General features: G+C 42.4%; 7 protein-coding genes across 9 annotated transcripts; 1 reads left to right on the top strand and 6 right to left on the bottom strand.

The window, feature by feature from the left end:
- Positions 1-780: 780 nt before the first annotated feature.
- plvapa (plasmalemma vesicle associated protein a) lies at positions 781-4863 on the bottom strand. Its single transcript, XM_080859139.1, has 5 exons — positions 4363-4863; positions 3409-3487; positions 2569-3269; positions 1382-2384; positions 781-1274 (listed from the first exon to the last, which is right to left on the bottom strand). Exons 1-5 carry the CDS (start codon positions 4747-4749, stop codon positions 1231-1233), a joined length of 2214 nt encoding a protein of 737 aa, XP_080715265.1. The 5' UTR covers positions 4750-4863; the 3' UTR covers positions 781-1230.
- A 3167-nt stretch (positions 4864-8030) lies between these two features.
- On the top strand, positions 8031-12540 carry nr2f6a (nuclear receptor subfamily 2, group F, member 6a). 2 transcript variants are annotated; one of them, XM_080858800.1, is made up of 5 exons: positions 8031-8465; positions 8811-9457; positions 9925-10019; positions 10913-11497; positions 12160-12540. In XM_080858800.1, exons 2-5 carry the CDS (start codon positions 9189-9191, stop codon positions 12435-12437), a joined length of 1227 nt encoding a protein of 408 aa, XP_080714926.1. In that variant the 5' UTR covers positions 8031-8465; positions 8811-9188; the 3' UTR covers positions 12438-12540. The 2 variants fall into 2 exon arrangements, with proteins under 2 accessions (XP_080714926.1, XP_080714927.1); XM_080858801.1 differs by having other exon boundaries at positions 10916-11497.
- Positions 12541-14598: 2058 nt separating this feature from the next.
- On the bottom strand, positions 14599-18595 carry LOC308381624 (occludin; the record flags this gene model as incomplete). The annotated part of the gene is made up of 7 exons (XM_080859212.1): positions 14599-14700; positions 15067-15108; positions 15234-15432; positions 15525-15740; positions 15950-16092; positions 17361-17522; positions 17813-18595. The coding sequence occupies 7 exons, from the start codon at positions 18593-18595 to the stop codon at positions 14599-14601; spliced, it is 1647 nt and encodes a 548-aa protein (XP_080715338.1).
- A 1622-nt stretch (positions 18596-20217) lies between these two features.
- Positions 20218-23306, bottom strand: LOC308381625 (MARVEL domain-containing protein 2-like; the record flags this gene model as incomplete). Its single annotated transcript, XM_080859213.1, has 4 exons — positions 20218-20334; positions 20693-20864; positions 21052-21239; positions 22185-23306. 4 exons carry the CDS (start codon positions 23304-23306, stop codon positions 20218-20220), a joined length of 1599 nt encoding a protein of 532 aa, XP_080715339.1.
- Positions 23307-30661: 7355 nt separating this feature from the next.
- Positions 30662-43834, bottom strand: kcnn1a (potassium intermediate/small conductance calcium-activated channel, subfamily N, member 1a; the record flags this gene model as incomplete). 2 transcript variants are annotated; one of them, XM_080859686.1, is made up of 8 exons in its annotated part: positions 30662-30946; positions 31166-31235; positions 32764-32891; positions 33283-33393; positions 33641-33782; positions 40073-40491; positions 40789-40881; positions 43472-43834. In XM_080859686.1, 8 exons carry the CDS (start codon positions 43832-43834, stop codon positions 30662-30664), a joined length of 1611 nt encoding a protein of 536 aa, XP_080715812.1. The 2 variants fall into 2 exon arrangements, with proteins under 2 accessions (XP_080715812.1, XP_080715811.1); XM_080859685.1 differs by having other exon boundaries at positions 40789-40884.
- A 15843-nt stretch (positions 43835-59677) lies between these two features.
- insl3 (insulin-like 3 (Leydig cell)) lies at positions 59678-60249 on the bottom strand (the record flags this gene model as incomplete). Its single annotated transcript, XM_080858702.1, has 2 exons — positions 59678-59958; positions 60060-60249. 2 exons carry the CDS (start codon positions 60247-60249, stop codon positions 59678-59680), a joined length of 471 nt encoding a protein of 156 aa, XP_080714828.1.
- A 2771-nt stretch (positions 60250-63020) lies between these two features.
- On the bottom strand, positions 63021-65276 carry LOC308381626 (potassium voltage-gated channel subfamily V member 2; the record flags this gene model as incomplete). Its single annotated transcript, XM_080859214.1, has 2 exons — positions 63021-63332; positions 63957-65276. The coding sequence occupies 2 exons, from the start codon at positions 65274-65276 to the stop codon at positions 63021-63023; spliced, it is 1632 nt and encodes a 543-aa protein (XP_080715340.1).
- Between the last annotated feature and the right edge of the window lie 6452 nt (positions 65277-71728).

Consider the following 71728-nt stretch of genomic DNA (forward strand, 5'->3'; position numbering starts at 1 on the left):
ATATTTCATTAAACAATCTTCATTCACTGATGAGTAATGCAAACCATGCACAATTGAAAGCATTATTCAATATTAGTGATTCAATGTTTTTATATTTGCTGATTCCCCTCCAACCATAATGACATAATGTTGCAGTAATCATAATGAAGGAACAGCAAAAATTAATTCTTAATGTCATTATTCTAGTTTCAGGTGTAAATTTGAATCATCCAGACAGATTTGAGAAATGATTTAAAATGCAGGGAACAAGCAGTATCTGTTGGTCCTGCTTTCAGAATCACATTGTCATCGTCGTGAGTCTATAAATATGTTGCACTTTTAATGTTTCCTCATATGAGAGTTAATGGTTGTTAAAGTTGACTGTGTATTGAAATGTCATGCATTTGTCAACATTAAAAAAACATATAGGCTACTATAGAATGTATCATATTTTATATTGATGCTGAAATGAAGGGGTCATGTTAACTAATGCCAATGCCAGTTGAGAAAAAACACTGAAGTGAAGCATTTTGGATATATTTAGTGTGATAAATCATTAAAACCCATATGTTAAAACTCTCATGGTATAACAGACCATATAATTTACAAAGGGGTATGTAGTCACTTAACATAATAGATGATCAACAGTACCTCTTTCAAAGAAATCAGACTGCATTGTGCTTTACAATTGCACATGAAGACCATGGTGGAGTGCATTTTCAGTTTACAACATTACTGTTTATTTTGCAATATTCTTTATATATATATATGAAATATGTATGTACATTGTTGTATGTTAATGTTACATTTTATATGTTTTATTGTCATAGTGTTATAGAGTTTTATGTTATTTTTTGGTATATGTTATATGTATGACGTCTACTGCGTAGATGAATGATGCTTGCCAAGTCGTAAGAATTTTGCTGTGCTGAAGCAATTTGGTACATGCAATAATAAACACACTTTGACTTTGACTTTGACTATATATTTATGAAATATATATGTATATACATTTTAGATAGATCCCTCAAGAAAATACAAACATAATCTGCAAAGCAAATGTACAGGCTTAAACTAGTGTACAAATTTGGGGTAATTATTACAAAAACATGGTTTTAGTTGAAGCTCAGGTTTTGATTCATCCACTGTATATTTCTGTAAGTAATGTGGCTATAATACCCAAGTTTCACCATTACACCACTGTAGAACTGTCCTCTGTGGAGAACTCCTCATTCGACACCTCTACGCAGCTCACTGCCACTTCTGGAGCTCTCGCAAGTGATTTGCGATGTTGTCTGTGGATCACAGAATATACCAGTTACTTCAAACTTTATACATATTATTAGTATTTACATGTTGATTTGTCCATTTCATCAAACATAGCAAAGGCAGTCAGGCTCACCTGGGGCGCCAAAGCCTCCTCCGTACATCCCTGTACTGCCAACGCCCCCTGCTCGTCCAGATCCTGATGCACCAAACCCAGTTCGACCTGCTCCTGTTCCTGCTGAGCCCATCCCTCCAAACCCACCTGTGCCTCCTACCCCGGCCCCTCCAAACCCTGTCCCACTTGGCCCTGTTCTGCTGGATCCGGCTCCTCCAAAGCCCATGTTCCCAAATCCTGCAGTGCTAGACCCTGTTCCAGCAGATGCAGGTCGACTGCCTCCTCCTCCACTAGGCCCCATACTGCCAGTGGAACCAAACCCACCATGTCCTGTTCCAGTTGATCCCGTACTACCAGATGAGCCAAACCCTGTTCCACCCACTCCTGTTCTACCTACCCCACCTGATGATCCAATTCCTCCTGTAGCCCCTGTTCTGGCCGGCCCAGCATGACCAGCACCTGCTCCGAAGGGCCCAGCATTACCAGCGCCTGTTCCAAAGGGCCCTGCATTACCAGCGCCTGTTCCAAAGGGCCCTGCATTACCAGTGCCTGTTCTGGCCTGCCCAGCATTACCAGCACCTGTTCCAAAGGGCCCAGCATTACCAGCGCCTGTTCCAAAGGCCCCAGCATTACCAGCGCCTGTTCCAAAGGGCCCTGCATTACCAGTGCCTGTTCCAAAGGCCCCAGCATTACCAGTGCCTGTTCTGGCCTGCCCAGCATTACCAGCACCTGTTCCAAAGGGCCCAGCATTACCAGCGCCTGTTCTGGCCTGCCCAGCATTACCAGCACCTGTTCCTAAGGGCCCAGCATTACCAGCGCCTGTTCCAAAGGGCCCAGCATTACCAGCGCCTGTTCTGGCCTGCCCAGCATTACCAGCACCTGTTCCAAAGGGCCCAGCATTACCAGCGCCTGTTCCAAAGGGCCCAGCATTACCAGCGCCTGCACCAAAGGGCCCAGCATGACCAGTTCCTGCTCCAATGGATCCAGCACCAGGAAATGAATTCCCCGGCTTTGGTGGTGGCGGCTGGAAAGATAGTAAGAAAATAAAATGTTAGATGCCTTAGATGTACTTACCTATATAAATATTTTTATATATATTTTTATGTATATGTATATGTATATGTATATATATATATATATATATATACACATGTATTCATTTTTTTACTGGACTAAATTTGTGAAGAGATTGTCATATCACCCCATACCCTGTGTGCACCGTTAGCCAGAGAGGTGTTTATCTTTCCTTTAAGCATGTTGATTTCTGATTCCTTTAGCCTAAGGATTTCATCTGTCAGCTCCTTCGCTACGCGCAGTTTCCTTTGCTCCAGCAGACATGTCTGCATGTCCTTGTCATGACTCAGCTGGGACTCTCGGAAATGTTTCTTATTCTTTTCTTCCAGTGAACTTAGATTTTGTTTGCATTCCCTCAGGTTCCTATCCAGATGTATTGTTTTTGCCTCGAGATGGGTCACTCTGTGAGCTGTGGCTGAAACTTTGAATCCAACGTCATTCAAGTAGAGCTGAAACTTGTTCTCGACCTCTGTTGATAGGCTGCTGCAGTTATCCCGAATTTGCGCCAGGTGATCATGCTGCTTGGCACAGTTTATGTGGAAAGGGAGCAATTGTGGGATTAAGGTTGCAATCTTCTGCTGGAATGCCCTTGAAATGTCTGAGATTCCCTCAAAAGATTTGATGAAGTCGTCCTCACACTTCTTCTTAAACAATTCGATCTCCATCTCAGCAGAGGACTTCTCTTGCCGTAGTTTGATTGTCTCTAGCCTCAGAGATTCCTGTTCCTTGTTTGCACTGTCCAGTTCCAATCTCAAAACATCAACAGTTTCTGAAAAATTTCCTTGCACAATTTGCAGCCATCCTTTCAGCTGGTCGTATTGTAGTTTCATGTAGTCTGGTTTGTGAGGTAAAATTGTGAGGTAAAATGATAGCATAAGTGTTGGACAGCAAGAATAATAAAATACTATTGAATGATTGAATACTGATGAATGTTGAAATGCAAAAATTACTGTAGGTTGGTTTGATCAGCTTACCATTTGATTGAGATGCACATGGCGGCTGGTATGGCAATCTTGGGCAATTACATGTTGGTGGTGGAGACTGGCATTGATACTGTATGGTAAATTAGCATTATAGAAGTAACAGTTACAACCCTTTTAATGGCCAAGCAGGTGCATATTGCAGAAGAAAAAACAACAAATAATGAAACATACACAAATGTCACTGATCTGTCAGTAAAATATATGTTTCTACATGAAGATTTATTTTTAAATATTTTGTAACTTGGGTTAATTTCTTAATTCTATGAAAATAAAATCGGTCCGAGATATGAATGAGAGAGTTTCTCACATTAAATATATAGAAGCAGTGTATTACGCAAGATTTGTGAGAGTGAGCTATACAAAGAAATGACTGTAAAATGTGTGCATGTGTGCTGTCTATCGCTGAACTCAGACTGGACCTGAAATGAATTATCCCTCAAATTCACAATGCTTGAAATATGCAGTTGCTTAATTGTGATATATGACAATTTGATAATGCAGTGGGCAAAGAGGTTCAGTTTATAGACATTCCATTTTAAAGTCAAAAGGGGAATCTATTTAAATGGCTGCGTTAGGTGGCTGCATTCGAGATGTGAAATTCTGGTTGTGTGGTTCAGGAAAAATATTCCAGTACTTCAAACCAGCTGAGATGTTATCAGACCCAGCATATTGCAGCACCACAGCAATGTCCTAACAAAGACTTATACAGGTAATATCTTCTTCATTTAGTGCAAAGCTTTATGGGAGTTGCGGTTTTATTGTTTGATGAACACTGCTGTCGGTGCTGGAACTATTCCACAGCTTTAATAACAATTTGTCCTTCAAATGATCCCCTTTTTTAAATCCATGTTGCACCAAAACAAAAAAACATGAGCAGTTTCTTTGATATTTGTTGTGGATAATGTTAAATGTTAGAGCAAGCAATAATTAAAAGATATTACTTACAACTTTCATTTGTAAACTTCTGATGTGAGAAGCAGACTCATTGGCCAATTTTCGTAGGGTGGTCATATTCCTGTGCATTATTTCCAGTTCCCGATTTGTTATGTTCAGGTTCCAGGTAAGATTTCTGGTCTCCTCCTGAAGGTATCCGTATCTTATGTTGAGCTGGTTGTGCATTGGGTCAAGCACTTGCAGTCTTTTCTCTGCCGCAGACTCATCGGGTTGCCCGTAGACCAGAAAGAGAATCAGGCTGACAATGATCAGGGTCTGGATCAGTGAGGAGAAAAAGAAGACAATTTTCATGTAGTAGCCACAACTCTTGCCCTTGGCCCTGTGGAGCTTCTTGGCACTTGCACCAAGCTTAGATTGAGCGTAGCCGTTGTTGTACATTTCTGTGAAGGCTGAGGTCCAAATGGACCTCTCTTACGAGGGGTAAAATAAAAACCACAACGCTTACAGTTTAGAGACGTCCCCAATGCCCTACAGGCAGATACACATACTTCTGCTTTCTAAGACTTGTCTAAAAAAATCTTATGGTGTTAGGGTTTATGAATGCCACCATAACGCCCCTCCCACCGAGTGAGTGTTTCCTGGTCCGCCCTGGTCCTGCACATTATTCGGAGAGGTTAGAATAACTTCTCAGACCATAGGAGTGGGTGGTCTGTGCTCTCTGTGCTGTCTGTGCTTCCCATTGTTTGACAGCATGCCACCACATGTGATCCGGCACGTTTTGGACACGCACATCACAGTGAGAGAACACACAACCCTGCATATATCCTTTATGAGATCCTCTTTTGTTTCAAACTAGACATTTTTATACATCAATTTATACCTTTTTACATTTTTTTTAATACTTGTTTATATAAAGTGAATATTTTCTAGCTAATGACTGACATATTGAAAACACAATAACTACCTTAACCCATGTGGGGAATAATCACATCTTATTTAGTTTAATTTAATGTTGCAAAGCTCACAGACAATGCTAATTACTTTGCTGAATATATTTTGAGACAAAGCACTTAAGGACGTCAACAGAGAAGGTGATCAGTGATGGACCATTATCTTTGATGTCGGAATACTCCGTCAGTGACGTTGGATGCAGCCTGCCTGGCGCACATGAACAGGGAAATGGGAGCATTATGAAAGCCAGGGGCTTTCCTGCCAGCATTGTTAATATGCCGACCTCAATTCACAGGAAGCTGTAATTCATTTTACTGAGGCAGAGTGACAAGTCTCCAAGTTTCTGTCAGGACAAATTTTAAATAAACTACAGAACAAATGTAGGAAATATTTACCAAAACACAAATTTGTTTATTAAAGCAAAGTATCCTGTTTAAGTGTATCCAAAACAAAAGCTTGTATTGAACTGAACAAAACGTAACATATTTGGGTGTCACGTTTGGTCATATATTCCACACATGACTGTATATGTGACTGATACAGCATCCTTTCACAAATATAGAACACAGAAACAGACAAAGTGTAGAAAATGTATACATGTTACATAACCATGTCTGAGATATTTCCCACAACCAAACCAGTGTGTTTTTTTCCAGGACATATACAGTAGATAATACATATATAGATAATTGAACGTCTTAATACTTTAAACAATCTTATTGGTTTTATATGTGTACATGTGTTGTGTGTTTGCAAACTCTTTCTAAAGACTCAGACCATGGACAAGGACCAAACACAATTTTCATGGCAGGACAAAGACAGTTTTGCTGGAATAATCCTTTATGGCTCAATACATTCTGAAATATATTTTGGGATTTCTGACGATTCATTTACATTCATCAACAAATTGCACACTGAATAAGAAGCAACCATGATATTCATTTCTGAATTTGCGGCTTATTCCCCCCACCCCCAGTTCTGTCCAATAGATGGAGACATTTATCAGACATACTTTTTTGTGAAACTGAAACAGTGCTCCTGAAAATTAAGTACGCTGATATACAGTACATTTTGGTGAACTTGATTTATTTCTGCGTACAAATACATTTAGAAAGTGCCTCTGGGTCCTAAACTAGGTCTTAATTCGGCTATTATTAAAGCTACACAGATGTGCCTGAACTTCTGTATTTGCTTCCGTCATTTAGAATGACCTGGGTAGACACAGTAGGGCTGGCATTACCTGTTAGTTGCCTTATGAGAGTCCAGAATAATAACCACATTCCTGACAGCCAGTTCAATGGCCAACCTGCCCTTCCCCCCACTGCACAGCCACAAAAATTCACAAAGACACATGCACACATACACAGTATTTTAATAGATGGATTAAATACAACGCATCTTTCAACCTCATCTGTTTACACCTCAAGTCAGACGACAACAGGAGTAGGGCTTCTGCTGTAGGCTATATGCATGTGCATTAACATTCTGCCTATCTGTATGTGCAAACTGAATAGACACAAAATATATCAGGTCAGAATTTTTTTATGATTTAGATTTGGATAAAATATACATAATTCGTTTCTTTTGTCAAGCTATTATACATATATTTTTTGTCAGGCTAATAAGTTGTTTAAAAGACTGTTGTTTACTTTGTAAGGATGTGGGTTGAACAGTTACATTGTGCGCAAGAGACACAATGGCATTATGTATTACAAAGCGTCAATTTAAGTAAGTAAAAGGATAAATGAGGCATAGGAGCTTGAAAACTGGCAGAAACAGTCCGTGTGAGAAGCATGCCCCATCTAAACAGTATTCTCCCATCCCCCATCTAAATGACACTCTGAAGCAAAGCTTGAGAGACAAAGGCCTTATCTTGTATACAAACAGCACAGCTGACAGTCACCAGTTATGCTGGTGTAATAAAAGGGTCTTATATCACACACCTTCCTTGGTTTTGTTCATACAAAATTGATACAATCCAAAAAAAGTATCAGCAACATATTTGATTTGATGCAATAAATATTTTTGGTTTCAGTTTCTTAATTCTTTACACTGCTTTTCACCATGATGCAAAGGAAAGTTAAAAGTATAGGCTATTACTAAGACTGCTAAAACAGTAGACCTACAACAGGTGTTTTTCTTTCTTTCTTGTTTATTTATTTTTAAAGCTCAATAGCTTTCTAGGTCTTCTACATATGATCCTTCTGTAATGACATATTTGAGCCATTCCTAACTGGAATATGAAAAAATATTTCTAACTCCTGATTTTGATGGAGGCTTATTCGTCGTCAGTTGTGAATAAGAAGCAGCTATCCTATGTAGGCTACAGATGACTGGGTACATGTTGCAATTTTGATATTTTGGTCTTCGATGTGCTGAGCAGCACACACGGGGTTAATTCGTGTGTTCTTTGATGCAGGCCCGAGGTCAGATCTCTCTGAGAAGAGAGAAACACCACATTCTTCGTGTGCCCAGCCCGGCAGCCTTTTTTGCTCTTTGACTTCAGTGTCCATATAAGGCATAGGCTACCATGGCAACCACGGGGCTTGAATAGCAGTGTCAAATCCCCTATCTGCCCCCCACCCCTCCCCTCTTTTTTTTCCCCCCCGCTCCCCCCACCACCATCACTGTACGCAGGCGCGAATTCGTTCACTACCAGCTCAGCTCACCCTCTCCCTCCCTCCCTTATTCATGTCAATCCTCTCGCGCGTTTATGACCTAGTCATAGAGGTTCATGCGAGAAATGCATACAGAATTAATTTGGGGGGAGTAAAATAAGTTTGTTGGGCTTACCTAGCATAGATTTGTATCCAACAGCTAATTGAATTTACGCTAAGTGGAACCAAGGCGAAGCGTCACCCATCCCCCGGTTGGATTCACGGAAAGAACGCTGGAGAGGTAGGCCGCAAGCCGACATGGACTGACAAAAGCTTGCCGAGACGAAATCTTCTACCGATGTTAAGAAACGGCTGGCTAAAAAGCCAACCGGACTTTTTACGCAAACTACTATTCCCTGACTTTGATCCATTTTTGAACACCGAACACAGAACAGTTAGCAAAGACAGCAAGGCCTTATTTAACAACAACAAACGTGGGAGAGCATAGCGTCAAGTTACTTCCTCGAACTGATCATGCAGGAAAGAGACGCGTTTTGATGAAAGAAAACGATGGATGAGCTCTCATATGACTGCAAGATCATTTTGGTAAGATTTGTTTGTGTATCATGCTGTATTTGTATATGCTACGTGTCTCTTTTTTTGTCTTTCAGTTTCAGGCTACCCATCCTGCATTTTTTTTCTAGCAAAGAGTGATATTCATTGTATATGTGCAGTGTGCCTTATGTTATTCTAAAATGAGAATGTATAGTTTTCGCCTATGACACATGATTAAGGTAATAATGTGCTTTTACAATACAGACAGCTCATGTTTGACGCCCATTGAATTCTGCGGAACGAATTAGACAAGCAAATGTAAATGTGCTTTTAAACTTGATGATTTTGGTCTGGATTTAATTCATTTCTTCTTTAATTCATTTCTTCTTATAAAAGGTTGTATTTTGATGGAGCTGTGAAGCATTCTCTGCTGCCTTAGCCTCTGAAAAGTCAAGGGTCAGAAGGACACTCTAAGGAGGAGAAACATCAGAAGAGTGAAGGGGTCTGAGCCGTCACCAATCAGCGAAGAGCCAGCAAACAACCTGAACATAAACAATACTGGAAGACCATTTTCACAGACGTGTGTCCTTCACCTCATCTGTCTGAACATTTAACAATGAGGCCGTGCAGATCGGCTTGGCTCTGACACCCTCTGAGTTTGCTTATCAGTTAAGCCCACTGTCAAAAAACCTCCCAGTGACGGCATCATTTGAGCTGTCCAGGTGGAGGTCACCTTTAAGCAGACTCTTCTTGCTAGGGGCTGACAACTGAGCAATGGCCATGGTGAGAGGGGGATGGGGAGATCCCAACGGCGAGACCAACGGTCTGGGGGATAAGGGCTACCTCAGGGGGGAAGAGGGCGACGAGTCACCCCAGGCGGGGGGCAGTGACTTGGAGGGGGTGGATGATGACAAAGCCTGCGTTGTGGACTGCGTGGTGTGTGGGGACAAGTCCAGCGGCAAACACTATGGCGTGTTCACCTGTGAAGGCTGCAAGAGTTTTTTCAAGAGGAGCGTTCGGCGCAACCTTAACTATACCTGCAGGTATGGACCTAAGGCAGGCAGTGCAGAGAACCTACATGAGCTGGGCATGTTTTACCTACTAGTAGTTACTGGATAGGAAGGAATCTTCTGCACCCCTGGTAGCAGGACGACTTTAAATAACCGTAAATGATGAAAATCAGTCGTGGTAGATGTACTTTATCAACTTTGCCTTTGGCTTGATGTCGTTTCAAAGTACAGGACGGCCTTCATGGTAGACATATCTACCAGGAATTATTTTACTACTCTTATGAACGTATTAGGGCAACATATCTCTGTAACAATAGTCTTTTTTTAAGGTTGTATTTAAACGTGCCTTGACAGCGATGGAATAGAAGACTATACAAGAATGTTTATCATTAGATTAGTTAGATTGAGCGAGACATATAAGCCTGACTTAACCGAGATTTTGGGGATATTTCTGTACAGCTTTGGTCTTTTGGTCTCTTACTATGCAATTTCTGCTACAGGTCAAACCGGGACTGTCAGATTGACCAACACCACCGTAATCAGTGCCAGTATTGTCGACTGAAGAAGTGCGAAAGGGTGGGAATGCGCAAAGAAGGTACCCCCTCCACTTTGATTCACTAAATATGAAAAGCTTATCAAAGTTCAAGTTCAACGTACTTTATTGTCATTGTCACAAAGACAACAAGACAGTTAGAGGCAGCAACAGACTTCTTCCACAGCTAAATAATAATAATAATACTTTATACTGCCAAAGGCAAGGCACTCCTAGCCTATGGGGATATTTGCACTCATTGTAGAGCATAAATGTCCGTCAGTGATTCTAAAAAGAAATGAGCGTGATATCTAGGCCATGAATGCTGACTGGATGACTTCTCCATTCCTTACGTGTATGTTTTTTAATATCAAACCAGACATGCAGGTATACATGATGTGGTGATGACTTGGCTGCATGAATTACTGTTCTTTGAACCAGTATGTAGACATGTATGTGGCATCAGTAATTACAGTGGTAGTGTGCCTGCTTTTAGCGTGACTATTCTCCTGATATTATTTTGACACTTCTGCTCCTGTTTATCCTTACAAAAGAATGAAGCAATAGCAAGAGTGTTTGATGAATCTGTGAATCTGATGAATTCAACTTGATAATTCAAGAGAGCTGATTCTTTTTGAAACTTTAGTGCTGTATGAAATTATGCTGTCTTAGTCCCATTCCTCGAAGTAGCCTGTTCTTTCCAGGTTCAAGTGGATACAGAGATCTGTCTGTTTGTGAAAGAAATGGTTGGTGACCTCTAATGACCCCCTCTTTAATCTGGATCAGAGGGCCTAATCCTGCCAGGCCTGTCCGCGCACAATCTGTCAAACTTCCCTCATTCATTTTCAACCTCTGTCTCTTCTTCCCCTCTTCACAAATCCCTCTCCTCTCCACCACTCGACCCTCATCCATCTATCTCTCCCCCATCCATCCTCGTGCTCTCTATTCTACCGCAGCAGTCCAGCGTGGACGCGTCGCCCCATCCCACCCCAGCCTTAGCCCAAACACACCCATAGGGGTCGGCGCCGTCGGAGTTGGAGGAGACGGAGGCGGCGTGGGCGAGTTCTACAACGGCCAGCCGGTGTCCGAGCTGATCTCCCAGCTACTGCGTGCCGAGCCGTACCCAGGCAGCCGCTACTCCCACCAGTACAACCAGCAGATGCAGGGCGGTGGCAACAGCGGCACGTCCATGGGCATCGACAACATTTGCGAGCTGGCCGCCCGCTTGCTCTTCAGCATCATCGAGTGGTCCCGGAGCATCCCCTACTTCCCCGAGCTGCCCGTTTCGGAGCAGGTGGCGCTGCTGCGGCTGAGCTGGAGCGAACTGTTCATCCTGAACGCGGCCCAGTCGGCGCTGCCGCTCAACACCGCCCCGCTGCTGGCCGCCGCCGGGTTCCACTCCTCCCCGATGTCCGCCGAGCGCGTGGTCTCCTTCATGGACCAGGTGCGCGTCTTCCAGGACCAGGTGGACAAGCTGACGCGGCTGCAAGTGGACACGGCAGAATACGCCTGCCTCAAGGCCATCGCCTTGTTCTCCCCAGGTGAGGAAGCCAAGCCAAGGGCTGTCAGGAGTTGTCAGATTTTAGTTTGGTAGTTGCACTATGTAAGAGAGATTGAGCTTTGCCTATATGGAATATATGTTCATCTTCGGTGACTTTTAAGGGGAATTATTTTGCAACATAACAACAATCTCAACAACAAAAAACTCGTACAGTGTCTGTCTTATCAGTAGCATGGGATCAGTGCTCCCTCTGTTGGATTCATTGTGTCACAGATTTTCTAAATATAAAGGCCAGCACTGAATGATATCAATTGTCATTCGGTCCTTTGAGCTTACTTCATTTCAAGAGAAGCCAGAGTGTCTCTTTGATTTGTCCAAACACATTTTAGAATTATGTGACTTGTATTTCAAGAGCTCTCGCAGTTAAAGGATTCAGAGACCAAATATTTGCCAACATGAGAATGAAAATGTGAGTTAGTCGTGTCCATACATATTGCTAACCTTCCTTCTCCTGTGTGTGTGTGTTTGTCTGTCTGTCTGTCTGTCTGTCTGTCTGTCTGTCTGTCTGTCTGTCTGTCTGTCTGTCTGTCTGTCTGTCTGTCTGTCTGTCTGTGTGTGTGTGTGTGTGTGTGTGTGTGTGTGTGTGTGTGTTTGTCTGTCTGTGTGTGTGTGTGTGTGCCTGTGTCTGTGTCTGTGTGTCAGACGCATGCGGTCTGACGGACCCAGCGCACGTAGAGAGCCTCCAGGAGAAGGCTCAGGTGGCGCTGACGGAGTACGAGCGCATGCAGTACCCGAGCCAACCCCAGCGCTTCGGCCGCCTGCTGCTGCGCCTGCCCGCGCTCCGCGCCGTGCCCGCCTCGCTCATCTCCCAGCTCTTCTTCATGCGCCTGGTGGGCAAGACGCCCATCGAGACGCTCATCCGAGACATGCAGCTCTCGGGCAGCTCCATCAGCTGGCCTTACGCCCCTGGACAACAGTAGAGAAGGGGCACCGAAGGGGGAGGAAATGGGGGGAGGGCGTGAACCTCATGCTTCACACCCTCGTCTGAGATGCCTGAAGATATGAGGGGCCGTGGGAGTACCTCTAGAGCTCACACCAGGTCCTCTTGTTAAATCTTCATCTTTTTAAACTCCTGAACAGTCATATGCCCAGGAGGGCCTGGTTTATTTTTTATCAATGTTTTCTTTGTGTATGTTTGTTAGTCTGGACATGATTTTACATTGGAGGGGCGGGGTAGGGGATGGGGTGGGGGGGGGGGGGGGGGGGGGGGGGGGGGCTTACACTACTGGACTGGAGATTTTTACTGTTACATAAACACTAAAGGTACTGCACAAGACGGCTGCAGATGATGAAGAACTCGTTCCTCAAATGTGATTGTCAGATATGGAAAGACCTTTTGACTAGCTTGCCAAAGTTCATTGGGGGAAGAAAAGAAAAAACTATGCGAGGTTTTTACTTTCAGCGAATGTGGAAAATGCTGGTTATTGGTTTCTGAAAAATTTGTTCCTTCACTAATAGGGCTAGTAGTCGTGTTACTTCTGTTTCTTGTAACTAAGTCCTAAGTCCTGGAAAACTGACACTCTGGTACATATGGCATAATGCAGCCAATGTTCAACTCTCCAAAAACTGCCCAGTGGCTAGCTATGACACTGTCCTCTATACCATCTCTGCCTACCATGGACATCAGCTATTTGGATTACCACTTAATGAATTCCATTCAGAGAGAACATTTCAAATACAATTTGGTTTCAAAGAACCAATGAAAACATTATGAACCCATGAATTATGAAGAATTAAAAAGAAATGCTAAAAGCATTTGCCAATTTCCTGGATGCATTTGCCTCAAATGATCTTGAGATCATCTGATATTAAAACAATTAAATAAAATGGAAATGTATAAGGTAGCGGTACATTTCACATACATGGCTTAAAAATCATGCTTGGTTAAGCAGGTTAAGGTGAAGTGGTGGACGAGTTTTTCTTTCTGTGCTTACTATGTCAACTGTAATGATCATACCTTTTTTTTCTAATGGTGAACAGCTGACTCTTAACTTTAATGTATATTAACCAGAAAATACCTCGTCGTCCATTGAGACGTGAATGAACCATCTCAGCCATACCATGTTAATATACAGCATTTTCACAATAAACTTCAGTTTTTTTTTGTCATTTTACGTGTCTTTGACACTGTCAGATACCACAGTCTGCAGCAAAGGTGATCCACACTGCCATGTTACGTCTCTGACATGTACCTAAACGCTGTTTATGTGGCTTCACTTGCATGGGTGAGGGGAGCCGCCTATCGGATTCATATTCTGGCACTGGTCGCATTGATTTCCCCCCCTGTCTGTGCTATTCAATGTTCAACGTTTTTTAAGTGATAGCCATGGCATACTTGTTTATGTCTGCCTTAAACATCCTGAATATGATTCAGACTTACCTCACTTTAAAAAGGCCTTTAAATATGATAAACCAACCTAAAGACAAACACACTACATTATTTGCCATTAAAAACCAAACATTGGTCTGTTTTTCAAGGAAGTCAGTAATTTTTATGATATGTGAGCGTTCATAAACTCAGAATTTTATTAAAATACCAGAATAGTGAACAGGAACACTTTCTCAAATGTGTTTGGAAATGAAAAACATTCTGTGTAATGTCCAAAATATACATATATGTAAATAAATTCATGACTTCTTTGACGTTGCCTATTTATTTAAAAAAAAAAAAATCACAGCAACAAAACGTAAAGGAAGAACATTTTACGTTTCTTAATGCAAACAAAAGAGTGCATTTTTAATATGACCCATTTTGACTTGTTGAGACTTATAAATCCCCCTATGATGCTCTCATTACACTCAGGTGGCTAGATATACAGCCTGATGAGTCCTGAGACTGATAATAAACTAAGATAATTGTACAACCGCAGTGCTACGATGAAAATACTTACACGCAGCTGTAGCCTGAGCAGAGCGAGATCAGATAGCCAAGTAGCCTCCGGCTCTTGTGGAGGGATGTTTCAGTGCCTCAGCAGTGCAAGTGACTGACCCATGGCTACGAGTATCAGGCTCTCCGTTGGACGCCTATCATGGAGCAGTGTTCCAGTGGATGGCCCTTCAGGCAGGGATACATTTCCACATCTAAGAAAAGTCCTCATCGTATTCCCTCACCAAACGCTTGATGTGGGACAATTTCTGCTTTAGTTCCTTGCACTGCAGTTTCTTAGACTGATAGTCAGGGGCCTAGGCAGGAGAGAAAAGGGTTGGCACAGGTATGTCAATCAGAGAACAAAATGATCTGACATCTGACATAAAGAGTTAGGGGTGGGAATCTCTTGGCACCTCACGATTCCGATTCAGAGGTCAACGATTCGATTTTAAATCGATTTTGTAATAAAAAAAAAAAATGTAATTACAAAATCGATTATGAACTTTTCTGAATCGAGGGAGAATCGTTTTAGAGAGAATCGAGAAAAATCGAATAATCGATTTTTTTCCCCCCACCCCTATAAAGAGTGCTGGAGAGCCCAACAGACCTCTACTGGTCTTTTACTCCACCAACTAGGGGCAAGACTCCTTTAAGAATGTGATAGATGCTCTCTCACTTACCCGCTTCAGTTCCTTGAGTCGATTGTACTCCTCCGCAACAGCCTGAAATACAAGGACAAAGACTTCAGAGATTACACATTATGAAAACTATGTCTTTTGTATTAAGGTGTGCAGTGTTGCCACAGGTTCACTGAGACAGTTTGAGGGAGCTCAGCCCTCAAGCTGACCTGGAACTTGGTGGATCCCTCCTGGAGGGTGTCGAGCTCCCTGCTCAATTTGTTCATCTGGTCACCGATGTCGTCCATCTCGGCACAGAGGCGCTTGTACTCAGCCAGGTCCAAGTCGAACTCCCGCCTGTACTGCTGCCTCTGAGTATCTGAGCGGATCTCTGGATACATGCTGTTGAGCGACAGGTGAGCTTGACTACTGAAATCGCAGTTAAAGACAAGATTTTCCACTGATTTGTTGACCATGATTTTTTTCTCAAAATCATATTTTTGAACCACATTGAAACTAACCTCTTCCATCTGTCTGTGTCCAGCTCAGGGGCCGTCCCAGTCCTTGTGGAGTACCCAGCCTCATGCTGTTCTTCTTCTGAGGTTGAGGCCTTTCCCTGAGCTCTGGAGGCCTGGGCCGGGGTCCACTGGACTTCAGCTACATCAAAAGCACTGGAGCTGATCCCGTTGTCCTGGTACAAAGGCTCGGGAGGAGCGCTGTAGACGTTCTCAGAGTAACTGAGGACACAATGGCCCACAGTGAGTGGACAGGCTTAGTGGATACAATGTCACAGTTCTTTATTGCTGATCATCAACAAGTGGGAGTGTATTACTAAGTGCACAGCAAGGTGCAGATCCACAGGATGTTAAGACGGTAAAGAAAGCAAAAGGTCATAAAGGCAGGCATATGGCTCAATGTAAACTACTCAATGTATCTGTGCACTCACACAGTGTCATAAGTGGTTCCGCTGACCACACTGACGGTCTGGTCCGGGGAGGATATGAAACTGGGCTCCTTTTTCAGGTCAGGGGTGGACTTGTCTGATACCACCGCTGCAGGGGGCAGTAGGGAGCTTCCCACACTAGTCAACTGCAACCAACAACATGACAGTTCATTTTCATCCGTGTGACAGTTTCACCTGTGTAACAGTTCTTATTGTTATGAGAGAGAGGACAGATTAGCAAGCTGAGGTGCATTTAGAGGTCCAGCACTTTATATGGTTGGAACATAAAATTCTAGACTCTTTATGTCTAGAACATAAACATATTGCACTCTTTATGTCTAGAACATAGATTTCTGCACTCTACGTATATGTCTAACATAGGATTCTGGTGGGTGTAAGTGTGCCTAATAACAAACCTCAGCTAATTCTAGGTCATCCTAAGTAAATTGGCCCTATGCCACTGCCAATTTATAATGTATACTATCTTGGAGAGCCATCAGACAATGTCACCCTTTGAACCACTGTAACTTGGAATGGCCCTCTTCTGGTGTCTTGACGGGAAGCATTTCCTGACCATGGAAATGACAATAACAGGCTCCACTTATAAATGTTGGCATGTGTTTAGATGAGTAATGTGCGCAGAACACTCGTCGGAATAGTCTGTCCAGCAAAGTGCCTACGTGCTGGCGCCGTTATTATTATTTCTGGGAAGAGCCAGTGAGTGATCCTTCCTTTGACGTCCCCGAAACGTTTGGGTGGTGCTCTGTTTATTTCAAACAATGACTTAAAACTCGTTGCAGGAGTCAATGTGGGACCATGATGGCAAGAACAAATTAAAAAAAAAAACACGACCATTGTGCAGGAAAGCTGTAAGTCAGAAGAGAAAGAGAGGGAGAGAGCATTCTCCCTAAACAGACTTCTACTGACGTCAGAATAGCATAGGTGTAAATCTGCTCCTTTAAAGCTGGACATTTTCCAGAGCTCACCAAAGCCACTCCATTTCTCAAATCAGGCCGATTTTTACCTTTAGTATCATGCTGACAACTGTGAAGACAGAATAACTAAAGTTTGACATTATTGTGTGTACCTATTGGGTATCTATTTAACTGAGTATAGTATACTTGAACAAATTCAAGTAAATATCTGAAGTAACAATTAACATAATGGTTAATGATTTCCATTATGAAGAGTGTCAGCGTAATCTGTTTCTCTGAGGCCTCAAAAAAACTGCTATTCATTCAATAGTTAATGATTTATCAGACTGAAACCAGGTGTGGTATTGAGTTCACATCAGTTTTGTTCCTGTCAACCTAAATAGGGGAAATATGTCAACGAACTTAACATCAAAGTGAAAAAAATGTGCGAGTGTGTGCGTTAATTGTAGAGCTCTCCTGTTTCCCACAAGGCCACTTACCCAGTCAACTGTCCCTTCTCTCCCCACTGGGCCAGGAAATGGCTCCTCCCAAATAATGTTGGGTTTACCGTGATACCAGATCTTACTGCGAGTTTTATAGGAGAAGTAAGCAGCCGTAATCAGTGCTGCCATAACCAATATACCACAGACCAGTGCTGCAGCCTGCAACAAAATATTAAGAACATGTCATCAACCATTTTTATGCTTTTTTAATTAATATCTGTGCATTTTTGTATACATTGTGCCTATATGCATGTGTGTGTGTATGTATGTATGTATGTATGTATGTATGTATGTATGTATGTATGTATGTATGTACTGTATGTATGAGTCTAAATACATTAGACTCATATATACATATATATACAGTATATATTTAAATATACTGTATACATGTGTGTGTGTGTGTGTGTGGGGTATATATTTTTAGACACATACATAGAGCCACTGACCTCCTCTGGATCCATGTAGCAGTAGTGGTGCAGATATTGGTTAAACATCGGATATGAGCCAGGAAACCCTGCCCCTGCACCTCCACTGATGCTGGGCTTCTGTGGCGTCTGACACATCATCAGTATGGGGTTATACAGCATGCTCTGAGAGCTCTGTGCCATTGGATTGACACCAATGACAAATATGATGTTGATAATGCATTGCAGGATGCCCAGAGACACATCCACCACCAGCACCGTCAGGTAGAACCTGCGGCCGTGTACAGTGCGGGTTTTGGAGAAGCTGGCCACGAGGAACACCAAGGCGACTATGAAGTTGATGGCTGCCACAGAGATCATAGCGCTCTTTGCAGAATAGGGGGTCATGTAAGAGCTGTGGTATCCATAGGACCCTCCATAGTAGCCTGAGCCTGTTCCTACTCCAACCCCTCCGTTGTAGCCAAACCCTCCTCCTCCTCCTCCTCCTCCGCCTGACACGTAACCTCCTATGCTGGCCTCGTAGCCGTGCATGTCCCAGACTAACGTGGAGGCGACACACGCAAAGATGATGAAGCAAAGGAGCACACAGACCCCCTCCATCATTTTCACAATCCCTGGGGGCGAGAACCACTTGTAAAAATGCTGTAGGGTTCCATCCATGTACAGTGGCTCAGGTGGCGCTGTGGCGTGGCTGTAGTATGTTCGTGGGGAGTGCACATTTCTAGATGTGTAAAACCTATCTGAGGGAGTGCTGAAGTGTGGACTGTATACGGGTGGGCTGTCGTATTGCTGTGGATCATGCATGATTCATGCAAATGGAGACCTGGGAAATAAATGGAATTAGCAAACATTCTAGAATGAGAGCACATAAGGTCTGACATTTTTATACTTATTTTACATTACTAATTTCACTGTGGCACTATGTCATTTTAGACATGTTATTCACAGATGCACAAATGAGAGAGCCAGCTCTCAGAAACCCGACCCTGCATTTGTCAATAATTTAAGGAAACATTATAGGGCAACACACACACAGCAAGGAATGGTCATCAAACTGCTCTTCACCCCATCTCCTTTAACCTACCTAGTATCATATATCTTACACAACTATAACTGAACAAATGTACAATGTGAAAATAAACGTGTTGTAGTTTGAACAAAACAGAACTTTACACTTTTAACTAAAATAATAATGTAACCTTCCAAACCCTTTTGTCAATTTACACGTCTGCGAAATTAAAAGTACGTTTTCAGATTAAACATTCTGTAAGAAGTTTATGAAACATTATTATAAATTAAAAGTTGGCTCTCTTGTAGCTCACACGTTTATTACAGCGGAAAGTCTAAGATTAAATTTAAACAAATGGATGTTCTGTTTCCCACGAAGATGAGCACCTGACGCACCTGTGAAATACTTTTACATATCCTTCTTCATACTTGGCTTGAAAATTCCGAGATGTCTCCGAACAGTCTTTTGTCTCCTCTTGTTGCCCCTCGCATTTGAATAACCGACCACCATTTCCGATATGCGAAAATAAACTTTCCACCCAGCAGGTGCTCAATGATCGGTCATTGCATATCCGTTGACGCTGACCGCATGTTCTTGCCCCGTGCCGACGGAGGATCAAACGTCAGCGTTGCAAACGAGCAAGACTTCTCCACCGAATGGTGTCAGGCTTTCTCGTTTTGTGTAGTGTCGTTTTTACCACTGAAGTATCATTTAGATGGCATTTTCCAAGGCATTCAAGATATGACACAATATATGAAAACCCTCTACTATAAACAATTGGCTTTATGACCAGACAGCTGCTCTGTTCAAAATTTTATTTTTAGCAAGGAACTCTGTCACATCTTTCAAATTATTGTGACCTAGAAATGAAAAGGTCCCCATGCCATTAGAGTGAGAACAATGCGGTATCACGATATCGAGTTTCAATCCACTGCTTACAGAATTATCAAATAAGGTTATTGCTATACACGATTTCTATTGAACCCAAGATCCCAGTTATGCATTTTGAAAGCTATTGTATTAATTCTTAAAGTAGCCTCTCCTCTAATAAGAATCTTGGAGTGGTGTCCTTCAGGAAATTACATCGCGAAAGTTTCAGTTCCCTTTCACTTCAACAAAAGTTGAAAGCTACTTAGGAAAAGAAGCACACAAAAACATTTAAAATTTGAATAATTTATTCAACACATTCGAAAAAGAAGTGAATTGTCTGATATTGCAGTTAGGAATGTCATTAGTTTGAAATGTGTAATTTGACACATAGTCTTTTCAGTTATTCAAAAATATAGAAAAACTTTTGTACATCAGAACAAAGATAACAAACACCTTCATGGAAATGCTTGTCAGTAAAATAATTATAGTATTCATATTGGTATTTAGAGTTTGCTATCATGCTACTGAGCAAAATTGTGACATCTTATCATCTTTTGCTGTTGTCTGACATTTGCTCATCAAAATTCCTGATCCTGTTCTTGATGTGGCTGAGTTTGGCTTTGAGATAATCACAGCGTTCCTTCTTCTCTAAAAATGAGGGATCCTGAGGGTGTACCCAAGATAGAAATCTATGTTATCCCAGATCTAAGCATGTCATATTCCAGACATAAGGATATTAGTCTACCAATATAGTAATTACATAACTTGTAAGAATTTATATTCATTTTTTAGGACAAAATTGACATTTGAGCGATAGAATGTGGTACTTACATTTTTCTTTTGGTCAAATGTTTTCAGCATTTGATTAATCCTTCTCTGGTCCTGTATTGGATACAGAAAACATGCAGCAAACACTCAAACTTTGCTTGGCTGGTCCATTCATATTCCTTAATTTTGACACAAGATGATCTCATACGCATAAAGTGAAAGGTGTTAGTTGTTAAAACATCTACTGATCTGACCTGTGAGGTGTTGAGGTTCCTTAGCAGCTTGCTCATCATTGCATCCAGCTCACTGAATTTAGCCAGAGTGACATTGATGTCTTTGTGAAGCTCTTTGTACTCCTGATACTGGTCATTAAACACAGCTTTATACTGCTCTCTGTCCTCCACCGTCGTGATCTCAGGATACTTCCTGCGGAGCCACAGTCATAAGCAGAACATAAACATGCCTGGCACTTCCTTTGCTTAAGTTTCTCAACTTAACCAACTTAACTTGGTTAAAAACCCTCCTTTGCTACTGTTCAGCACTTTGTGACAAACAGGCCTGCTGTTTTTCCACATGGGCTTTCATTTTGTGTGAACGCCCAATTAAAACTCACATAATGTAATCTGGAATGACCCGAGGCTTTGGGACGTATCCGCTGGGAATGGATCCACGCAGAGTGTCTGGTCCCTCGGTTCTCCGCGGAATGTTGATCTGGTCGCTTCCCCTTGCAGGCTGATCAACTTCATCCTTGAACACAATCCTCTTGGACTTGGGTTTGGCGGTGTCGACAGAGGGAGGTACCTGTGTCTGGAGAAGCATGTGTTTTTTGCTGTTTTTTTTACAAAACCGTTGTGTAATGATGACTTAGATTGTCTAGTATACTTTAAAATCATATGTTATAATGTACTGTAGATGTGGATGAGAAAATGTAGTTCTGTTAATTGGGCTTTTTCTTTGCCCTCAGCTCTAGGGTTGCTGAGGAGTTATGATACCTGCAGGGAGATGGCTGTGATTACCTTGATTCATCTGCATCAGTCTGAACCTTTAATGCTGGCTTAAAGTGCCTACAAACACTCCAGGCACCCCAACTCTTTCTATCTGACATCAAACACAATGGTGTCTGTTATCCTAAGCCCAGGGGTGGGTTCCCTGGGAGACCTGATAAATCTTCCCATCTTTCTACGACAGTAATAACCTTGCCACGATAGAGCACGTGTTCGCATGGAAACCATACACTGTGGCAGCTGTTTGGCCTTGTGAGCTAAATTTCCAGAGGCTTTGTACCACAACAGTGGCCATTCTAGGTGCTATTATTATTATTTTTTTGCCTCCCAGCAATTGGTAAACACAGCTCATTTAAATCATGCAGTGGATGCCTTCTGCACAGACTTGGCTTTAAACCAGATCAGCATATCAAAGGCTTATCTGAGAAACCAAGGAGCCCTGCTGACTTGATACCCACTTAAAAAACACATTTCCCCCGGCCTCGTGAAAATATAAGGCAGCCGGGGCAAACGCACTGATATTCTTCACATCACTTCGTCACTCCACCACTGGCCACCCACCATGCTGCCACACACTGACGATGGCTTAGGCCGAAACGCGTCCGTAAATAATGTGGTCTAAATAGCAATGAGAAAAGCTTGAGAGTGCGGTTTTATTCTGCTCTAAGTTAACATTCTTTTACTCGCACCCGAAATTGCATTTATTTTTGGAATTAGAGCGCACCTATCCCTACTAACCCACCATGCTGCCCATGGCCTCGAACTCCCTGCGGTCGGCCTCGTGCCGCCACATCTTCAGACACACCAGGAAGCTGATCAGGTACAGGAGCATGTTGATGAAGAGGAAGGCCGTGCCGGCCATCTGTCCCCCGTCCACGCGGCAGAGGCTGGACATGATGGGGTTCACTCCTACCGTCATGTAGCACAGGCCGCCGCGGTTCAGGTCGTTGATGTACACAATGCCCGCCGCCATGTAGAGCAGGAAGAGGGCCACGTTGATGAGACCCTCGGTGACTGGCCACCAGGGGGAGTCGAGCAGGATGGTGCGGTAGTACATGGTCATTCCCAGCACCAGGAGGACGATGGTCACTATCCACGCCACACCAATCACTGCCATCACGAAAAGCGTCATAGGTCCGTTGTAGGTGGACCCTGATCCAGAGAAACTGTTCAGATTAGTTGGTAAATAGTAGTTTGACCATTCACTGTCTTTCTGAATGTAAGCACAGACACATGCCAGGACCATCCCCCCAAATAGGAGCTCTAGTCCAGCCAAGAGCCTCAGTAGTCCTGGCCATGATTTTAAGTAGGAGTATTTCATCTTATAGACCTCGACCTTCTCAGCATAGTACTCCGCTGGATGAAGGCTTGTCAACTCAGAGCCCTCAAGAGCTTCATAAGCCCTGTAATTGTCTGGAGGTTGTCCGCTGGTTATTAAGGGTTTCTGAGAGCCCTTGCTAGATCTCAGTGAGTCTCCAAGATCCCAGCGTCTCTCAAGAGAAGGACTCACGGGTGGGCTCACCCTGGTGCCATTAGGCAGGATTTTTATCCCTGTGAGGTTGAAGTGACAATCATCATTATCACTGACGACGTCAGCATCGTCGTCGCCGTTCGTCGTCCATTTTTCAAAGAGACCGCTCAGTGTCTTTGGGAAGAGAGATCTGATTTGCTGCGTTAATGACCTCTCCTCTTCGACACTCTCTCCCTGATTGGGCGGGAAGGGGCCGGGTGAAGAGTCACTTCTGGCAGAAGCATCCTCCAGTTTGCCTGGAGTCGAGTCCACGTCTTCACTCCATGATGAGCAGTCTCCGTCCACACAGTTGGAGTCTATGTCCAGAGCTGGGCTCTTACTCCGGTCCCGCATGCTGGGGCTGTTGTCGTTCAGCTGCGCAAGAATCTTAGTTGCCCAATAAAAGACATATTATGAGGTTTATATCCATGATTCTGCATGGTGAGAAATATTACAGTTCATGAAAGCTGTTCATTTCAGTACACTGCAGAACATATTTGAATTTGATATCATTGCTACAAAAAATTAACAAGTAACATGCACTTTTCCCATACACGGATGTTAAGACGAGCCTCAGAGCAGGAAACAGATATCTTCACACAGAAGCAATAGAGATACAGAACAGTAAAACAAGTACTTCATCCGTTCACTTTAAGATTAATGAATTTTCCTCTAAGTAAAGAATTTAAAAATAGGTTCACAGGAAAAATCTGATCTGGTGTCATAAAGAATCCCAAACCGCAATTCAGGGGAGGACTTTAGACCATAACATTTCTCTCTCGTGATTTCTGGCAGTCAGTCATCAAAGAATCTAATCCCTGGTTTGAAATTTCACAGATTAAGTGTGAAGTACTGGTGCCGAAAAAAACAACAACAACAGTATTTACCTTGTTGCCCAAGCCAAGCTGTTGTACTCCAGTCGCACTGTAACAAAAATGGCCACTTTCACAGCAGGCCTGACCAGCCCTCTCAGGTGACTCAGGCTTTATCGCCGTGGGCCGAAAGTAGAACAGAGCTTACTTATTAAACCTGGGTGCTTGCGTTTCGGTGCGCAGGGTGACTGGTGCGATATGGCTTATCTCTGGGGGAGTTGCTATAAATATTTACATACTCAGGACTCAGGAGGAACAAAATGGGTCATGACAGAGTGGGCTGCCTTTAGACCATTGTGTTTTCCCAGAAAAAAATTAGCCATTTAGTTATTATAAATGGCTGTACACCAGCTGTCTTTTCAAAATCATGAACTTAAACTTACATTGTTTTGATATGTCATCCACAACACAATGGTGAACAAATGTAATGTAAGTAAAAACCAAAACTTTTGTCTGTCTTCGTTGATTAATGTAGAGTGGCTATGCCACACCACTAGGTGGCAGCAGATACCTGAGCCACAGCTGATGCATTTCCAGCAAGAGTATCCCAGAGAACTGAGACAGATCCATGTCATAATTATTATGAACCCTGTACGTTCTTTTTTTTTGTAAACTTTTACTCTATCACATGTTGGGCTACTAATAGTGAAAAGGCCTCAGATAACCCTTTTCACACATCATTCTCCTTCCGAGCCAGGCTGATGTTTTAATTTGTTCTTAATACTGTAGATAGACAGATAGATAGATAGATAGATAGATAGATAGATAAATACTTTATTTATCCAGAGGGAATTTTTTAGGAGGAAAACAGATGTAGTTGTTTAGGTTTTCTGTGTCAGCAGCGAACTCAACCATTAGGACCTTATTCTTTCGTTTTTTACTCATCCCCTCCTTCAACCATTTTAGAGAGGCAACTGAATACAAATACAGGCCAATGAGGCCAGACAAAATCAGAGTGTCTGTTCTGAATGTTCACTGAATATAAAATATATTTATTGGCATTCCAAGAGTGTGTTCGAAAATTACATTAGAATGTGATTGGTGGGCCATTAAGATATTGCTTCTCCCAGTTCTATTCAGGGCACATTAGCACACATCATTTAATAAGTGGACATGAGCCATATCTCTGCCCCACTTGCTCTCCCTGTGCCGAAGGGAAGCTTCAAGGCATCAAAAGGTCTGTGAGAGCGGGGTATAATTACAAGCCTTCTTCGTGACCACCTCTGTGACAAGGTGCATTCGCACACTATCCATCTGTAGAGATTGTTAAAGTCAACCTCTTGTGAGGACACGGCTATGGTGTGGTGGACCCTGAATCGCATTACGTTGGAGTGGGATGCAAAGGCTTCGTCGGGTGGGTCCCTTGATGACTGTCCTGCGTTTTAATGTTGATTTTGCCCTGATTAAATGTTTATGAGCTCTGCAGTGGCGTGTTTCATTATGGGCATATGCTCGCCTCTGTACTGTCAGAGGCAGCTAGATGTGCTCCACTTCCTTCCGGCCTCCTGGGAGACGCCTGCAAAAATCTCCCAACCAAGATCTAGGTCTGTCTCAACAAGTCACTGGGAGAGGGAATGTGCTTGTGGCCCTGGAAGCTCCTTCAAAGTGACTAAACTTTGCTCCCTCCTGCTGGCTGCCTGTTTTTACACATTACAGTAAATGCATTTCGGTGCACAAACTGCTGAGCTGATGAGTGTGCTATTGTTAATGTTGAGTGTGCCCGGGTTAATGCTGAGTGTGCCAGGGTTAATATTGAGTGTGCCAGTGTTAATGTTGAGTGCGCCACTGCTAATGTTGAGTGTGCCAGTGTTAATGTTGAGTGTGCCAGTGTTACTGTTGAGTGTGCCAGTGTTAATGTTGAGTGTGCCAGCGTTAATGTTGAGTGTGCCAGCTTTAATGCTGAGTGTGCCAGTGTTAATGTTGAGTGTGCCAGCGTAAATGTTAAGTGTGCCAGCGTTAATGTTGAGTGTGCCAGGGTTAATGTTGAGTGTGCCAGTGTTAATGTTGAGTGTGCCAGTGTTAATGTTGAGTGTGCCAGTGTTAATGTTGAGTTTGCCAGTGTTAATGTTGAGTGTGCCAGTGTTAATGTTGAAATGTGCCAGTGTTAATGTTGAGTGTGCCAGTGTTAATGTTGAGTGTGCCAGTGTTAATGTTGAGTGTGCCAGTGTTAATGTTGAGTGTGCCAGTGTTAATGTTGAGTGTGCCAGCGTTAATGTTGAGTGTGCCAGTGTTAATGTTGAGTGTGCCAGCGTTCATGTTAAGTGTGCCAGCTTTAATGTTGAGTGTGCCAGTGTTAATGTTGAGTGTGCCAGCTTTAATGTTGAGTGTGCCAGTGTTAATGTTGAGTGTGCCAGTGTTAATGTTGAGTGTGCCAGGGTTAATGTTGAGTGTGCCAGGGTTAATGTTGAGTGTGCCAGCGTTAATGTTGAGTATGCCAGGGTAAATGTTAAGTGTGCCAGCGTTAATGTTGAGTATGCCAGGGTAAATGTTAAGTGTGCCAGCGTTAATGTTGAGTATGCAAGGGTAAATGTTGAGTTTGCCAGTGTTAATGTTTAGTTTGCCAGCGTTAATGTTGAGTGTGCCAGTGTTAATGTTGAGTGTGCCAGTGTTAATGTTGAGTGTGCCAGTGTTAATGTTGAGTGTGCCAGTGTTAATGTTGAGTTTGCCAGTGTTAATGTTGAGTGTGCCAGTGTTAATGTTGAGTGTGCCAGCGTTAATGTTGAGTGTGCCAGTGTTAATGTTGAGTGTGCCAGCGTTAATGTTGAGTGTGCCAGCGTTAATGTTGAGTGTGCCAGTGTTAATGTTGAGTGTGCCAGCGTTAATGTTGAGTGAGTGTTAATGTTGAGTGTGCCAGTGTTAATGTTGAGTGTGCCAGCGTTCATGTTAAGTGTGCCAGCTTTAATGTTGAGTGTGCCAGTGTTAATGTTGAGTGTGCCAGCTTTAATGTTGAGTGTGCCAGTGTTAATGTTGAGTGTGCCAGTGTTAATGTTGAGTGTGCCAGGGTTAATGTTGAGTGTGCCAGGGTTAATGTTGAGTGTGCCAGCGTTAATGTTGAGTATGCCAGGGTAAATGTTAAGTGTGCCAGCGTTAATGTTGAGTATGCCAGGGTAAATGTTGAGTTTGCCAGTGTTAATGTTTAGTTTGCCAGCGTTAATGTTGAGTGTGCCTGTGTTAATGTTGAGTGTGCCAGCGTTAATGTTGAGTGTGCCAGCGTTACTGTCGAGTGTGCCAGTGTTAATGTTGGTTTCCTTTTCCCCTAAGAGCATGGCACACTATGAAACATCACATTAAGACACTCAATATTACCAAATGTAATTTAATATATTGTTTGTTTCAGTCTGATGCAGTGGATCTAGATTGTAAGAAAATCCTTTTTCGTGTGTGTAATTCCCTGTGCAAATGTATCGACGCTTTGAAGATATTTAATTGGAAGAAAGGAAAACAGAGAGAGAGAGAGAGAGAGAGAGAGAGAGAGAGAGAAACAGATGAGGGTAAAACAAATGACACAAAGATCATGCCTTTACAAATATATCTACTCAAGGTCATTTATTCCAGTGCAACTACATATGAGCAATGTGGCAGTGTACACAAAACTATGGTAATACAACTTCAGATTTTTTTTATTCATCATGTCCAGTCAGAATACAATATAATGCCAGCACAGAGAAGTAGACTAATTTTACAAAACATCTCTGCTGTATCTCGTTGACTTGATCAGTAATCATCTGGTTCTTTAGAGAAATGCTTGCTTGGTACTGTGACCCACTGGTCATTTACTGGTGTTTTTGTAAGAAGGGCTTTCTAATAGAAGCCTACGGCAGGAAGGTAAGATGCAAACAAAACAAAAGATACTGTAAAGCTTTCAGGACACCCCCAGCCTCCTAATGTATACTCTTTAAAGCCCTCACAGAGGGCAAATACACCCTTCCAGAAACACTCAGAATGAAGCATGGATCTATTTCAGTATCCCTTGGTGTAAAAAGTGGATTACGTTCACCTAACGGGACTGAGCTTTTTCTGCTTGCCTAATTTAATCAGAGTTTGGTTTTTGAAATTGAATTTTGAAGCCGCTCACTCAGTCCTCTATGTCATCCTTATACAGATCAGAGAACAACAAATACCTACAACTCATACAGAGGCAACCACTGGGAATGTAAAATGAGGGAGTTGGGGAAGAATCTTCCCATTTTAGTATGGCCTATAATGTAAACATATTACCAGTCTCCACCGCCTGCTAGATTGACATTCCAAAGAGGTTTGTCTTACTCATTGGCTCATTAGGTCATTATATTTAGTAACTTGTGTGTAATTCTTGAAACATATCGTATGGCAAAGTCTTTTGGGCAGCGTCTTCTTGCAAGTACAAAATCACAGATCTTAAGACATGAGACCCCATCACAAGCCTTCATGTCGTTATGTACATGTACCCTGGGAACATTCAAAACCATTTGCTCTACACAATCCCATTTGTAGGAAGGTCACAAAGATGGTCATTCTAAAGATAAAAATAGACTTAGCCTCACACGAGCCACTTAACTCTCTCCTATCACTCCTGTATTAGTTGTGAAATTACTCATTGTCTTCTGAGGGTCCCCTCGGACGGTCCTTGTACTACTTAGATTTGGGTCACCGTATTGGAATTGGTGACTGTAAAACTAAGACAATAAAGTGGAAACGTGGGGTTTGGTGCAAACGGTGTGAGGAGGATAATTTGCCCCTACATGACACTTGATTATGTGCCGTTTGATTGATCGAGATCTCCACCACATCCTTTTTAAAAGTGTGCTTGCTATTTGTGTTATTGACAAGAGGGGGAGAACATATAACTGAAGACAACCCAGAGGAGAAATGCAATTCGTAGCATGTGCCAAGGCCTTATAAGAGGATTCTTCCATGAGAACATTAAGATATCTTCAAATGTCTTTAAAGCTCAAAACGACATTTAGCATTTGGAGGAATTTGTGCATTTGTGCACCTGTGCTTTCAGATATTGTTGAAGTAAAGATTTGTTTTGGTGTATGCGTATATGCATAATTTGACATGATTCCACTGAAACTGATAGTTGCTTTCTTATGTTAACTTAAAAACTAATACTTTAATGTATAGATGCCCAAGGCCTTGGGACATTTGACATTGTCGTGAGACCTCTTACCCTGTGAGTGCCATAGAAAATGTTTAAATAATTGTACTGACATGTCCCTGTAATTCATTCTCCATAGCCAACTTTGTGTTCAACTGCAAAAGCAGCAAAAATAAGTAATAGATGCTAACAAGGCTTTTTGGAAAAAAAATAACGATTAAATACTGCCCTAAGATGAACCAACTGAAAACCATGAGTTATCCAAAACCCTGAAAGTTAAACAGAATACCTCCACATTTAAAGCAATCAATATCAAAATAAGGGATAGAAAAGAGGGCGATGTCCTTTATCCTTTTTGCAGAAGCATTCAACGTAGTGATCATTACAGCTAACACACATCCATTGTCTCTTACAAATTCATCATAAGGGTGCATCGCTAGATCTCACAGTATTGCACCTCTAATCAGGATATCTGCAAATCTAAACTTATAAAAAGATCCTGGTATAAAAGCAAAAAACAACCAAGAAAATTAACACAATATACCCCCAAAACCATCAAGTAGCCATTCACCACGAAGATGCACTGATACATGCATTGGGGCTAGGTTTATCTGTGCCTACCATAGCCAAGAGCACTCCCGTAGCCATTGGGGCTAGGTTTATCTGTGCCTACCATAGCCAAGAGCACTCCTGTAGCCTACAATAAGCAGCCTTGCCAGAATGCAAAGACCTGTGGAAGCTCTGATTTGTGACAATGAGGTTTCAGGTTAAATTGGATGATCATTTACTTTACATTTCTATGGCCTTCCTTCCTTTCTCCACTTACCTTTATAGTTCTTTCTTTCGTTTAGTTCTTTTTGCTTTCTTACTTTCTTTGTTCACATCTGTCTTTACTGTCTCTCTACCGGTTGGTTTCACTTCCTTTGCCTGTCAGTTAGTAAACATATAAAAAGATTTTGAAACACAGAGTAAACTGCATAATGGAGGTAATGGTAAACATCATATTAAGACAGCGTTCTCTGAAGAGGAATGTATCTGAAAAAGGAATGCAATGCTCGTATCAACAGTGTACAAAAAACCCGCTCCAAAAATGTGTAAATTAACAACCCCTCCACAATTTTATACATTCAGGCACTAAAAAGTAACATGCCAATATATAACTAAAAAAAGTTAGTCGCATCCCCATTTTCCCTTTAAAAGAACAAGGGAACAGAATCCTTTTAACTTGGCATTTTGTGTAAAATATCCTATGCAATAGTAATGGCATGTACTTCCCCCTCCTGCCATCTGCTATCTTTAAGTCCGAGGCCGTCTCACATCACCTAGGCTCACGGAAAACCACGGCATCGGTGTTTCATGGATGGGAAGTCTGTGTGTCGATCTGATCTCCTCCGGTGGACTTGCACCTCCTTTGCTGTTGCCTGTTTCTATGTTTTTGGACCATTCTGTTGGACGCTCCCTCCGGCTCATCCCTTCCGCAGATCTTTCTCCAGCACTCTTCTACTCAGTCCATTGGTATACAAGGGCTTTACAAAAAAGCTAACTTGAACAGCCATACAATGGCCAAAACATAATCCATAAATCTACAAATTTTTTTTTAATGATTGGGTTCAGTCTCTTGATGTTAAGTTCTCAGTTGTACTCGCTGGCTGTCTGCTTTGTCGGAGGAGATTCTGTGCTGGAGTTGCAGCAGCTTTAGATCAGATTCCGCCTGTGTCAGTGTCAGTGTCAGTGCCAGTACCCATCCCGGGTCGGGGCTAGCCACTGTCTGAGGAGGTGTGCGGCGCCGTGGAAGGTGACCTCCGGCGCCGAGAAGGGGTCCAGGAGCGATCCGAACCCAGCGAGGCGGGCCGGTAGCGGTGCATGAAGCTGTCCAGGAGGTCCTGCTGCTGCTGGGTTATGGCTTGGGAGATGAGACATGGCAGGGCCTGGAGGGTGCCCGTCACCGAGTCCAGTTTGTCCTCCAGCGTGCCAATGCGTTTATCCAGCTCCTCGCTGCGCTCCTGCAGCTCCGACACCAGGTCGTACATCACGTTTTGGGTCTGTAGGAGAGATTTGCTATCAGGGTGGGATACACACAGACCCAAACATGACCTGACTACAACGCCACACACCCACACATGTAGAGGCGGCCGAGAGAGATAAGCCTTGTTGCATTGTCTGATATTCTGATATGCGATATCCACTATATGGACCCTGAGATTTAGTATAAGAAACAAAAACCTCATGAATCAACATCAAATAAACGCTAAGACGTCTACCTTAGCCAGGTCCACCAGGGTGTTCGCCTGGTCGTTGAGTTTCCTCTGCTCCATCTTCACACTGCGAAGCCTGGGGAAAGGTGGGGGGGGGGGGGGGGGGGGGGCACGTTTGGGTGGGTGGGGGGGAGGGGTCACCGGGGAAGAGCAACACAGTACTGTCAGTAAGGCTGTAAAGAGGGCAGTGGGTGAGAGAGTCTGACCTGCATGCAAGCATTCAAAGTCCTCTCGGGCCAATTCATCACATGCAGTGAGCAGCATAAAGAGTCGACTCAACGTTGTTGGCTTCACATTCAGAAACGCTAATAGAATCAGCTCAGATTTCTGCAGTCCACCAACCATTCACCATAAAACGAAAAAGGGAATGTCAGGGAGCCTCATTCATGGATGACGGCACATGAACCGGCAGACGGTTGTGATGGTGGCACACATGAGACCAAAGGGAAAACTTGTGGGAATGGCATATTAACGTATCCTATTACTCCTTTGGAAAACAGGTATATACGTATATCTTCCAGGAAAATAGCAGGCAAGGGTGTTCTGCATTCCAGGGTGAGATTGAAAGAGCGTCTGCCTCTCTATCCTGCCTTTTATTCTCAATACTCAGAGAGATTCCAGATGTTATCTAGTAAAGCACAATTTGTGAATGAATCTTTCTTTAATTGATCTATTGGTGTAAATGCAAAAGACGCTTATAAGGTATTCTAATGCAGGACAGGGCCAGTATTCTTTCTGAAGCAAACTAAACCCTCCATATCACCTTGCATCTGACCATGAAAGATCTGACCATTAAAGACTCATGTATGGTTACTCTTCAGTTGCCTTAGCATGACATCAACAAATGAGTAGAACACCGCTATGAGTGCAAGTTAATATGGAGACAGTGGCAACCTCACTGATTAATGGTGTTTGTATGAGCACAGCAAACCTAAAGCCTGAACAAAAAATGCTCTTATTTATATTCGTGCTGTAGAGCAATGGAAACATTTGAGTTAGTTAAAAACATGAGTGTGTCGTAAATTAAAACTGGTGCCCATATTCAGACCTCATGCATGTGAAATACAGAAAAGGAGAATGCGAGGGAGAGAGTAAGGGCGAACACCAAGGACACAACTTACTTCTGAGCTCTGCAGTGAGAGAGCGAAACAAAGACAGAACAAGAACACAGTTCAAGTTTAGAACCCCACAACATTCAGTACACAACAACAGGTCACGATGAACTATTACACTTCTCACAACAAGCACAGGGCAAGGGTTAGGGGGAGGGGGAGGAAAGAAGACAACTCTCACATCACACATAAACTAGATGAACTGTGTATCAGCTTCAAATCACCACCTGACGACAAACCCCTATAGTTCTAGGCTTATAGCAAGAGCACAATTCTGTTTTAAACTAGGCAAGAAGACAGATAAATCTATGAAGTCATTAAGTTTACCACCCCTTAATTTCTCCAAGGTGAATTGCTCTTCAGCTATTCCAACAACCTTTAAATTATCTTACTTTTCAGACGCCATCCCTGTTAAGTTATCACTATCACCTTCACCCTTAGCACTGTCAGCAGCAGACATCGTGCTCTTTACTTCAGCAGAGTCATACTCACTGATGGATGGCCTGTAGAAACTTGCGCTGGTGTTTGCGCACTTTGGCATGATCGATCTTCTTCACTAACTTTGTGTGTTTGTAGATGAGCCATGTTTCCCTGAGTACATTGGCAGCTGTGTTCTTAACCTAGAGGAAGGGGTTGAACATGACAGTCATGTAAAAGCCTTAGCCTAGAATATGGAAATACACTGAGAAAATCACACAAACAAAATAAAAGTCAAAGACCTCAGATGCAATGACACTGTATCACTGAGAACTAGATAACACCACCTGAATTACATAACTGCTGATTTAGGGAAATCTTGAAGGATTCAACTTCAAATTAACTTCAAATTAGACTGTAACAGAGCTAACAGGTGAGAGAAAAAAACAAATCCTTCACTGATAACTGATAACATCTGTGCAATGGTTAAAAAAAATGAAAAGTAGACACAGTCAGTTCTGTTCTGCAATAGGGGAATCCCAAACGCTTGATATTTAGGATGCCCAATCTAGACCAGTGCTTTAGGTTACTTACTCGTTTACAGAGCTGTGTATCCATCATGAAGTTGTGGACATGTTTCTCAGCCTTGGTGAGTTCCAATTTCCTGGCTACCACGGCAACCACTAGTGCAGTGCAACCAGCTCCCTGTAGGAAAACATGTTGTCATGTCTGTTATGGTATCCAAATGAACTACCACACCTTCCTTCTGTGAATCTATAATGTGCGTTAACAGCAACCATTCTTTTTAAAAGACTTCTGATTTAAGCTATGCATATAAACTCATTTATGCATGTGTTTAAACCCAAGCAAAATCTATAACATTATATGTTCTGGTGATGAAATAATGACTACTTTTTTCATTTATCCTTAATGCTGGCAAAAGAAGACATACCATGATTCCCGTTAGCAGACACACGCCTTTGCCACAGTATGTGTGTGGGACCATGTCTCCATAGCCAATAGAGAGGAAAGTTATAGAGATTAGCCACATCGCCCCCAGGAAGTTACTGGTCACTTCCTGTTTGTCGTGGTACCTGGTATAGTGACAGGACAGACAGAAGATAAGGTTGGTGAGAAGCAGAATACTGGAGAAGGTAGCCAGGGAAGCTGAAGGTCATAGATGTAACCAGACACAAAATCCTTCAATTGATATGAAAATGTGATAACACATTTTACAAGAGTATGTAGTATCCTTGTACTTTCAACTCGCTTAACACATTCTACTGGTGTAATAAAAAACAAGAAGAAAAAAAGGTAACAACAAAAGAAAACACATTTTGCTGTCAATGCAGCAGGGTAGAGACCCTTCATAATGTATTATGGACACTATGTATAATTACAAAATAACTGAAAACCAGTAACTGTTTTCTTTGTCATTAATGTGCAAGTCAAACAATGTTTGACTAGAACAGACATGAAGTCTAGAAAAAGCATTTGTTTCATTTGTGGTGAAAACTTTCAAGCATCCACTGTGATTGACATCAAGCATAGGATGAACAGTGCTGATGATACAAAAGCATTCCCAAAGCAATCGTGTCAAACATAACCCAACAAAGGTCTAAACACCATCACTTTGTTGAGCATCATAAATGGCAAGCATCCATACAGAAGACCTGCGAAAAGGACATCCAGCAACATTCAGTTATCTATGTATTGCTTCATTCATTCATTGTGCCTAGTGAGGACAGGCCCAAGATGGAGACACACAACCCATTTCAACCTTTTCACCTCAACCTCGCTAGTGCGCTACGCACTTAGATCAATAATGTGTCCAAGAGGAGACCAGGGGATAAGGGTTCGCTTTGAGCAATTAATAACAATCTGAGTGCACTCTGAATGAGACACATAATGGGTCTTATAGTGGTACGTGAGCATATTTAAAAGCAAACTTAGTTGCTCTTTGAGTGCGGCACAAGCAATTTAACATGCCAGAGAACTGCCAATGACTAGTCTGACCGCCAGTGACCCACCATGTAAATTGGCATTGGCCACAAATTTGGATTTAATTAGGTGTGAAATGGTGCTAAAGACACCTGGAGCAGATGGTTTTGCATTCGGTTGGAATTTTAAAATGGGTCTCTAAAAGGAGCCTCCTTGGACTGTTCCTCCTAGACAGTTCACTCTCCACACATGATGTATCATGCCATTAGCTGGACCTATCTATTTCTGTCCCAGCCTGACACCGCAAACATGCTCTGAGAGTGAGAGCAACCCGCCGGTTTCCCTATTAAGACCAGACAGTGATTGGGGAAGTATGCCCAGTTTTAAACATGCGAACGAAGCAAAAGATACCAGACAGTGTATCCTATCAAAACCAGACAGTGATTGGAAAAAAAAGCCCAGTTTGAACATGCGAACGAAGCAGTAGATACCATGCAGGCATTTAAAAAAAGATCTCCACATCCTGCATGCTGAGAAAAAAGTCCAGTATATTGAGAGCCATGAGGGAAATGATCAAGCCTAGAAGGTGTTAATGGAAGCCATCTTAGACGCTGTCAAAATGGAAGCCCAATGAACACAAATATCGGCAGTGTGCCTTCATCTGGAATTCCCTACACTGTGTCAGTAATAGAATTCAGACAGAGAATCAGTTCTGTGCTGAAGCTCCAGAAACTCTAAAAAAAGGCATTTTGCTCAGGGCAGTCCACCAAACAGCTACAGCGCTTTAACCAACAGAGCTGACGAGATATATAGAGATTCAGGCCTAAAGCCTATGTACGTATGTTGACTGTACAGTGTGGTTGATGTCAAAATAGTGAAACTGTGTTGCAAGATCCAGAATCACATATAATGTCAAATAAGTGTCATAATTGCACCATAAGGGGCTGATCTCTTTTGAAGCTGGTGTCAGATCTCAGGGTAGAGCTAGCTCGCTGTCTTCAGTTAAATGCTGGACAAGTTATAAGTTTCCTTATATGAGGCCCTTCCATTGAAGTACTGAAGTATTTTCTACACTCCAACTCTCTGTCAGTGTCTGTCTAAGTCAGGCAAGCAACACTTCACAGGGGACACTTTTGAAATTTCATAAATTAAAGAGTGCAACTATGCTTTTGTTCACATATGTGAACCTTATCTATGAGAGACTAACTTTAGTTAAATCTCCCTGTGCTTTCATGTTCTTACCTACATCGTGAACATGGCATATGGAGTCACAGGGGGGCAGCTTAAACTGCCTCTGGCCTGTCATTTTAGACATTACAAGGAGGGTATAACAGGACTCATTTTTTCCTTTCCTTGCCTTTTCAAAAATGGTCAAATTGGCCCAAAGCTCTGCCTTACACTGATAAACTGACCTCATTCATAGGAGGTAGCTAAAAAACACATGAATCAATACCAGTCTGCTGGCGTGTTGCTTTCAGTTTATAAAATATAAAGATATTCCTCTTTCCCTACATTTTAAAAGGTCCATCGCTTGCTAACTTTAAACAAGGGGGCTTCTACATAACAAATGGCCTCATTGCAGGTTTGAACAGAGGGGTAAGGTTGTGGGGTTAACATTCAAAGCTCTCAATATACTGTATGCAGTTCTGGCATAAAATGGAGAAGAGCTGGCACCACCTTCAACTTAGATCAGAATTGTAAGCGTTGGCAAAGACGGCCCACCTTAAGGAACTTCCCTGAAAGCCCCATGTGTGTCTTTCCCCAATCAATCGAGAAGAATGTTTTTTGGTTGTGAGCTACTGCAGCATAGATCCGAATCCATCCCTGATAGGACACAGGCGCTACACTGGGCGAGGGTAGGAAGGAGAGCCACAACCTAAGCGTGTTTTGAATCCGTCAGAAATGCAAAACGCTCAAGTTTAACAACAGAAACAGCTGAAGTTTGGACTATTCCTTCAAGAGTTTTTTTTTTTAGTGGGAACCCGTACTACCTTACTTGATACTCATGACACAGTAGGCGAGAGTCTGAATTTAACTGAAATGCAGAAGAGTGAAGATATCCAGGAGATGGGCTAGACACCACTTCTTTTTTAATGATCATTATGCTCTGCGAAATGGGTTTGATATTCTCTTTCATGTAATTATTTGGGATGAGAGCTCAATCCAAAGGTCCAGCAGATGACCAAGATACAATCATGTGAGGTTTTGCCTGATCAACGTGGTTTAGGGGTTTAGAAACTGCAACTGCTTCTAAATGAGTTATCCTCTCCCACAGAGAGTTGGTGTCAACTTTAATCAGATGGTCACATCACCATGGTTAAATCCTGTGAGCATGCAAAGACTTAAGCTTTTTAATGTCTGATGTTATATTTATCCTCACATACCAATACTCCAAGGGTATTTTTAGGATCCACAGATTCTCGCAGCATTCACACACACCCACCCTACAGATCAGCCCACCCTACACACCCACACACACAAACACATATCACAAACGTATGAATATTTACTGATGACATTCACTCGAATGACAGACAAGCTGAGACACTTAAAATGGACCGTGTTGATGGGCTGCTGTTAACAGGTTCACTCTTTAGTGAGCGACTGAAAGTAAAAGTGCTAAATCCAGGAACTAAGTGGATGAGGTAGCGAGATGTAGCGTCTCTCTAGGACTTCACAGGATACCATCACAGATTATGAACCTCCTGTCATGGAGCTCATCAAGGGAGTGCTATGATTGGTTTGTTTCCTCAGTTCACACAAATGTAGAACATCGCTAATTCCCCCTAACTCACCCGTTAATGCAACTAATTCATGGGCGCTGCTGTCAAAGCAATGTGAGTGCCATTTGGTTATTAGTTGATTAGTTAGACCAAATTACAATCACACACATGTTCTCTCAGTGATCTGTAGCTATGTAGGCCATCCAGAGGAGAGAAATCCTGGGCGGCTAGCCATCCATGACCATCAGACATGTCATAGCATTTATTCCTTCTGTCAAATGTGTTCTAGAGGAAATGTGAAGAAATGTCAAGGAACAGAACAACAGACAAGACAAGAAGAAAATGCGATTACACGGCACGTATCCAATAGTCATAGACTCGAGGCCACCTGTAAGCTTATGGCGCGAGTAGTAATGGGCATTGTCATCGCAGCCATTTGTGATGTATCTTCCAGACCCCAACAACAAACCATATTCCCACCCTGTAGATGCATTCTAGATGGACTCCGTGCTCGTCAAGTCTCACACCGCTCTGCCCTGAGGCTGGCCAGTGTGCAAACGCTAATAGATGCAGAGAGCACTAGCAAACCCCCCCCGCCCCCCCCCCCCCCCGCCCCCTTCCTCGCCAACCCCGCTCAGCAGCACTTAAAGTAACACCTCTTTGCAATTACTTGACAAAAGTAAACATGAAGACCATCATGCTGCTTCATTGTTTACCAAAGGTGAGCCCCCAGCCTATTTTCAAACCATGTTTGAAGCACAGAATGGACAAAGGAGAGCTTTTATATAACACTGTTCACTGCAGTTCTTTCCTCTGCCTGAGAGTTTGTTCTAAAATGGACAGCATTACCCTCACCATTTTCTCACATGATCACACGGCATGGACCATGTGTGTGTGTTTGTGTGTGTGTGTATGTGTGTGTGTGTGTGTGTGTGTGTGTGTGTGTGTGTGTGTGTGTGTGTGTATGTGTGTAAGTGTGTCTGTATGTGTGTAAAATGGGAGCGATTTGTCATGAAAATATTGAAATATGTTGACAACTTTGACAGAAACATGGATTTGCTACTCACTCTACTTTACAAGAATGTTGAGAATGTTGTAAGGTCAAAAACAAGATAAAAATACACCAAAACCGTGAAGATTAACATCTTATTCTTGAAATAGTTCTCAGAGGTCTAAAGGTTGTCTCTAATAATTGGTTTAGGAACAATAATAATAGCGAGATACCCTGAGGCCTGTTTGTGAAGGTGATTTGAAGGAGCTGCTCCATTTTAGCACGAGCTCCCGCCTCCTCCTTTATATCACAGAGCCATTTAAAAGAAAGACGCTTGATTTACAGTGCTGCTCGAATAAAAGGTTCCCCTACGCTGAGAGTGACCGAGAGAGCCCAAATGCATTTTCCATCGACATCCTTTTGTCCTTTTCATGAGGACGGTGCCACATTTGCAGATGGTTTCTTTTCAACGTTTTTTTTTTTTTTTTTTGCCGTTTGTAGCTTCCCCACGCCCACCCCTCCAACTTTGAGAGTAGCAGTGGCACCAGCTCAATGAACAATGGTAGGTGTTCTCCACGGCTAGAGAGCGAGGACTCACATGGTATCCCTATGGAGCAGCATAGAGGGGAAATAGAAAGTACAACAGTGAATTAAACACACACCAACACACACACACACACACACACACACACACACACACACACACACACACACTCACACACACTTAATGTATGTACACACACCCGCCTATGCACACACGCACACACACACTTCAGTTCGTTTCACACTCACATACATTTTTTTTTTTAGAAATGAAAGCAAGCTAGCCTTTTAGCGTGCACTTCTGCAGATGGCACCAGGGGCAGGGCAGGGAAGAGGGGGGGAGGGGGGGGTCAGTGCATGGAGGTCATATTTTGTGACACCTCAACTATAGAGTGGCTAGAAACAGGCTTCTCTCTGGCCTCTTGTGACGCATGGTGAAGACTGCAAAGTGGTTAAGGTGAAGTAGTGACTGGTAGCTGGGTGGAAAGATGGAAAACCACAGGAGGCAAAGCAGGCGCGGAAAATAGCAGTCGTACAGCAGAATTTTAACAACTAAATAAAGGAGATTCACCATTTCATACTTCACCTACACACACGCGTCTCTCCATGACAACTGAAATTAATGAATCTATTCCAGATGAGCCACATGATGCAAAATCTTAATAGCTGACCTCTGGTTAAAACAAAGTAAAAAGATTTAAATGAGCACTGCTTCAAATCCTCTGCGTGCTGAGCAGAGATCAGTTTAAAATTTGCACCATCCCCCTTGAGATGAAACGTGATGAAGAGATAGGCATCCTTGGGTCTGTTCAGCATTACCAAAACAAACCATTCAGCAAACAACCAGTTAGACACTCATGAATTATTGATAGACTCCTAATACAGCATACAACAAAAGAGAGGACTTTTTTTTTTACACACAATCAACGCCTGGATGAGACACGACTACAACCACCACCACTTCCCCCTTCACTTCCCCTTCTGGAGGCGGTAGCTGCTCATGTTCCTGAAGGGGCAGAAAGGAGTGAGTGAGAGGTGGAGGTGGAGAGGAGTGGGAGAGGGATAGAGCTAAGAAGAGGAGGGATGGAGGGATGGAGAGACGGAGGGGTGGTCGGTAGATTGGTGGGCGGGTGGATGGTAGCCAGTCGGATCACGGCGGAGGGCCGAATCGCACATCGCAACGTACCTCTCGCAGACGCGCACGGTCCAGGCGGCGATGATCCAGGAGGAGATGCTGAAGACCAGCAGCACGGTGCCGGGGCAGATGGTCATGAGCGTCTTCATGACGAAGCGCGTGTTAAAGTTGATCTTGTTGAGCGCGCCGATGCTGCGCGACGACGCGTCCGTGAACAGCTTGCTGTGCAGCAGCATGACGCGGCCGATCAGGTAGAGCCGCAGGAACATGGGGATGGACAGGATGATGTCCACGTCGGCGTCCGCCACCGAGGGCACATAGGTGAAGGCCAGGCGCGCCGTCCACGTGAAGACGTACTGTCCCGGGATGGGGTGGATGGCACACACCAGCAGCTCCAGCACGATGAAGAAGATGCGCTCGTACGTCATGGCGATCCGCCAGTCGTCCGCACCGTTGTCCACCATGAAGAGCTGACGGGGAGGACAGAGCAGGAAGGGGGAGAGGGGGAGAGGGGGAGAGGGGGAGACACAGAATTTCACCTGAGCACTTTTATTAAAACAGTTCACCCCCCTTTTCTCAATATTGTATTTTTTTCTTTTTTACATTCATTTAGAAAAAGTACTATTATGATGTATTAAGATGTATATGTTATATTTAATTCCACACATCTTTTATAGCTTATATATAGTATATATTATAGTATATAATTATAAATCGAAGAATACATTTCAAGGACAAGTGTTTTTTGGTCTTTTGGTAAGTCTCACCTGGATTTCCCGGGCATGGTACATTATAATAAGACCAAGCAAAATAACAGTGGAGAGGCTGATAAGGCATTTCAGTGCAAATGAATATGAGGATTCCTGCAGAGAGAGATAAAAACACACAACATACGCTCAAGATAAGAGCCCGAAACAAAGAGATGAAACAATTAATTTATGGTGCTTCAGAATTCCCTAATTAGTATGGATGTTGCGGGTATACAATATGATACATAGGTGGTCGTTAAGCCACAGTCAAGTCTGCTGACAGTTTTTACACAAATTATATACAGTAATTTCCCTCCATTAAGGCATGCTGTCTAAACCATCTGCATCAGCAATGGCTTACCCCAAGGGGGCCTGAGTTCCCTGAAGCAGTGAACCACTCCAGCTTGCCACACTCCCCCCCCCCCTTTGACACTTTATTAGATGAATGCCATCCATAATGAAACTATAATGGACATTACTCCATAGATATATAGCTGTAATGGACAGTATGTGTAGAGAGAACATGGGACAGAATCATGACCCTCGCTCCGTGCCGGTATTCCCTGGAAAGAGGCCAAGCACAGTCAAATGCCCGGTTGAAATACGGCCGTGTACAATGAGGAGTGAACTGTAAAATGTGGAATCTACTTGTGGCACAAACATTTATCTCCCCCAACGCTGTCCCCCTCCGGTGCACCGCGCTCCACGAGCTGGAATACATCACGGCTGGTGGGGGATGTGATGAATTGGATGGTTTATATGCTAGTGCTGTACATCTGTGGGTGGCCCATACATCATAGCAGAACTGAGCTGAGTGGCAGACTGTTCCCCAGACTCCACGGGTTTTAGTTTGAAATGCTACTTCATGGATTAGCTTTTAGCCCTGCTGTCTGGGTAATATGGTGTGCATGTAGTTAGCATTGCACGCCACGGGTTAATGATGGTTCACTGTACATGTTTAGGTGTAGGTGTTAGGTGGGCCCACAGCACTGGGTATGGAAGCAAAAACTGAGCATAAAAAGCACACATTACTATTTCTCATGTAGTGTCCTTTTCTAGTTACATGCGTTAACGTTTTCAATTTAGATTCAAACTAAAAAGGAAATAAGGACATTGTTCTCAATTAAATTTAATTTAATATGGGTTTGCTTGCGTTTTGGACACTAATTGGTCTAATGGTTCTGTGGGTAAATCAGCGCCACTGCCACAATGAACTGCAATCTTTTTCCACCATTCTATCTCTTTTTCCACCATTCTATCTCTTTTTCCACCATTCTATCTCTTTTTTAACCATTCTATCTCTTTTTCAACCATTCTATCTCTTTTTAACCATTCTATCTCTTTTTCAACCATTCTATCGTGTTAAAAACACCTATTTTTGAGGGACACCCATTATTTACACGCTACTGTCGCAAATAATTAGCATTTGCAAATCAGCTAGCCCTTTAAAAAAGCTCTTGAAGCAGACTTGAGATGCCAGATTTAGGCTTGTTGTATCTGAAGTGTATGGTAATCTTGAATGAATATTTGCTGAGCCTTGAGTTGGCATGGTGAGTTCGGTCTCTTTTCCTTACGCTTCATTTGGCGAGTTTACCATGAGCTAATTTGACAATTTTGACTTTTCCTACAATCAATGCCCCAACACCCAAACAATTCCCTATTGAGGGCATCCAAACCACAATAAAGGCGCTGGAAACGAGTTGAACACCAGGCAAAGAGATGTGAGAGATGCAGTAAATGCTGAGGGAAACTGCACAGCTTTAGGACTTAAGGCAAACCAGGGAAATATTATCCTCTTTTGAAATTACAAGTGGTGCTGTCGGCATCTCAATAAATGCAAAGACTCTTTTTCATTATCAGAAAGCCTACCAATTAGGGGACTTATTTTTAACAATGAAACTAGACTGCTCCCCCAGTCTCCCCACACCTAACCTCTGGTCCCAAGTGTCTTTCAGGACACAATTATGTGGGAAATTGTTTTGAGCCTCCCTAGTGACATAACATTGAATAAACTAATTAATTCACCTGTCATTAGTCTGAAGACTGCCATCCCAAAGGTCCCTTTTTTATGTATATCCTACCCAAGGGTGTGGAAACATGCAAAGTACACTGTCATTACTAAGTCCCTGTTTTAGTAAGACACCCTTTTATAACAATCTGACATATGTCAAGCGGAAAAACAAAATTGATATAAAAAAACTCGTTTTGATACAGGCTATCAGTTTGACCCACCAGCAGATGCCATGTTCAATTTGTCAGCTCAAAACCAATGAAAGGTCAAATGATGCTTGTGGCATCTTCCTTATGTGCTGTTCTACAGTGCCACGATGAAAGACACTGCTGGATGTTCAAATAATCAGCTCAGAGCTAATTAAGAGTAAAACACAAAGCATATTAGCTCATTTACACTGGAAGCCCCTGTCTGTAATACTGCATGTGTGCTAGGTTATTTTATGTACATGATGCTTGGCAGACTGGCAGGAATATGTATGTGACCGACCATAATTACATAAGATATACTGTGTGTAGTTACAATATAGCTTTCTTGAGCAATGAAGGGTGTTTGTGAGTTGGATAATATGCAACATGATTTCATCAAACTGAGATCACCTTGTATTACACTCAGAACACCCACAAATACTTTCATATTTATACTTCACATTTTAAAGAGAAAGATTAATTGATCAGCTTCATCACTTACCTTTGTATAAACCCCCCAAGATAGTTCAGTCTCTGTCACCATGACAACAATCCCAAACATGCCAAATATCAAGGCGTAGTCACTGAGCCGCTTGCGTTTCTCGAACAGGGCCCTGCGGTGGCCGAGCTTGTAGCCGATGTCCTTGTTTTTCTTTCCGTTTCCGCTGCCCTCTCCGACCAGGCTTTCGTTGGACGCCTTGCTGTTTTCATCGCTATTGCCCTTGGAGACCACCACCTCCAGGCCCGAACTGTGCAGCGTCTGCAGCGGTTGGGTCTCCGAGTCGTGCTCTGCCAGGTTGCGTCGTGACGACGCCAGGCTGCCCAGTGGTCTTACCACTCCCCCATTGTACTTGCAGCTGTTCATGGCTATCTGAGGCAACGAGTGGCTGCTCGCAGAGACTGAGAGCTTGGATCCAGCATGGCTCAGCTTCGTCGTCTCAGCATTGACCTGTCCAAAGGAGGAGCCAGAGGCGAGCGGGTTAGAGGAGGACAGCACTTCATCACTGCCATGTCACCACTGATCTCAGTCACACCTTGACTGGACAATATTACAACATACTCCTTTGCGCTTATGTACACATACTCTGGTTGTTTGTCATTTTCCCCAACTCTCCCCCAAGTGTTATTTATCATTGACTGATACCAAAGTGCACAAGTGCGGTTGTGTCTATTCAACTGGGGTCAAAGGGTGATCACATAGGCAGTCACTAGCAGAAATGCTTAAATAATACGGCAGCAGTTGAGCTGATTAATAGTTCATTCACAGTGGTGTTCTGAGAACCCAATACAACAGCAAAAAACGAATGATAATCTAAAACACCCCCGTCAATACCCTGCTTTTTTTCCACTTGCAAGTGCACAACAGCAGGAACCCGTTAAGCCACTGGAAGCTATCACCTGACACTGACTCCTTTTATAAGAATGCATCGGAAGGTTAAGCATTAATGAAGACTACGGTAAACAAATCCACTGTTATATACATAGGTCTACGTTTCCCGCCATCTACGCCCGCCCTCCAGAAGCTCAACACGTATCAAATAGCAGGGGTTTGGATGGTAAGCAGTCAATGCACACATGTGGTGTCTTTAACCTAAAATCTAAAAACAACTCAGCCAAAAGACAAAATGTACCCCAGAATTTTAGTATGCAATCTCTCACAGCTTCTCTGCTGCTGGTACACCACATTGTAAAGCAATAGTCAATTACCTTACGTTTATAAAAAAAAAAAAAGGGATCATTGATGTCATTTGCCCTTTTTATTGCAAAAGGCAGCCAGAGCCTCACAAAAAAGGCAGATATACAGTGGAGAGAAACATAGTCACTGTTTCTCATTTTTCTATATCATAGAATTAGCGCAGTAAAAAACAAAAAAAAAATACCAAATCATATCAAACTGTGTCGTAAAATAGGAATGAAGGTGAAGTCGATATAAAAATGTACTTCATGTCTATCCATGAGTAACACACTGCACTGAGTCCTTTTATGGTGACTTACATGTAATGACGCCTCCAAAGGGAATCCATTTACTAAATCAGATTTTCCAGCTCGCCAAAAGAGATGACTTAAGGGCCTCCTGCACCAGGCTACTATAAAGGCTCTACAGCACATACGCACCAGGCCACGCATAGCCAGCATCTGTCACGGTTATTTATACATACTTTAATTCTGTGTTCTGCTGTAAGAAGATGCTTCACAGAAAATTGCCTGTGAATGTAAATGGTACAGAAACATTATTAATTGCCTTTCCTGGGCTATAAAGGGTTAAAGGCTACAATGCCCTTTGATCGCAGCTGGGTCTCTGCAGTCTCCTTTCATTATAGAATCAGAAAGGAGGTTACTATTGGAAACAGGGAAGCCTTTGGCCCTGGGTGATCACAGGATGTGTTCATGGTGAAGTGATATCAGGGTGAATCAGATGGCAAAGTGCAGCCCTGCTTCACCCCGATGATGTGATTTAAATCCGCATTTTAAAACCTTTAGTGTAAATGCAAAGGCAAAAAAACCAGGAAGCAAACCAACAAACATAAAAAAAAAAGATTTAGAGAGTAGAGCAGTTTCTTTCAGGCAGATGCAGTCATTTGTCTCCCTCTCAAACGTTTGTGTTCTCTCGAGATACACGGCCCGTTTACTAGAAAGCTCTCGGGTAAATCAAAAGCAAGTGATTCGGCGCAGGTGCGGGCCCTGAGGTGAGTAAGCAATTTTACTTTCAAAGGGACCATGACACAGAGCAAAAAGACTGCCTTTGCTATGCCTCTCTGGAAGAGCAAGTCCACATGAAAATGATCTTTAGGAATACTTGTGGACTGAATGCCTCACTGTGACCATTAGGGCAATATTTGAGAAAAATAATCCCAATAATCCTTAATTAGATACATAAACTGCATCTAATCGCTTAATAATTACACTACTTCCTGTTTGTGATAATGACATCAAACCCAGCTGAGATGATGCTGATAATGTAGCAGCTATTGTTTGGCCCCATTTGCAAAGGACAAACTAAATTAAAAAGAGATGGAATTGAATGGCAAACATACTTCATAATGTCAGCATTACACTTTTAAGTCACATTCAAGATGAAACTAAATGGACCGAGCATCTGTCACACCAGCCAAAGAAACCTGCATGTCCTACCCTCATATTACATTGTCAACAGGATCGCTATGGGTTTCACAGAGGGCTGTACAATCCTGTCTAATCCATGTTTGCTATACCAATATACCTGGCTCAAAACCGGTTACATCAGCCTTTGTAAGTTGTAAATGACACCAGTTGCAGAATTACATAAATGGAGAACAAAAGAAAAAAAGTCTTGGTGCATCAGCAGGATCAAGGAGGTCCAACCAAACAAATGGGTTTTTCTACAAGTGGGTTTCTTTTCTACAAACAGATCATCACGCCATTCTGAATACTAGTATGAATTTTCGAATCCATATCATCAGAGAAATGTGATACATTTGAAGTGGTGAGGTAATCAGGCTGATTGAACAAAGTCATAGTACAGGTTTTGAGTCTACTTTTCAATGCAAGGAAATGCAGACACATATTCAAACAGGCCTTGCAGACGCTCCTCAGAGGCTTTCAGTTGAGGCCATCTAGTTTCCCTGCCTTCCTTTGAGAGGAATTTGACTCAGTGTTTAGTTTCACTTGGAAAAGGTCTGTCCACTAGCAGAAAGATGGTTGTAAATTTGTTCACCAACAATAGACCCCCAAACTTCACTCATTCAACACATTGAAAGAGACACATTGTAAGAGACTGTATATGTCTGTATGTAAATGTATTGGGTATTGAACTCACATATCAACAACCATTTGCCAGAATCGTGGACAGTATATATTTAATTTCTGATACTAACATATCTAACACAGATAGCACTCTGACTATTGTTCCTCACTGGACAAATATCAATGTCTATCTATTGCAGGTGAAAAGCATATAAGCAGGGAAGACAATACACACAGAAGAGAAGCATGCTTGCCTATGTAAAAGGACTTGGATGTGAAGGTAGTTAGTCTAAGAGTTCTTTAGGAGCTACTAAAAGGGGGGAAATGAGAATTGATTGCAGAATAAGGTTAAACAACAATCGAGAAAGTCATTTCCTTGTACAAAAGCTGATAAACTAAGAAAACAGCTCTGCAAACATTGTAGCCAAAACTATGTTCTGATACAGGTTCTGTCTATTGAGTAAGCTTAATTAGAGGTTATAACAATCGATTTTATTTAAAGTATCTTGGAATGGTCTGTATATCGGGAAATGGGTTCTTGTACATACATCTTATATATTCTACCTGTGCAGAGTACATTTACATTAAGAAAGCATTCTTATATCTGCTTGTTATTTGACAGTTTTACAGTGAGTTTGCATAGTTTGCAATTTGCTCTAGAAAGGCACCTATCAGACCGAAGGTCAGCATTAAAAGGTCAGCAACCTCTTTTAATCTGCAATGGGCATTAAAAAGTACTTACATCTGAATCACAATGGCAACAGCAATGTACCTTTCACATCATAGTGTCACTCTGGCTGGACACATTTTCACACATTCAACAATACAGCACGGCTATTGGGTTTCACTGTGTGTCACAGGATACTGTAATGGTATACATTTCAGTTGCGTTGTAAAACTGGTTTGCCATGTCGGCTCAGCCTGGGTCACTATGATAATCACTAAACTCAGTCACTACTGATACACAGAATGACCAACAGTTTCTTTAAAAAAACTACTAAAATTGTGCCTAGTATTGTGTGTATCACCCCAACACCAAACACCACACTTTACTTCTGACCTGTCGCTTATTTGCGCACAGCAATTACGGACATTTTGACAGAAATGTCATGGGGCGCATAGTTGTAAAGCACCTTCAGCACCTGGAGCTAGCCTACTGCAGCAGGCCTGGGGCGCACCGGCTTTCATACAGAAGGCAGGGGAGCAGCTTCCCAGATGTTCGGATGCAAGACCTACATAGACCTCCAGCAGGGTCTGGCAACAAGACAAGTTAACAGTCCGCAAACCTGGCACTGCCAACTGCCAGTGCTCACGAGGAGATTTTAAATGTAACGTGGGAATTAATTTGTGCAAGACTTCAAAACTTACACAATTTTTAACTTAAATTAACAGGCTGAAAATATCAGGCTCGTTTGGAAATAAGAAACTGACAGGTCTGATGTGTTTGGAAAGATCTCTTATCTAAAGGGAGTGGAATGAAACCATATTTTGTACCATATTTTGACATTTTCTATCTGTAATTTTAAGGAGACTGTGAGCATTTAAGATTAAGCATACAGAAATTATGTTAACAGAGAAGGAAAATAACTCTTCATCCATCACCTTCACCAAGACAAACCCCAGGCCTTGCAAAACACTGCTAACCTAACTATGAAAAAACATCAACAAGATGAGAAATGCCTTGTCTGAATTAGAATAATAGAACAGCAGAGAATCATATGAACAACTCTTAAGGTTTTTAAGGCATAATTATTTGGTATGTGTGAGTGCGTGTACATGTGTGAGTGTGTGGCTGTGTGTATGAGAGGGATACGTTTGTATGTCTTAGGAATTGGACATTTAGTATTTATTAGATAGGTTTAGATGGATGAGTGTTCTTTAAAAGGATACCTTAATTAACTTTGAAAGCAGAGTGTCAATTCCCCATCATGATGTACACACAGGTGTCCTGGCGTGTGATAGGCGTGGCTACGAGTTAAATCAGTTTATTCGGTTACAATACGAACACAGACTTATTTCGGGTGAAGTTGGTATATATTTACCTTCTGTTTATCGGTTCGACTCCTTCGCTCTTGATAATGGCGCTCTGGCCACAGTTGGTTGCTGGATCCGTACGGTGGGCTGCTGTTGCTGCTACTGGTGTCAGATGAGTTTCTCACCAGTCGACGTTGATGTTCAGGTGCCTGGTACTGTTGCCCCTGCCGTATGCTGAATTTGTCGTTTAGTTCGCCACTCTCATGGCCACTGGATTGCGGAATTTGCGGCAGCGGATGGAGATGCTGTCCGCGTACGTCCTCTTGCCAATGTTGTTGCAGTGGCAGTGCTTGGTTATTTCTGCACAGCTCTCCCGCGCCTTTGGTGCAATAGTTGATAGGGAGGCTGCTCCCTACTAGTATTTGACGTTGAGCTCGCAATTGAGGCTGTTGCTGCTGCAAGTCCAGAGCCGGAGATTCATAGAATCGCTGATTCGTCACCGTTGGCTCACAAACATTAATCTGTCCATGACATGACTTTTGTGTGACTGATTGTGAAGATGTGTTCTTTTGTTGAAGCCCTATAGCGCTGCACTGCTGTTGCTGCAACAATTGCTTTTGGTCTCGGTGCTCGAAAACCCCCGCTTTCCGTTGCGCAATGGCTCCGTGTTGGTAATTAGCGCTATACTGAAAATTCTCTCTCGGACTAGGATTCTGCAAAAACAGAGGCGGCGGCAGGTGAGAAGGGGAGGGCTGCGGGCAAATGTGGGCTTCGCGCTGATGAGTATGGTTCGCCTCCGTAGAAAAACTGCAGTGGCGGCTCTCGAGAAGGAACACCTCCGATTGCGTTGAGGCTACCGATGCTCCAGAAGTCTCCTGCGGCCGCGAAAGCTGGGTTTCAAATGGACCACCCTGGCGCGCAGGTCGCTGAACAATCTCTTGACTTGTCAAAGACGGGGACTTGCCGAATTGCAACGGACTAACGTGGACAGCCTGCGTAGCTGACTGATTCTGGCAAGGCAGGTCATGGTGGTTCTGATGATAGGAGGAGGTTGATCGTTCTCTCTGCGATGGAGGAGGGGGTGGCAAACTGAAAAGGGGTGCGACTGGACTCGAATTTCCTTTTTGAGAAGTCGCTGAATTGCTCTGAGCGTTGCGTTGTTCTGCGTCGGGGAATTGGTGCTGGTGAACAGCTCCCGCGTATCGATGCCGCATCCCCTCAATAGCCGCGTCTTGTTGTGGTCGCTCCTTTGCCTTGTAAACCTCCGACACCCGTTCATAGCGATCAACCCCAGATGAATCGAACTGGCTCGTTTCATTGGTAGATTTCACCAAGACCAGCCTCATAACGTCACTCCCTGGCTAAAACACCGCCTATTGCTCCTCACGTTCGCAAATTTGCCGTACATTTAACTTGAAACACGTAGGCGTCAACACACCAGACAGTGTATTGCTATTTTTTTTATTAAGTGTGAAACATGCACACACAAACCGAAATGCAGGTTAAAGTTGTATTCTATTCATAACCAATATCACTTTTCAGCCCTTGACATCTAATGCTGCAGGTCATGACCAGGTGTCCTGTAATTACACTTCTTGTAGCCTAATTACTGTGTTAAAGTGGAGAACACATGTGTTTGGACCACACGGAACATGTCACAGTGTCTACATGGCATATGCAGTTTAGTTATAATACTACATGTGCATCGAGATGGAGTATATTCCTTAATCTGTATATGTATGATTAAGAGGTTCTTGGCAAATGAACTGGTCACCAGGTGTGTTTATTTGACTACTTGGACGACTTAAATATTTAATCACATCAAGAGGTTTTGTGTTACAGATACAACATGGAAACAGACGCATGAAGATCCTCTTGATATCGGAACACTTTTGACAGGGTTCGGTAAAGGAGGAACTGCTTTTTTCTGGAACTTCTGGTTAGTTAGGGCAACATCCACTAACCGTATGGACAAACCCTCTCCATGGTGCTGAGATAATGTATCGGTGTGTGTGTGTGTGTGTTCAAGAACATTCGCCTTGCCTATATGACCAAACGATCAAATATCCTCGTATTAGCCATACAATAACACTACATGCTACTACAGGGTATAGGCTAATGACCAAGACACGACACTACCAATTTTGTATATTGCCTTAAATGTTTCACATGACTATTTGGTTGGGAGGAGATATGCAAGGCCTCGACAGTGTTTATAATGCTCACACAATAAGCTCACATTATGGTTACATGTCAATATAGAGAGGCCAACTGGTTCATAAACAAGTGAATGAATGAACGAATTAATTAATGAACCAATCAATCCTTACATGCTAAACTAACTCATTAAATACGTAGCACAAGTATTAATGAGTACAATTCATTGTTCTCTGCAAAAAAGAGAAGAAAAGAAATACACTCGGATCTTAAGTTTTTGCCATCATGACCAGAATTACAGAGTCATTGACATAGAAACGCCAAGTCACAGAGCACCTCGGCAGTCGAAACCTGATCATTTTCATCAAGTAATTAGCCACTGTGTATTGTATGGGGCCCGAGTAAGATGAAGTTTCATTTGCTGTTTTGAATTGCAATGTTACATTAATTATTGAATCAATGTTAACCAACAATACATACATAACTATTCAATTTCGCCCACACTACTAATTTATTCTGCTCCAGTATCAATCGTATGTAGGCCTATATTAAGATTATGGTAAATGGAATCCAATACCTCCTGTTACTTCCAATCGATAATCAAACCAAGACCAAACTGAGTCTGTCAGAAAGCACTCATACAGGCATGGCTTGAAGATGCATGTTTGAGTGTCTGTCTGCTCGCAGAGGTTTCATTCTACAGATCCAGATGGGAACGGACCGAATGGAAGACAGTGGAACAGTCATGAGCAGCAAGCTGCAGTAATGTCAGCAACGCGCCCTTTAGAGCAACGAGGCAAAAATGCCTAGGGCACTAATCTCAAAATCGCCTGGAGGGGTGCAGGAAAAGAAAAGTCGTGGTTTTAAGTGGCGAGGACAGACAAAAATTCTGCGCCAGGTAGTGTAGCTAAGAACGATTGATTTTGTCTGCCTGCTGCATGTCAGTATTGTGAATTACTGCAGTGGATTATGCATTTGCACCAAGTATTTCCTATTCCACCGGCAGGAAATAGTTGCATGTCAGGCGTGCAATGTCAGTCAAATAATGGCAAGTCGTACAGTAACTTACAAGCCACAAACTGCACCCACAAGCAACTCGAAATTAAAACGATTGATCACTGTATAGGTGGTTTTCTCAGACTGCACATGACAAATATTACAATTTTATCCTGTCAGAATATCACCATTACGCTTCTCGAAATTACAACAACACAAATATAACCAACGCGACAAGATATAAAGAATGTGCTACTCTTCACCGACTGTCGTGTTGCAGCCACGGCCTTCTTGCTCAAAATGTTTTATGTGTGGGCCAGCTCTGCTGCAGAAAGATCACACGGAAACATTTTTCCCAAAATCCCTTGGAGGCATTTGTCATGACGCTAAAGCAAAGAAATATTTGCTTCGCATCTGTAGTGTACTGAGATCATGCACGACTATTTCACCTGCAGACATGGATAGCCAAAACCAAGGAACAGTTCCATACGTTGCTCTTACAGTAACAAGGTAAAACAGCAGTATCTTGTTCACTCTCCACCAAGTAGTGTTGCTTTTGTGATGACTTTCTGTAAGTATATCTGTGTGTATGCGAGTATAGATTCTCTCTCTGAAGTGTGTGTGTGTGTGTGTGTGTGTGTGTGTGTGTGTGTGTGTTTGTGTGCGTGCCTGTGTGTGTTCGTGTGTGTGTGTGTGTGTGTGTGTGTGTGTGTGCGTGCCTGTGCGTGTGTGTGTGTGTGTGTGTGTGTGTGTGTGTGTGTGTGTGCGTGTGTGTGTGTGTGTGTGTGTGTGTGTGTGTGTGTGTGTGTGTGTGTGTGTGTGTGTGTGTGTAAAAAGGCAGACATGTACTTTGGCTTACATCAGATATTGGCCATTCATAATATATCGAGAAAACAAACAGGCATCAGAAGTAGGATAGATAGGAATGGCCTTACAGTAAACGTTCTGGAAACTGGAAATCGATGGAGCTGTTTCTTTTTGCGTCAAACGCAATTCCTACCATCTTGGATAAGCTGTGAGATAGGCTACTGGCTTCTATTTGAAATTTCTGAACTAAAAGTTGCAGTAAGACATCAAAGTTTTAAATTGTATGACTGTAATTGTATAATTAATTATTAGCTTACTGTAAGGAATAGGTTTCATGGCATAAAAGTAACATATAAAACATAATGTTTTGCTTACCCTTTAAGGCTTGAAGGTTTCCTCTGTATCCATGGCATCATCATAAATACCCGCCAGATAATATAAGTGAAATAGGAGATCACTGTAGGAAACCACATAAGGATTTCCTTTCCTCAAAAGTCGTAGGCTACACGTTTCCCTTTCACATGGTATGCGTGACAGCACAGCACTGAAGGATAGGTCCAGTTAGCGGAGCTTTTAACATTCTGATGTGCAAACTGTTTAGTATAACATGTGGACGGAAAAAAAATCACCCGTATCTAGCTAACTGAAAAGGCAATTTAATTTCCAAACACCGCATCGCATAGATAACAAGGCAATTTGAGGCACGCAAAGAATAGTGGCCGAGGATAAAGGATTGATGTCCCTAGACTAAGACACAAGACTAATGTTCTGAGAAATGATCGTGAATCAAGAGAGGCGGCGTATATGACCTTGTGACGTGTTGTAAATTGATGGGGGGGATCCCTGTTCTATTTTTAGCACTTGGTTGTCGAGAGACAGGCGGGGGTGGAGAGAAAAGGTGGGGGCGCGGGGGTTCCCACTCAGCCTCCAACTGCAGCGAGGGGGAAAAAAACCTCACGCACACACTGACATGGAGACAGAAAAACGGGAAGCTTATTTGCTTTTACGGATATTTTCTATTGAATTACACAGGGAAAGGACACACAAATCAGATTCCGAGGCGCTTTCAGTCTGAGTGTCCCAGAAATGTTACAATGTTGAGAAGTCAAACGGTCGTGGGGATTTCTGGCATATTCCCACTCTGGATCCACCCTTATTCCCACCATTGCAATATTGATACCTCAGTCTCAGTCACGACCGAGCGTATACTAGCTATTGTCGCCCCTTTTGAGCGTGCACAAACGTGTAGAAAACCCTAAAAAGACAACGCTTTTCCAGCAGGATCGGGTGTTCATTTCAGTACATTACCCTTCACCTAAAATTATTTGAATATCACAGCAGGAGTATTGTTAGTATATACTGTATATAGGCCTATATTGATATCGTGAAACAAATCCTGGAAAAAACATAAATGTTGTTGATGTCACAAGAATATTACTCTAAACAGCATTCAGGGCTGTGCAAAAGACATTGTCCTCTGAAACAACCCTCTAGCAACTGATATCTCATTGAGGACAGACACCACATTGCAAAAATGCACAAGACGGAGGACACAGGAGGACACAGGAGATGAGGAGTTGTTATAGAGCTGTGAATGAGTAGGTTGTTGATGTACGTCACTGTCAGATTTACTGCGACAACATTCATTGTGCAACATTTCTGGAAACACCTCAACCCCAAGGAGGTAAGTTTATGCATTTTTTTAAATTATCATTTGTTTTATATTAAGTGTCATCTACACCACAGCACTTCTCTAATACAATAATTCAAGCAAAAATATGTAGGATGATCAAGGCCTTTAATCCTTAAAACCACATTTGGGCTTCTCAATATAGAAACTGAACCTATGGTAATTAAGAGGCATTGGGGCTGAGGCTGTGGCTGAGGCTGATGCTGAGGCTGGGACTGAGGCTGATGCTGAGGCTGGGACTGATGCTGAGGCTGATGCTGAGGCTGATGCTGAGGCTGGGGCTGGGGCTGAGGCTGATGCTGAGGCTGGGGCTGGGACTGAGGCTGATGCTGAGGCTGGGGCTGGGGCTGTTGTTCACATTGTTCACAGATTACAATAAAAATATAAACCATGGAATTAAAACCTTAACTGTACGCTCTAAAAGTCCCTTTTGCTATTTTTGCAGAAAAATGTGATAACGGCAGGATACAAACTGCTATGCCGTCGTTGAGTATGACATGCAGCTCAATACAAATTGTTTCATTTAAATAGTCATATGTTGCTGTTGGTTGAGGTCCTTTATTTACAAGTAACCAAGTTAAGGTTAGGGTTACACACACACACACACTCACACACACACACTCACACACACACACACACACACACACACACACACACACACACACACACACACACACACACACACACACACACACACACACTCACACACACACACTCACACACACACACACTCACACACACACACAAAAGGCTAGGGTCAGATGGTTGTTATCAACATTTCCAGAGCTCTGTAGCTCATGGACCAGAAGATGTTCAAAACATGGTAATGAGAATGAGGTCAGGTTAATGAGTAGGTGAGGTCATGAAACCACAGCGCTATTCTGATCTTAACTAGTGTGTGCTCAGATATGATCTGAAGCATGCGCAAGGTTTTTTTTTTTTCATACTTACAAACAAGCCATACTGTGTAAAAGAATCAAAAGCATAGTCCATTGGTGTGCATCTACAGTGTAATGGTATAAAAGCATTGTAACTTTGGACTGAAGAATCTGAATACAAGAAAAAATAGATTATGGAAATAACATGAGAGTGTCTTTCAGCCTGAAAATGTGTGTCTTAAACATCTAAAAATAACATTAAAGGTATAGTAACAAAACATGTAAATTCTTCTGGACTAGAAAATAATATTGTTATTCTGAATGCATGACAAATGAACAGTAATGTGCCCCAATATGACCATAACTTTGGCATTCTTTGTTTTTAATCTCTTTTTTCTATTAATTTGTTTACATGTCTGGCACTCTTGCCAGTAAATCCACCACCAACTCAGCATTGGAACAGTTGTCAGCTATTATTCTTACCACTGGAGATTCAGAAGCAATGTATTTGTATTACAAAATTCACTGACTTAATCTTTAACTGTACACATGGCACCAACCATTTGACAGCATTTTACAGAATATCAAGAGTGTATGTCTATTTTCTGATGGCTTTGTGCACATGTGTGTATGTATGCATCAACATTTGTGTGTGTGTGTGTGTGTGTGTGTGTGTGTGTGTGTGTGTGTGTGTGTGTGTGTGTGCTGATCTGTCCCATTATAGCTTATCCCATGAGCCACTGACTTTCACAGTAAATGTGAAGGGCAGCAGCCCAGTGATGGCTTGTCTTCCTTGCCAGTCAAACAGCCGTATAGTTGTGACAGATCAGTTCATGTGAATTATTCCTCCTTCATCTCTCACAAAGCCCTGAAGTCCTTAGAAACCCAAACAGCCACAGCCACAGGTTTCAGACACAAACGGATTGCTTAGCCATGCATGATTTTATTTCCCATTCCAGATAAAGTATAGGAGCCATTTGAAAATGCAAAACAAGTTCCTTTGTATTTCATGCGCAGGACTATCCAGAGAGAAAGGGCTCTTCCTTACAGTGAAATACTCAGACTTCAGGAGAAAGAAGAGAGGAGAAAGGAGGAGAAGAGAGGAGAGGAGAGGAGAAGAGAAGAGAGGAGAGGGAAAGAGAGGAGAAGAGAGATGACAAGAGATGACGTATGGCTGTGTGCATAGTGGGAGTAGAAAAAGGTCAAGTTGGCACAGGAATGGAGACACATTTGGACGGGCAACTGTATGTGTGCTTTGTCTGATGAATGTTACACTGATGTATGCGGTCTGCGCTAATTAGTCGAGGTTTAACGTGTGATCATGTCTAAACAGTGAGGCATGCTTTTGTGCCGTGAGAGATCTCCCATGGGAGCGTTTGTGGCCCAGTGCATGCTGGGTAGGTGCAGGGAATGGAAAGGTAACGGGAAGGAAATCCGTCCAGCTTTCTCAAATTCTCATTTAAATTTCATAAGGGACTTCTACCCCCTTCAAAAACATCTGAGAATCATATCTGTCATGGTTGGCTTTTGAACATTATCTTCATTTAACCGTCTTTTCAAATTTCTGAAAATTCTGAGGTTTTCTTTTGGAGCTTTCCACTAATTAGCACACCTGTGTTCAGTTCCAAACAGTCACTCATGCAACTGGAATCTCCAGCAAATAATCACGATTCAGGATGAAGCATTGCCATCGTCTCCTGCATGCTGTAATATAGCTCTGCATGAGTTTGAATTATGCATGGCAACAAGTGTGAGAGGGCCCCACACACTGTCAGGAAGTGAAGGGCCTAGACAAGGAAATAGCACACTAAATCTGTAGGCCTGCATTGTTGCCATGACAGTCATTGTAGGCCCCTACAATCCCTTTTCATTTCTTCTGTTCAGAGACATCTCTAGCGACTGTACAACGGCTACCCTACTGGACTCTCATGTTTTAGAGTGCAACACAATGGAAGAGAGACTGTTTAGTCTACTAATGTAGAAGGAGATTTAAGCATAAATGTATAGTAGTATGCATGTGCATTTGGGTGTAATGCTGCGACTGTATTTTTCTCTGTGTTTTGGCGCTATATAAATACAATTGAATTTAATTAAATTGTGTCTTGTCTTGTGGTCGGAATTTGTCCAAGCCTGATCTGAAAGGTCCTGTTAAATCACCCCAGAAAGAGCTGGGTATTAATGGCCTGCAGAGACTCAAAGACAGGAGAAGAAAAGACAAAAACAAATAACCCAGGGCACAATACAAGCATGCCCTTATCAAACAGTTATTACAGTCGCCATTGTGTTGCCTTCTCTGTGGCCTTCAGAGTAACATGTTCACAGCAAAGTCCATTGAAAGAGTTCATTAGAACTGGGCTGTCTGTGAAATTGATCCTAATGTATCCCTTATCTGCCCTGTTGCTACACTTTCTCTGTGTCATTGCTGTCCAGCAATGAAACATGTAAAAACCTTTATCAATTTAATCATCAAGTTAATCATAATGCGTCATTTAGGCAATAGATATTCGAAGTGATGTTGCTGTACATTTGAAGTCATCCTAACTACAGTGTATATCTGGAGTCAATTGTCCACAGGGAGTCTGGTGGCAACACAAGTACTTTGGGAAGGCAGCCATCTGTAGAGTGTGCCACCCACCAGCGATTACTTCTGCTCCATTTGAGGGACAGATCACATCTTAGCATGTAGAGCCAGGACAGGGGCTGAAGGCACAGACGTGCCATCAGGACCGGAGCAGCTGTGTTTCAGCAGCTGGTCTAGCTGTGTGTCCCCTGGCTGGAGTCCTTGTCTCATTGAACGCTCTGAGAAACCTCTGGCAAGTCACAAGAGGGAAGGAGACAGGAAAAGAGACAGACAGACAGACAGACAGACAGACAGACAGACAGACAGACAGACAGACAGACAGACAGACAGACAGACAGACAGACAGTCAGACAGACAGACAGACAGACAGAGAGATGGACAGACAGGGATGATGAGAGAGAGACAGACAGGCAGACAGACAGGCAGACAGACAGACAGACAGAGAGATTGACAGACAGGGATGATGAGAGAGAGACAGACCGGCAGACAGACAGACAGACAGAGATTGAAAGAGAGGGGAAGTTTCGTTTGAACTGCATGGTGATGGTCAGACTCAGGCACAGCTGTGACTATGTGCCCACTCCAATCAGCCTCATCAACAGGGCACAGGAGCCTCACGGTCAGATCCCTGCCACCGCCAACCAGAGGAGCCACACCGCGCTGGTGTTATATTGACCACCGCCAACCAGAGGACCAGAGCTGCCTTACTCTTCCACACCGCGCTGGTGTTATATTGATCCAATGTAGACATGGCTGGGCCAGCACAGAACTAAATATGGTCAATGAAGCTAAACATACATTTGGCATGAGGGTATGCAATCCATAAATACACAGGTGTCAGGAAAGAATCAGGACAACCCGTATAAGAACGGATATGAAAACCGGAATTCAAGGGTTCAATGTATATTTAAAACAACAAACAAACTCTCTGTTAATTATATTAAGAAAGTGTGTCCTCAAAGACTTTAATCCATTCATGGGTCAACAGAGTTGGTAGAAACGGTTTTGTAGGGTTTAGACATGGGTGTGACATTTATCCATTACCAGCCTTTCAGGTTTCATAACTTAAGCTTTGGTCATTTTTTATTTTTCTATTTGAGGTCATATAATCACAATTTGTGAAACGTCAGCCATTTTAAACCATTTCGGAATAATCTTCGGAATACCAGTTAAGATGAGAAGGGTATTTGCCACTACTTGAAGTCTAGCCCCCTCTAGTGGCTGTGAATCAACATGGTAGATGTGGAAGGCTGGTGTACAACGCAGTACCTAAAACAGTTCACTCACAAATCTTGAGGGGAAATAATGGAATATCATATTTGTAATGTAATCTGGCATATCAAATAATGATTCATTGTATTAAAGCCCACAGTCCAACTCATAAACAGGGTTTCATCTGATTGAACCAAACTTTTAGAAACGGCAAAAGATCTTGATTCTATGCATTATTCCGATTATACACCTGAGGATAGTATTGAAAAGGTAAGATGAGTTTTGTTACCTCAATGTTTACCAAGGAAAGAAAAGGCCTCATAGAGATTACTTGAAATTCGTTCCCAGTTTGAAACTCTTTTACAAAACATTGTAAACACAAGAAGGACTTCCAGTATTAACTCTCCAAGCTTTATTGTACCATGACCTGAAATTAACAAAGCAAGATGTTTGAAAAAAACAAGCCTCAAACAGTATAGTCAAGAAGCTATTCCAAACCACAGTGATCTTTTGAACAGAAACCTCCAAGTGGCATACATCTCAGTGACAAGCTGTCTGGTGTGCTGGTTTTAAGCTTCAGTAGGTAATAGTCAGAAGCATCTCATAATCTTCCGTCCAGCAATAAATACTTAAATTAAATAGCTGAATTAAATAAAACACGTAGACCACTTTACTGAAGATCATAGGATCTCAACAAAACTGCACCAGATCGCTGATAGTGCAGCCTGACCGACAGCACACGCCCGCTGGGCCCGTGTCTCGACGGACACGCTGGACCTCCGGCTCCCCAGTGCCCTCTAGTGGTGTCCCAGTGCCCTGCAGTGGTGTCCAAGTGTCCTGTAGTGGGGTCCCACGCTGGCCAGTGGAAGCCACATGTTCAAGTGTCCACTCCTGATGCCGCTTCTGCTGCTGATCCTCCCAGTCGCCTGAGCTGGGGGACTGGTCACTGCTCATGTGGTCGAGGAGGTCACCTGCCCAGGGAGAAAGTAAGCGTTTCAGTCAGAAGGGCGATTGAACCTCAAAGTGAGAGCTTGCTGAGCTTCTTTTTTTAATTTTTTTAAATTGCACCTACTGTAGTTGTCCCTGTGGGCCTCTTCGAGGAGTTCAGGAGCGTGGCGGCGTTGTCGAGAGCTTCCACACGAGGAAATGACCTGCCGGACAAACTCACGACCACAAAGTTTTATCCTGACGTCATTAGACTTTGCCCGAGTGTCTACCATGAGGTGACAAACCAGGAGAAGAATGAAGATTTTTGCGCTCATGGTGTGAAGATCCAGGGAAGATTAAAGGTGGTTTTGGTTTGTTTAGCCACGTTGCCCCTTAACAGTGTCTTGCTAAGTGTAACCTCACAGAGTCCACTGAGCATTTATATATTCCACAACCTCCTCCGTCTATTAGTTGATGCCAGGACCATTTGGAAACCTTGACCGTAGAAAAAAATGTTCTGGTCTCAGGAATCGTTGTGAAGGTTAGAACTCTCTTGCGATAAAGAATTGTCAGGTAGTGATGGATTGGTAGCGGAAACAGAGGTATTTGTGTGGGTGATAGTCTCAGCATCAAAAGATTATTTTACACAATTCTGGTGTATTAGAAGATATTCAAATATATGTGCAAAAACTCATGTGACACTAATCAGTATGGATTTTCATTATGAGCATCTTCATAGTGGTACATTCTACATTCTATATCAACTGATCTCTGTTTTTGCAAACTTTCTGTGTCTGACATATTATGCATTGTCATAATTTTGTCTTGGCTGATGACTGAAGTTCAGGGGTCAAGGATAAATACTCCAGGATACAGAAACACATTCCAAAAAAGATTTATGTTTGTAAGTTACACCAAAGAAGCAACGTTCGGTTCTGTTTGTGCGCTCACGCCCGGTAGACGCCGACCCGTCAGCATTTCATAAAAGGACCTCATAAAAGTGTCCCCAGCGATGCAAAACTCTCCCAGAATGTACTGATCTCCCACAAAGTGCGTCAGCAGATACTTGAACTTTTTGAGCTCTGTTGTGTTCCATAATTTTTGATAAACTTTAGCTGGCCTCCCTCCACCAACATGCAACTGGCAGAACTATTCATCCTGACCATACCTTAAACTGATGCCGAACATTCAAACCACTGATGGTCAGCAGCATCTTTATCCTTTAATCCTATTGGGCATGAAGGCTGCTCAGTGAGGACTCTCACCTTGTAGTACTCTATATGTGTGCTTTCTCTGCTGTGAAATGTTACAGTTGCCAGTTTATGAGATTATGCAGACCAAAGTATGTACAAGTTATAACGCAATAAAACTCTAACTCATTTTCAGGATGCTGGTCATTTTTAGATAATCTCTTCATTTTCATCTCCAAGCTTGCAGCATGAACCTCTGAGAAATAAAGATTTGTGTACAATAACTTGGATAGATATTTTATTCAGTCATAATATCTGCCAAAGTATTATGTGTTGAGACAGAGCACAGATTTGACAAATCACAACAGAAAGTAAATCGTGGAAACCATTTGTATGTCTTAAAAGCACAAGGCCCACATATACAGTCCATATGCATATCACACATTTAATTGGCCTGCTTTTCCATTTTTTAAATGCTCATTTTGAAACAAAAAAGAGTTTCCAAATTGCATATCACCAGCATTTTGAAAGACATAAGATTTTCACTGTGTGTGAATGTTAAGCCTTTCAGCAAAGTAAATGAAATCCTCTAAATGAATTCCTCTTAATGTGGGTCCTGCATGGCTTTCTTGAACGGAGAGAACTTCCAAAATGTCCCAAGTGTCCCTGCCAAAATAAATAAAGCTCTAAATTGAACGCAAGCTGTAATTGGGGTTAAAGTTCTTTAGAAGGAAGACAGTTAAGAAGAGCTCACAATGGAAGAGTATCATATCTGAGGCTGTAGGTACCGCATATGTCAATCAATCAACTCTAAACATAGTGTGTCGTTCACATTAGCCAAAAACAGTGTTCACTGGGAGATCACCTGAGCTTAACTAAGCTGAACTTAATATAACTGAGTAGCTATCTCTCGAAATACCAAGGAAAACTTGTGTCTGATGAACATAGGCAAATATAATGACTTGTATCTCCTTACCTTAATACTGAAGTACATGGAAAAGTGTTTAAATTGGTTATCCTAATAAAAATAATCCAACATAACTAATGCTATGTTGTAGATAATCACAAAAAAACTTTCAATGTCATATTCACAAGGTTTAGAAAGTACAAGACAAAACCATATTGCTGCACTGCCCATTTCTACCTCTTCCTTTCCTTTAGAGCTTACATTCTGTGAATGGATCATGGTTTGCAAAACAACTTATTAGTGGACAGTAGAAGCGAGATATCCTTAGTTTCAGCCAGAAATCATCATTGAGTAACACATTATTGGATGTTTCTTTGCTTTTATTGAATACCCGGCTGTTTGACCTGTTGAGATGTTCAAGCTGAAGTGAGCACATCCAAAACTTGCCCACCGGCTCATGTGAAAAAGACATAAACATTGATATTACAAGTCACTGGTCCTTTTTTGGTTTTATTTTGTTTAGAATTACCGTCAAATTTTCAGCTATTATGGATTGTTACTTTATAACCAGTGTGCTATGAGCACATGCTAATGATTTGTTTCATTTTGAAACGATTCATTTAAAGGAGATCAATAATCATATTATTGATATTTTCAAATCTACATCATAAAACACGGTCAAATATGTTACCAAATCCACATACTTTCCCTTGAGTCTGGTATTTTGTGGGCAAGACTGCAGCACTATACTGCTTTTGTAGAAGCCAATAGGATCTATATTTAGAGACAGTTGTCATGGGGTGACTCCCGTCTTAAGGATGGATGATCTGACGTTATTTGTGAGCCAAAGCTTCTGGCTTACCTTCCCTCATCCTGGTGGAGAACAATACCAAGCCACCCTATCAGAACCTGAAGCCCTTTAGGCAGACCTGCGGAGTCCATACAAGCTGGTAAAGGCATGAGAAACTGTGAAGGTTAAGATGAGGATAATGATGCTCACGATGGCTCCTCAGTGCTGACCGCCGTGCTGACCGTCGTGCTGAGCGACGGGTGTGGCGTCGTCGTCTGACTCTTCGAGAGGTTCACAGCAGTTTTTAAACCTGCGTTGCAGGCGCTCCTTCAGCATGAGGCCGCGCTGCACGTTGGTGTAGGTGCACTCCTGTGCCTTCAGCTTGGCATAGTAGTCAGAGAACTTGTTGAAGAGGATGGAGATGGGCATGCCGTTCAGTATGATGCCAAACGAGATGCAGCAGAACGCCACCATTCGACCCAGATAGGAGATGGGCACCACGTCGCCATACCCCACAGTGGATATGCTGACCTGTAGGGAGAGCGAGAGGCAGTATTCGGCTTTAGGGAATCGTTCATCACTGTAGATGCACCTGTTTTATGGATGTATTAATCAATAATATCATTAATCATTAATGCGCGGTTGAGTTTTTCCAAAGCTTCCATCTGTATGTGTTCATGATAATGCTAAATCCTAACAAGAAACTAGTTTAGTCCTCAAATTAGTTTGCAATCAAATCAAGTTGCTAAATAGATTCCATGGATTCACAGACAGTATCTACATCTAGGATCTGATGGGCAAATCCAACCAGAGCCCCTTAGTGAAGAATAGGCTTGGTGTGAGTCGTGTCCTACAACTTAAAGACTTAAAGATCATGTATTCATCTAATGTAAAAAATAATTCATTCATTTTTTTGGACTTTTCACCAAATGACATGAATAATTTGACTGCCACCTTTAGCATCTAATGTACATGAAGGAATATGAAGAACGAGGAGAGTGACCTGCAGTAGAAGGTGATCCTATTAACTAGTGCCAACACAGTGACTGTTACTCACATGCGCAGTTACTGTACATTTGGCTATGAATATGTCTTTGAGATAAAAAAGGTAATCTTTACCGCCAAACACAGGACTACAAAGTATTGCTTACTCACCGCAGCCCACCACCATGCGTCTGGTATACTGCTGAAGGGTGTCCCGACTTCATCGACCTCTACAGAGTGCATCAGGGCGGAGAAGGTGTAGATGCCCATGATGATGAAGAGGAAGAGGCAACAGACCTGCTCGAAACACTGACGGAGGGTGAACCCGAATGCCCGCATGCCAGTCGAGTGCTTTGCCAGTTTGAGGATGCGGAAGATGCGCATGAGTTTGACCACCTTGAGCACCTTGCTGACCTTGCTGACCCTAGTCATGGTCTTGAGGTCACCTTGAGTAGCGAGGTCCTCTGGGTTTGCGAAACACTCAAACACCAGCTGAAGGAAGTAAGGCATGACCGCCAAAATGTCCACGAAGTTAAGTGCACTCTTCACAAACTCACCGATGTTGTCGGTGGTCAGCAGGCGAAGGAAGTACTCAAAGGTAAAGAAGAGAATGGAGTAGACCTCCACGTGCTCCATGTAGGTCCTGCCATACACTTTGTAATGTTTAAGTTCCTTCACAGTGTTGAGAGTCATCGCTACAATAGAGATGATGACAAAGAGACTTGAGAAAACAGCAAAGGATTTGGCTGGCAAGGAAGAGTAGGGGTCCTCCATCAGATCCCACAGTATTTTTCTGGCGCGACCACAGAACATGGTCTTGAAGCCGTCCTCGTGGTGTGGCGCCTGGATTTCTGCCATCAGCTCTTTGTTGACTTTTAACTGTTCCCGAATGTCATCCACTTTCTCCTCGTACAGGATGCGGCAGCACCGGGGGCTGTCCCTCAAGTGCAGGCCCCAATACTCCATCTCCTCCTCAAAGTGGATGGGGCACAAACTCTCCATGACCCACAACACATTGCTGCAGTAGAAGTGGAAAATGTAATGGAAAAAAGTGGGGTCCCGGTCGAAAAAGAATTCATTCATGCGGACGGAGTAATCGTCACAAAAAGTCAGTTGTTTCACTCGATCTGTGCACATGACTAAGGCACCAATTCTGGTTTTAGGGTGCCGTGCAGCAAGGTGCTTAGGGATGTTAAAGACCCTTCCTCCAACGTTGACATTAATTGTGTATGACTGCCTGACTGGTTGCTTTGCCGTTTTTTCAGCTGGTTTCTTCCCCACGTCTTTTGACTTCCGTCGCTCTGGTTTTGTCGATGGACTGTCCAAATTGTCCATAGATGTCCATGCCTTGACAGAGCTGTCCTGAGAAAAAGGAAAGGCACGTTCTTCCTCTTCTCCACTCTGAGAGAAGCTTGTGTTGAGCTTAACGCTGGCAAAAAGGCTGGAGCGCCTCTTTTTCAGCTTTTTCATGTTCATCCGTGTGGTATCCATATTCTCTAGGTCACTCAAAACAAAAAGCAAGAGATGCAGTGGCTGAAATGAGAAAAAAGAAAAACTCTTCCACCCCGACACAACTAAGAGAGATGAAGGTCTATGCCCTTTAATTTCCTCATTTTCAAAAGCAAAAAAGACAGGTAAAAAATGCCCCCTCACCACTGCAGCTGTAAATGCAATGGCTGTTGCTGAAGGACTTTCCACAGTGTGTGTTTCAGTGAGCCAGAAGATCAAGAGTGTGGACCGGGGATTTATCCCCCCACCTCGCTGATGCACTAATCCAATTACTGCTTTTACTGTCTAACCCAGAGTTAAAAATACAGTCAAAGGATTAGTGCTGTGATTTAAGGCTTGAACTCTAAGATCGAGATAGGCATAGGTAACACACACATACTGTTTTATTAGGTTTATCAGGAGCACACTCTATAGAGGAGGAGACCCTTCTTATGTAATCTGAAAATTAAACTTACAAAAAACATGTTCTTCTAATTTTCTTAAAGTTGTCTTTGAGATGAGTTGGTTCACATGAGTAGAGAAACTTGCACTGTCAAAACACACTTCAGATGTGCGTGGTCCCCTCTGGTATGAGGTAAGTGGTGTGATGCTTTGCTACAACATATAGTCGTTAGGCTACAACACACTGACAGCATGAGTAATTCTTATCTATGAAAAATTGCATTGTAAATTCATAAATGTAAGAGTTGAATTCACAGGCAATAAGAGTGTGTTATACACTTGTGATGTTATAGTTCAGTGTCAATTCTGGCAGACCAATTTATTAGATGTCCACCAACTTGGGTATCTGTAGGTGACAAAGGCTGTCTCCTAGGTGACACACGTCTCACCACAATGTGCAAATCATCTCATCACCTCAAAGTCTTATTCACCCAGGTAAACAACAGGGCTGGTCTACGTCTGAAACCCCACAACAGGTAAACAATCTGTCAAGCTGTTTCCGTTTTTAACTGTTGTTCTGTGGCTTGGAAACCTGGCCACAGTTCAGTAGACACCTTAATGCCCGGTGGAATGACCTCTGCTCTACCTCAGCCGATCTAAACAGATTATCTGAGAAGGCTGGTTCACACATTTCAGCCCCAAACTAGTTTACATCCCTTATAGGAGGCTTACTTGAAATACTGAAAAGGGATGTGGGAAAAAAAAGCATTACAAAAGGCATAGGATTTGTTAGATTAAACAGACAGGTCACACCTTAATGGCCAAATGGGGATGTGGGGGGAGGAAGAAGGGAACCAGAGTAAGCTAAGGTTTGAGCACAGGAACTGCACTGAAGGCAATGCAGACCTGCGGGGTTGAAGTTGAAGAGGTGTATCTCAACGCTGTACATTTAGTGTAGTTATGTCGTTTTTTACAGTATGAAATGTAGTATTTTGTAGTTATTTACAGTATGAAATGTAGTATTTTGTAGTTATTTACAGTATGAAATGTTTTAAAGGATTACTGTTGTTTCAAGGTTCTCCACAAAAAAAAAGGTCTTGAGAATCAGCCACACACACACACACACACACTCACACACACACACACACACACACACACACACACACACAGCCGGGCCTCTTTTCATGTGAAGTAAATGATGCTGGCGAGCGTGTGGCCAGTGAGGGTTGTCTTCCCTCTCTGTCTCTGCCTTTAGATGGCCTGGTTTTTGTTTGTCAGTCAGTGCTGATGAATGAAATTGAATGAATATAATATCATAATGAATCACTGCTCCAGTTGTAGACAAAGTAGAGAGAATTCAAAACAAACTCGCTGTGCTTGAATGTGATTATTGTGTTTAAGCTAGACAGCTCGGTCACCACAAGAGCTGGAAATTGACCTGAATGAAAAATACAGCGTTATATTGCCTGGATTCATGATCAAATTACAGACAAATATCAGACCAAATGTATTTGCTGTATTGCAATGTAGTATGCGTAAGTTATTCAGAAGTCATTTTCATTGAAGGCCACTCACAATGTAGTGAAGGACCACTGGCAAGTGTGCCTACTCCCTGTGGACCAAACGCTTGATCTTAGCATTCTTGACACATTTCTCTAAGAGTGAACATGTTCAGGACATAGAAGGATATCAATTCTGTCAATCCACATGGATGTGCAGCTGAATTGATGGAATATAACCAAATTATCATACACTTTTTAGTTTGGGCTTATTGTTTCTTTGTGTGTTAGTTGTGTCCCTCCTGAGTCGGAAAGGGAAACACACAACAGATATGATCTAATCCCTAAGCGCTGTCTGAGTCCAGCTTATCTCATTTACCTGATATGATTATGTCCAAAGCATTAAACTGCTATTATGTTACTACACTGCTATCATCCTATTTCTCATTGAGCAAATAGGTTTAATTAGAGCTATATTACATTTATTTTCATTAACAAGTGTCTTCCATTTATAATGTAAATGCATTGGCTGTTGAATGATAAATTGCCTTTTAGTCCTTCAGCTTCATGGTCTTCCCCTAGAAAGTGTGTGTCACAAATCCTGCCCTCCTGTTTTCAGCTTGCGAAATAAAGATAGGGTGCCTTGATTTTATTCATTACAGCGCCATCTCTTGGTAAGGCAGGCAAACTCACTCTACGGCGTCATTAACTTTAATATATCAAGTCCCATTCCTCTGAGCAGTTGTTGCTGGGTTTATTGTAAATATAGTTAAGGTTTGTTTACATATTCAACTGCTTTTTTTTTTTTGCACCTGTCTGTTCTCAACTGAGTGGTAAATGTCAAGGATGTCAGTCCATGAATTAAAGCAACACCATGCACAAATGTACCAGCTACTTTTGGCCTCGTCTTGAAGTTAATTTAGATTTTAATTATATTGTCATGTGAATGAAAGATAAACACACCTGCCGTTCCCATTAGACTCCAAGGCTCTGCCTGTTTTGATGATTTGGTCTTGTCAATATTAACACCCGCATTGATGTGGTCCATCAAAATTCTGTCATATAGTTTTGTTTACAGCGCACGTTTTGGGGTGCAGTTACACTTTAAAGGGGACCTATTATGCTTTCCTTTAGTGTGTTATATGTAATTAAATGTGATTTTAGGATATTGAAGCATGTAAATCTACTCTATACACCCCAAACATAAAGTTATGAACATTGAAAATGAGCCTTTGAAGTGTGTCTCTGTGTTTTCACACATCAGTTCTATGACCCTGCTCATGGTACTGAGAATATTGGGATTCCCTTTATGTCCACAAGAGGGTGTCTCGATTCCAAGAAAGGCAAAAAAGACGGCTTGCTGTCTTCAGGAGTGTTGCTGTGCTTTCGGCTGGTACTTGTTTTTATAGTTGGGAACGTTTAACCGAGTTTTGTCAGAAGTCATTTTTCATGCAAAGTGTCAAAGTCTCATGCAGTCCATTTGCCAGTTGCAGTGACTTTGTTTCTACTTCAGTGTTTTTCATTCAATCCCACGACAAGTGATACAAAGATATTTCACCTTACATCTGTAACATTTCACAATTGTAACTAGGTTAACAGCTACTAGTTTTACAAGACAAGATTCCTGTAATTGATCCAGTGTGTGGAACATTTAGTTTTTGCATGTTTGGGAAAGTATTTGGAACTGGTAGGTGTGATCTAGGGCACAGGGCCCAGCTGTCTTGCTCCAAAACATCAGTTTGATGTAAACAACCACTAGTGCCACACATTATTACCCATGTGGAATTTCAGACTAAAGTTGGATTTATATCTGCTTCCACCAACTACAGAGAGAACATTGGAGCCCAAACCATGTGTTTATATCAGCAGCTGTGGCTAGCCTGAACTAGTCCTACTTCTAATTCAGTGTTTTTCCCGTCCCTACATTAAACTTCTGGGGAAAACAAGCTGAGGTTACTATAGGACATAATCCTTCAGTGTTTGTGAAACACACCCACATTGTGAAAAACAACCTTGGAAGAATAGTGGAGAGCTCCGTCTTGAGCATGATGCCTTCCACGATGCTTTCCAAGTTGTTTTTCGTCAACCAACCCATGGATGGCGGCTTATATGCATGAACACTTAGTTCGTGCAAATATGCAAACTGCATAACTCTTATTAGTACTTAGATGTTGTACAGTGCTGGTCTGACTTACATTTAAATTTCAACTTGGGTGAAAGCAGCCAAATTACTAGTGGACTAAAATTAACCCAATGCTTAATTATATCTCCCAGAATATACTGTGCATATGGGTAGTACACGTGAACAATTGCCACTTTGGTGCAGAGCGTAAATGGCTGCTTAGTTTGAATGACATTAATTGTGTACATCAGGATTATCCATGTACTTTTTTACACCTTAAACTCACAAGCATTTGAGCAGCATGGTGCTGGTCCAGTGAGCGAAACCAGTGTTAGTCCATGTCTCTCCCTCTTTTCACCTGATTGTCTTTTCTTCTCTGATATATCAGGCAAACATTTTAAAGCATGGGAGTGGCAGAACTCACTATGACACGGTAATTTCCTTGGAAGTTCAAAGTCTAGTTTGAGGGACATTTTTCAGTTGCATATTAATATAATCACAATGTCATGATCAAATGATAGGCATGCTTTATACCCATGTTTGTTTGTTAAACTTAATGTCAGGCAGTTTATTTATTTCGTACAGCACATTTAAAAACAACAGGAGTCGTACCAAAGTGCTTAGCAGTCAAGGTGAATAGATGTATTATAAATGTAGACACAAATTAAAGTAAACACAAATAAATAAAAGTAAAAAGCATAAAGGCTTAAAGTTACACTATGTAACATTTTGACACTTTTTGAGGTATGGTTTTATAGGCATCTAGTTTTGGTACCATTCTGAAATGTATTTTGATAGCATACGGAAACATATGTGAAGGACAGATAAACACCTGTGTCTTTCCCACTAGCCATCCAGGATATTCACTATGTAGTTCTGTGTTCCGGGCTGGTACACCCTGCGAAGAAGAAAAGCTTTCACAGCATGATATTTCCAGTTATACAGCCAAAAGTCATAAGAGAGTGTGTTGGCAATGGCAAGGTCTTTGTGTGTGTTTTAGGTAGTTAGCCAGCTAGTTTTGGAACAGAACTACTTATTGCTGCTTTAATAAAAGTGGATGTGTCATAAAATAACATAAAATAACAGAATTAAAACATGATGTAAGAGGGAAAGGAGTTAAAAATAGCAAAGCACAATAAAAAGACCAGAAAGTTAGAATGAGATCAAATGGAATGTAAATAAGACTCAGACTGAACTTAAAGCGCAAATAAAAGCAGACTCAGACTGGATCGAAATGCACAAGGTGTAAAAGTCTCTATGCGGGCAGCAGATCTAATGGGAAACTAATCCATAATTTAGGGCCAACAACAGTGAAAGCACAATCCCCTTTAGATTTAGGCCAAAATGAGACGGAGGTAAAACCAGTCAAAGCCCATTAGAAGATAATAAAGAGCATAAGGCAGGGGTATCCAATTAAAATTCTAAGGGGTCCAGTTTCAAGAATTTTCCTCAAGCTTGGGTCCGGAGGTCTATCACACATTTTTTATGACCGTTGATTTCACTGGTATAGGACTGCATGTGTTTTATGTACCAACAGTCAAGTTGTGCATTATGATTAAGGGGCATATTTAGCCAATAAGTATAGGCGCTAGTTGTATCTGTTTGGTCAACAACTGACTATCAGATCAAATGAAGGTCTACATTTCAATAATATTTCAACAGTGTTTATTGTGTTTTTCCATATTATTAACATTAAACATAGTGTCCAGCATATTCCCTAGCAAAGTTTCAGCTACAGCACTCATGCGCTCGTTTGCTCGTTGTTGGGCAGTGAATGAATTAGTCAGGATGATGGTAGATCGGGCATACTGGGCTTTAAGATCATGTATTTTCTGTGCTCGCAGTTCGGATTTGAGAGGGTTATTTTGATCAAATTCTTTGTGCTTCATATCGTAGTGGCGTTTCACGTTGACGAGTGCCACTGTCTCAGAGCATATCAGGCACACAGGCTTACAGCTGCGCGCAGGCAGAATGAACATGTAGCCTACACGTCTGTCCACTCCTCTTTTAAAGCTCAGTGTCGCTGCCAAATGTGAGGACCCGCCTGATGTGAGTCCGCATGCGCAAACTTTGCGACACTATTGTAGTACAACGAGCCAGGTAATGCTGGTGGTGTAGGCTACAGCATGAAGTGGAATGACAAGCGCATTTGTTTACGTTTGAAATCCACCAAGGTTTATGATGTTAAGCTTCATGTTTATTGAATTATTAGTTAAGCAGTGCATTCATTAGCCTACTAGTAACAGTAATACAACATAGCTCCATATGTTGACACTGAGCCTTATGCTGTAAACCATTGACAAAATTATAAAACACTACGTTAAATAAACCTACATTATGCGTTAAGAGAAGCCAGATACGTTGATATTAAACCATGTATGAGCATGCATAGACATGTCTATGTGAGCATGCACGTCTTGGATAGTTTGCTC

The sequence above is a fragment of the Sprattus sprattus genome (assembly GCF_963457725.1).
Source record: "Sprattus sprattus genome assembly, chromosome: 20".
In the NCBI taxonomy this organism is placed as follows: Eukaryota; Metazoa; Chordata; class Actinopteri; order Clupeiformes; family Clupeidae; genus Sprattus; species Sprattus sprattus.

Coding starts and splice junctions, on each gene's coding strand:
- plvapa (XM_080859139.1), bottom strand. CDS start 4,749: ATGTACAACAACGGCTACGCTCAATCTAAGCTTGGTGCAAGTGCCAAG. Junction 3,270..3,408: donor ATGTGCATCTCAATCAAATG/GTAAGCTGATCA, acceptor CTCACAAACCAG/ACTACATGAAACTACAATAC. Junction 2,385..2,568: donor TGGCTAACGGTGCACACAGG/GTATGGGGTGAT, acceptor CTATCTTTCCAG/CCGCCACCACCAAAGCCGGG.
- nr2f6a (XM_080858800.1), top strand. CDS start 9,189: ATGGCCATGGTGAGAGGGGGATGGGGAGATCCCAACGGCGAGACCAAC. Junction 10,020..10,912: donor GGTGGGAATGCGCAAAGAAG/GTACCCCCTCCA, acceptor ATTCTACCGCAG/CAGTCCAGCGTGGACGCGTC. Junction 11,498..12,159: donor CATCGCCTTGTTCTCCCCAG/GTGAGGAAGCCA, acceptor TCTGTGTGTCAG/ACGCATGCGGTCTGACGGAC.